Source organism: Prunus dulcis, chromosome 8, assembly GCF_902201215.1.
Source record: "Prunus dulcis chromosome 8, ALMONDv2, whole genome shotgun sequence".
Taxonomy (NCBI): domain Eukaryota; kingdom Viridiplantae; phylum Streptophyta; class Magnoliopsida; order Rosales; family Rosaceae; genus Prunus; species Prunus dulcis.
This window is the reverse complement of record NC_047657.1, coordinates 16025568-16090816: the sequence shown is the minus strand read 5'-3', so window position 1 is coordinate 16090816 and position 65249 is coordinate 16025568. Positions and strand designations below refer to the sequence as shown.

The 65249-nt window shown below is 38.5% G+C and overlaps 16 protein-coding genes across 20 annotated transcripts in view; 6 read left to right on the top strand and 10 right to left on the bottom strand.

Annotated features, from left to right (window-relative positions):
• The window catches only part of LOC117638610, a 7985-nt gene extending 7043 nt beyond the window's left edge, over positions 1 to 942 (bottom strand). The window contains exon 1 of the mRNA XM_034373709.1: positions 1 to 942. This exon is cut by the window's left edge and continues 849 nt beyond it. The gene's annotated coding sequence lies outside the window, so the exon portion shown is untranslated.
• A 5963-nt stretch (positions 943 to 6905) lies between these two features.
• Positions 6906 to 10269, top strand: LOC117638820. 2 transcript variants are annotated; one of them, XM_034373961.1, is made up of 15 exons: positions 6906 to 7078; positions 7318 to 7437; positions 7529 to 7588; positions 7687 to 7788; positions 7955 to 8035; positions 8130 to 8248; positions 8346 to 8447; positions 8579 to 8695; positions 8851 to 8919; positions 9141 to 9207; positions 9365 to 9418; positions 9508 to 9597; positions 9704 to 9766; positions 9844 to 9882; positions 9971 to 10269. In XM_034373961.1, exons 1-15 carry the CDS (start codon positions 7061 to 7063, stop codon positions 10085 to 10087), a joined length of 1218 nt encoding a protein of 405 aa, XP_034229852.1. In that variant the 5' UTR covers positions 6906 to 7060; the 3' UTR covers positions 10088 to 10269. The 2 variants fall into 2 exon arrangements, with proteins under 2 accessions (XP_034229852.1, XP_034229851.1); XM_034373960.1 differs by having other exon boundaries at positions 7207 to 7437.
• On the bottom strand, positions 10227 to 14258 carry LOC117638821 (cis-3-alkyl-4-alkyloxetan-2-one decarboxylase). 2 transcript variants are annotated; one of them, XM_034373962.1, is made up of 14 exons: positions 14151 to 14258; positions 13936 to 14110; positions 13774 to 13828; positions 13605 to 13660; positions 13289 to 13389; positions 13069 to 13138; positions 12673 to 12742; positions 12295 to 12351; positions 12140 to 12207; positions 11957 to 12037; positions 11401 to 11478; positions 11059 to 11214; positions 10719 to 10871; positions 10227 to 10514 (listed from the first exon to the last, which is right to left on the bottom strand). In XM_034373962.1, exons 2-14 carry the CDS (start codon positions 14086 to 14088, stop codon positions 10428 to 10430), a joined length of 1185 nt encoding a protein of 394 aa, XP_034229853.1. In that variant the 5' UTR covers positions 14089 to 14110; positions 14151 to 14258; the 3' UTR covers positions 10227 to 10427. The 2 variants fall into 2 exon arrangements, with proteins under 2 accessions (XP_034229853.1, XP_034229854.1); XM_034373963.1 differs by lacking the exon at positions 11957 to 12037.
• A 398-nt stretch (positions 14259 to 14656) lies between these two features.
• On the top strand, positions 14657 to 17858 carry LOC117612272 (hemolysin A). Of its 2 annotated transcripts, XM_034341044.1 has the most exons (9): positions 14657 to 14852; positions 15096 to 15156; positions 15277 to 15356; positions 15578 to 15680; positions 15795 to 15951; positions 16170 to 16298; positions 16526 to 16612; positions 17185 to 17229; positions 17477 to 17858. In XM_034341044.1, the coding sequence occupies exons 1-9, from the start codon at positions 14741 to 14743 to the stop codon at positions 17657 to 17659; spliced, it is 957 nt and encodes a 318-aa protein (XP_034196935.1). In that variant the 5' UTR covers positions 14657 to 14740; the 3' UTR covers positions 17660 to 17858. The 2 variants fall into 2 exon arrangements, with proteins under 2 accessions (XP_034196935.1, XP_034196936.1); XM_034341045.1 differs by lacking the exon at positions 15578 to 15680 and having other exon boundaries at positions 15800 to 15951.
• On the bottom strand, positions 17792 to 19166 carry LOC117612273 (ubiquitin-like-conjugating enzyme ATG10). The gene is made up of 5 exons (XM_034341046.1): positions 18795 to 19166; positions 18635 to 18703; positions 18421 to 18523; positions 18233 to 18330; positions 17792 to 18117 (listed from the first exon to the last, which is right to left on the bottom strand). The coding sequence occupies exons 1-5, from the start codon at positions 19026 to 19028 to the stop codon at positions 17908 to 17910; spliced, it is 714 nt and encodes a 237-aa protein (XP_034196937.1). The 5' UTR covers positions 19029 to 19166; the 3' UTR covers positions 17792 to 17907.
• A 216-nt stretch (positions 19167 to 19382) lies between these two features.
• LOC117637405 (rhodanese-like domain-containing protein 4A, chloroplastic) lies at positions 19383 to 21799 on the bottom strand. Its single transcript, XM_034372286.1, has 4 exons — positions 20943 to 21799; positions 20619 to 20721; positions 19865 to 20110; positions 19383 to 19654 (listed from the first exon to the last, which is right to left on the bottom strand). The coding sequence occupies exons 1-4, from the start codon at positions 21665 to 21667 to the stop codon at positions 19607 to 19609; spliced, it is 1122 nt and encodes a 373-aa protein (XP_034228177.1). The 5' UTR covers positions 21668 to 21799; the 3' UTR covers positions 19383 to 19606.
• A 250-nt stretch (positions 21800 to 22049) lies between these two features.
• Positions 22050 to 25481, bottom strand: LOC117637901 (TPR repeat-containing protein ZIP4). The gene is made up of 5 exons (XM_034372952.1): positions 24148 to 25481; positions 23861 to 24050; positions 23739 to 23771; positions 23032 to 23646; positions 22050 to 22873 (listed from the first exon to the last, which is right to left on the bottom strand). The coding sequence occupies exons 1-5, from the start codon at positions 25479 to 25481 to the stop codon at positions 22220 to 22222; spliced, it is 2826 nt and encodes a 941-aa protein (XP_034228843.1). The 3' UTR covers positions 22050 to 22219.
• A 1120-nt stretch (positions 25482 to 26601) lies between these two features.
• On the bottom strand, positions 26602 to 30904 carry LOC117636589 (FRIGIDA-like protein 3). Of its 2 annotated transcripts, XM_034371163.1 has the most exons (5): positions 30660 to 30904; positions 30298 to 30393; positions 28192 to 29249; positions 27394 to 27563; positions 26602 to 27225 (listed from the first exon to the last, which is right to left on the bottom strand). In XM_034371163.1, the coding sequence occupies exons 3-5, from the start codon at positions 29237 to 29239 to the stop codon at positions 26806 to 26808; spliced, it is 1638 nt and encodes a 545-aa protein (XP_034227054.1). In that variant the 5' UTR covers positions 29240 to 29249; positions 30298 to 30393; positions 30660 to 30904; the 3' UTR covers positions 26602 to 26805. The 2 variants fall into 2 exon arrangements, with proteins under 2 accessions (XP_034227054.1, XP_034227055.1); XM_034371164.1 differs by lacking the exon at positions 30298 to 30393.
• Positions 30905 to 32539: 1635 nt separating this feature from the next.
• On the top strand, positions 32540 to 35775 carry LOC117636990 (probably inactive leucine-rich repeat receptor-like protein kinase At5g48380). Its single transcript, XM_034371717.1, has 3 exons — positions 32540 to 32953; positions 33322 to 34263; positions 34456 to 35775. The coding sequence occupies exons 2-3, from the start codon at positions 33406 to 33408 to the stop codon at positions 35473 to 35475; spliced, it is 1878 nt and encodes a 625-aa protein (XP_034227608.1). The 5' UTR covers positions 32540 to 32953; positions 33322 to 33405; the 3' UTR covers positions 35476 to 35775.
• Positions 35776 to 36577: 802 nt separating this feature from the next.
• LOC117637910 (probably inactive leucine-rich repeat receptor-like protein kinase At5g48380) lies at positions 36578 to 37602 on the top strand. Its single transcript, XM_034372960.1, has one exon. It carries the CDS (start codon positions 36700 to 36702, stop codon positions 37501 to 37503), a length of 804 nt encoding a protein of 267 aa, XP_034228851.1. The 5' UTR covers positions 36578 to 36699; the 3' UTR covers positions 37504 to 37602.
• Positions 37603 to 39349: 1747 nt separating this feature from the next.
• On the top strand, positions 39350 to 40639 carry LOC117638609 (probably inactive leucine-rich repeat receptor-like protein kinase At5g48380). Its single transcript, XM_034373708.1, has 2 exons — positions 39350 to 40528; positions 40575 to 40639. The coding sequence occupies exons 1-2, from the start codon at positions 39784 to 39786 to the stop codon at positions 40637 to 40639; spliced, it is 810 nt and encodes a 269-aa protein (XP_034229599.1). The 5' UTR covers positions 39350 to 39783.
• A 1334-nt stretch (positions 40640 to 41973) lies between these two features.
• Positions 41974 to 42906, top strand: LOC117638608 (probably inactive leucine-rich repeat receptor-like protein kinase At5g48380). Its single transcript, XM_034373707.1, has 2 exons — positions 41974 to 42715; positions 42890 to 42906. Exons 1-2 carry the CDS (start codon positions 41974 to 41976, stop codon positions 42904 to 42906), a joined length of 759 nt encoding a protein of 252 aa, XP_034229598.1.
• Positions 42907 to 43547: 641 nt separating this feature from the next.
• On the bottom strand, positions 43548 to 45295 carry LOC117637502 (UDP-glycosyltransferase 74E2-like). The gene is made up of 2 exons (XM_034372406.1): positions 44619 to 45295; positions 43548 to 44363 (listed from the first exon to the last, which is right to left on the bottom strand). The coding sequence occupies exons 1-2, from the start codon at positions 45285 to 45287 to the stop codon at positions 43638 to 43640; spliced, it is 1395 nt and encodes a 464-aa protein (XP_034228297.1). The 5' UTR covers positions 45288 to 45295; the 3' UTR covers positions 43548 to 43637.
• Positions 45296 to 47412: 2117 nt separating this feature from the next.
• On the bottom strand, positions 47413 to 49238 carry LOC117637501 (UDP-glycosyltransferase 74E2-like). Its single transcript, XM_034372405.1, has 2 exons — positions 48509 to 49238; positions 47413 to 48253 (listed from the first exon to the last, which is right to left on the bottom strand). The coding sequence occupies exons 1-2, from the start codon at positions 49175 to 49177 to the stop codon at positions 47528 to 47530; spliced, it is 1395 nt and encodes a 464-aa protein (XP_034228296.1). The 5' UTR covers positions 49178 to 49238; the 3' UTR covers positions 47413 to 47527.
• Positions 49239 to 55773: 6535 nt separating this feature from the next.
• On the bottom strand, positions 55774 to 57616 carry LOC117637500 (UDP-glycosyltransferase 74E2-like). The gene is made up of 2 exons (XM_034372404.1): positions 56924 to 57616; positions 55774 to 56650 (listed from the first exon to the last, which is right to left on the bottom strand). The coding sequence occupies exons 1-2, from the start codon at positions 57590 to 57592 to the stop codon at positions 56273 to 56275; spliced, it is 1047 nt and encodes a 348-aa protein (XP_034228295.1). The 5' UTR covers positions 57593 to 57616; the 3' UTR covers positions 55774 to 56272.
• A 147-nt stretch (positions 57617 to 57763) lies between these two features.
• On the bottom strand, positions 57764 to 59627 carry LOC117637439 (UDP-glycosyltransferase 74G1-like). The gene is made up of 2 exons (XM_034372324.1): positions 58828 to 59627; positions 57764 to 58599 (listed from the first exon to the last, which is right to left on the bottom strand). The coding sequence occupies exons 1-2, from the start codon at positions 59497 to 59499 to the stop codon at positions 57874 to 57876; spliced, it is 1398 nt and encodes a 465-aa protein (XP_034228215.1). The 5' UTR covers positions 59500 to 59627; the 3' UTR covers positions 57764 to 57873.
• Positions 59628 to 65249: the final 5622 nt, after the last annotated feature.

The following is a 65249-nucleotide window of genomic DNA, read 5'->3' as shown; positions in this document are numbered from 1 at the left end:
CATAAGATAACAAAACCTTTCTTTTTCAAAAATTAACTCTCTTTTCCTTTCTTCTACTTCTGCCTCTTCTTCTTGTCTTTACTTCACTTGATTGGGGGTCTTGCCTATGGTCATTGTATTTAATTAGGGTGTTGGTTTTATTTCTTTTGCTTCTAAATGTGTAGTGCAGAAGCATGATAATGATATATACTTTCTGATCATATAATCAAGAACAATGGGACACATTCTATAATTCCAGCTGAAACGGAGACAAAGAAGGGGTACCATGGAAGTCACCTTACTCCACCACCAGTCCATACACAGCTAGAATTTAAAGTTAGGGGGACCAAAGTAGAAAATACAAGTATATAAAACACCTAAGTATTCAATAATTACATGTGAGAGCTAAATATTTATAATTTAGTCATGTCTAATTCGTTTTAAAGGGAACTATAACTTACATTATATGTTGTTTATTACAAATTCTATATGTTATATATAATATAATAGAGGAGAGATCAAAATATGGGGGCCCCAAGGCCACTCCAGGCCTAGGAGTGGCTCCGCCATTGATCCCAAACTAAAATGTTAAGGAAATATCTCAATAATAATAGACTGAAATATATACTTTAACTACATCAAATCTTGAATACTCAAATGGTAAAGAAGACATGAATTTTTATTTAAACAGCAAATAGTACCTGCATCAGGCACGGCACAGCCTACTATTTACCCACTATGCAATTACATTACAACCATTGAACAAACTTGGTTGAAGGACATGATAAATTTATGTGCAATTGTCACTTATATTGAAGTTCTATTAGATTTCCCAAAATGAACACATTAATTAATCAATTATGAATCTTTCAAACTATGCAATTCAGTTAAGCTCATACAAATGATTCTGCAGCAAAGCTACAAATAAAATCGAAGTAAAAACAAGTAAATCATATGCATCATTCTAGCAGTACTTGGATATCAAAATTAATCACCTGCAGGTTGATCAAATTCCAAAGATCCGAACCAGCAGATAGACTGTATGACAACAAGAGAGAGCACGCCCGTAAACATCCATGGCCCTTTCATGGGTGCCGACAAGCGTGCTCTCTCTCGTCGTCAAACAACGTCAATCATAGCTCGGCTCATACATCAGTAACTGAAAAATTAAAGCATCTGTTTTAACAACCACAGCAATTGTCATGAAATCTGACATGGGAATTTCTACACATGAATCATGTAATACGCAAATAAATTTGGGGGAAAATAAAAGTAAAGAAAAGGGAATACAAAGACAAAGCCACAAGACAACAGCAGTGTCACCCACAGAGATCGAAGCCTAATATATCCTTGAACTAAGGAGAATTAAGACCTACTCTACAATTAGAAATTACAGATCAATAATGATCTTCTAGAAAACAAAACATACAACATAAAATTGAGCGCACACAGTATCACATGCAAAATACTATCAGAAACCTTAACTTGAGTTCATGATAAGAAAATTTCCTAGAACCCCAAGACATCTTTTATATTTAACCTCCAATACTAGACTTAAAAACTTCTACTTTAGATCTCTAAAAATATATATATATATATAAGTTGAAAAATGTTGAAAAATGTTGAAAAACTTCTACTCAAGAGGAATTTAACAGCCAATAAAATGTTGAAAAATCATGGAGTAATTATATATAAGTGAGTGATCAAGGATCTTGTCCATCTCGAAAGCAAAGGAAGTTCCATCAAATCTAATACCCAAGAATAAAAAGTTCCACAAAATTTTATGTTATCTTACTTGCTCAAACTGCTTTGCAAGTCAAACTTAGACTTCAAATCATAGATTGTTTCACAAAGAGTCTAAGAAAATAGTCAAACCACAAACCTTCAACCTTAAATGTTACAGATTGAATCTGATGTAAAGAAAAGGAGGAATCTTCCACATAAGGGTTCCTGTCACATCTAAACTGAATCTCAATCGTTAGAAAACATAACAAAAGGAGTATAATTTGAATTTCTCTAATGTTTTTTCAAACTTTTTCAACTAAATGGTGCATGATGAAGAGTTCTGCTTTTAAAGAAACCCAAAGCTCAAAAAACAAGAAGAAGAAGAAGAAGAAGAAGAAGAAAATGCAAGAAAAGACAAACAAACTCAAACTTAACAAGAAGAAAACTCGAAGAAGTCAAGCAACTAGAAACATCTGAGGCATCAGTTGCCATATCCAAACCCTACAAGGTAGACAGAAGATAATCCAACACCAACCCAGAAATGAAAAAAAAAAAAAATAGTAACATGCAAAGGAAAGAAATATCACTTTCAAGGAAGAAGCTGCGCAAGAGAGAGAGAGAGAGAGAGAGAGAGACAACAAAGCAGGCAATTCAAGAGCCTTAAAAAGCCAAGAGTAGTGAACAAAAAAGAAAAAAGTGAATCCCTCTAGCAGACCAAGGGTTAAAATAACTTAAACGGCTTCCAACACACCCAAAGCCTATACAAATCTCAAGAAGATAAACCATTGCATTGCACCCGAAAATAAAAAATAAAAAGTAAAAAGGAAGATAACCACAACGTTCAAGATTGTACCAGAAAGAATGTCATTGGACACACAGAGGTAAAAAGATGGTACCAACCAACGAAAATCCAATACTCAATACCAACTAAAATCCAATTATTAAGCTTTAAAAATCAATTATTTTATAATATTTAAGTACTAGTAATGAATGATTATGAAAAAACTAAAGAGAAAAAGGTACCATTTTTGTTTGAAAAAGTCCATCACTTGTCCCATGATGCAATCGACGGTCAGAAGCTGGACACGTATCCACACCTGCCCTATGATGGGCATTAACTCTAGACCAAGGCTCTACTGTATATCTTCGTGAACTGAGAAACCAGGTACATACATACAGCACTGAGAACTACCGTCCCAGTCCACTCATGCGACCGACAAGCGCGTGAGACAAACGAGTTGTTGCCCTAAGTCGCTGTCTCAGTACAAGACCACCCACGCGCCCAGGACATTGGTGGGGCCCATTCATATGTTAAGTGATGCGATCAAATTTAATGGTTGGATGAGGTTTGCCCTTGGTGTCGTGTCGGAGGTCAGGTCTTGTCGTGTGTCTCATAGGCTGCTTCAGGATTTTTGCAAACAGCTACACTTGTCCTTTAATATCTATTATTGGATAAGGCTTGTCCGAGTCAGCTACTTCATTGTAACCGTAAACACCTATATGAGATTATGAGTAACATTTTGTACATGCATCGAGTGATAGATTCAGGAATTTTCTTATTTTAGGGCAAGAAAACACACTGTAAAGCCATTAATAATGAAGATCAGTCGACTCTTAAATATAAAAAGGAAAAAAAATTATATAAATATATTTATATACAAATTAGTAACACAACACATTCTACTTAGTTCATCTATTGACCGCACAAATAAAAAAATAAGAAGAATGAGTCTAGAGAACAAGAAGAATAACATAAGTAGAACAGTTTCCCCTCTTATCCCCCCCCCCCCAATTGTAGTCTTCTTTGAGGCAATTTATCAAACAATTTGCCCCCATTAAATACACAATTTCATAAAATAAAAAAATGGCACCTTCATAGATAAATAGTATAATTGAGTGAGGGCAAGTGCCTTCACTGGACCTTTAATGGATCCGTCAATGCATGCATCAATAATTCATGGTCATACAGTGATCGAGTGTGCATCCCACAATGCATCTAGTCAATTATAGACGTCAATGACTGAGTCAATGACCGAACTAGGATTTTAAGAGGAAGGGGGCCAAAACGTAAAATGCTAAGTTTAATCGTGTACTTTTTTTTGGCCTATTGGGTCAACTAGGCTTGCCCCTGGTCTGGTACGGTATTGATCACTTCCCGATAACGGAATTTGCAAACAATACAGTATGGCACGGGGTTGGCGTTTGCAGTGTTTGATATCAGACCATACCGGAGCAAATTTCGGTACCACTATTGCTGGTTGCAAACAGCATCAAATTTTACATCCATTCATCAACGCCAATCAACATATTCAATCAAATACCTATTAATTCATCAATTCAACAACATTCAAGCAATCGAAACATTCAACGCATAAAAACTTATGCAATTCAATGCCTTATGACTTACAAACACACATAAATTATGACAGAACAGAAACTACATTAATGATGCAATCCGATTCCAAATACAAGAAAGACAAAACATAAACTTATGCAATCCAAGCTTCCTTCTCACAGTTTCTCACCAACCAAACACTCAAAATCCATCAAAACGAGAGAGAGAGAGAGAGAGAGAGAGAGAGAGAGAGAGAGAGAGAGAGAGAGAGATTTTTTTCTTTAACCATGCGTTAATTTGGGGTTGAGATGAGAAGGATTTGGTTTGGAGATTGAATTGATTGAATGATTGATTGGGGTTTGGGTTTTGGAATTATTGAATGGGGTGAGAGAGTGAGACAAAGAGACATTGAGATATAGTGAGATGCTATCATAGCGAATGCAGCCAAACGACATGAGTTCAGTACCGTACGGTTCGGAATGTGTTCGTTTCAGTTCTTCGACTTCAGATGCCCAGCCCTAGGGTAAACTATTACCAATAGAAAGAGTGCTAGATTGAAATTAGTGAGTTTATTTCATAAATGTATTATTTTACTACTATATTCATATTGAAATGCAATTTTGGCAAAATATTGATTAATAATGGTGGGCTATAAGCTTAAATGCAACCATATTACCAGACATTTGAGCTATACATTAAAGAATAAATAACCGTATTCGCTATTTTCATGTCTCAAGTTTATTAGAAATACTTGTGTGCAAAATCACAATGTCCCATGCGTAATAACTTTTTCACTTGATATAGTATGATTAGTCAAAAATAATAAAACAATGCTATTCTCATTTCGCATAATTTTGTTTGCAAATTTGGAGTCCCATTTCTATAACAGGATACATTGCTTTTCTGGGAATTATCGTTAATTCGTATTTTGCTGACAGAAACAAAATTCATCAAACAATGGAGCCTAGGACATTTCTTCTTTTCATGTATGCATCGAATGAAATGAATATGTAGAATTTTATTTGGTCGGGTCTGAAAAAGGTCATCATGATTCATATATAACATCTTTATATCCAAACATAATTCAAAATTGTGTGACATTGTTAGTGGACCACTCATAATTATATGCTTGATAACTTTATCATGAAAAGGTTGTTATAGGTTTGACGATGAGCAACGAGACACGTATTCTGATCTTGTTGATATTTCATCTTCCTTCTTAATTGGTCTTCATCTCAATAATAACAAGTTTTAAAAATAAAAAACCTAATATGGTCTAGTCCAGTGAAAAAAGATTTTGAGTTACAAATCAGTTGTCTCAACTTCGAACTTTTAATACATTGACAGTGTGTGTGAGAAAACCTCATCCACTAATATATAAAAAATTAACCAAAAAAAATATGTAGTTATCTCTTTGCAGAAATCAATCATTACTCCCTTAGCTGATAATGAGATGCATATATCGTCTTGTGTGAAATTTTGTTCACTAGTTAACTGCAATTTTCCTTGTCCTCCCGTGGAGGTCTCTGCTCGGTAATTTGATTAGGTTACTTTGGGTGTAGGCTTTATTCTAGGCTCTCTTTTTTATCCTAGTTTGCTTGCATCTTGTTTGCTTCCTGTATTGTTGTTTTTGCTGGCGGTCTTTGCGCCTCTTATTGAAGTATTTTCAGACCAAAAAAATAAAAAAAATAAAAAATTACCATGGAAGAAAATGACAATTTAATACTTGGAACACAAATTCCGTTGATTTACAGATAATATGTTCTTTTGCCATGGTTAGTCTATTGATTAACATCACAGTTTTTAGAGCACCTAGCGTCACCTCATCAACGATCACAGAATTACTACCAAGTAAATAACAAATAATTAGTAAATAAACAAAAGTTTATTTCCTAGTTACATTCACATCAAAGAATTACTCATTTCCTAGTTAGCTGGTTAATAAGCGAAAGTAGAGTTGGTAGGGGTGCAAGTTGGATTGGAAAACCTGATTATGATCAATTCAGTTTTGAAAATTTCTAATTTTGGCAAGTTCAAATTAATTTCGACATTTGAAAGTTCTGAACTACGAAAATTAGGATTAAAAATTGGATTGGAATTGGAATGTATCTAGAGATTCCGAAAGGATAATAACATCTAAGTACTAGCATATAATAATTTCCAAGCTTATAGTATGAGTTTTCAATTTTGAGTCAATTTTAATCCTTCAAATGGTTGGACATGTTTAGAATTTTGAACTAAATTCCGAAATTTTCCAAAAAAAACCTGAAATATGTAAATTCTGAAATATTCCAAAAATTCTGATTTTTCCGATTTGTAACGTATTTTGAAATTCTGAAATTTTTTGGAATGGAATTGGAATTAGAATCCGAAAATCAACCCTAGATGGTAGTTGTTGCATATGATGTTTAAAAGTTACCTTCTCTCTAGTTAAGCTATGGCCTACGTACCGGAGGACGTCATCCTTGTGGTTTGACAAGATCCATGTTTATGTCCGTTAATTGGGGATTTATGTGGAATAAAGGTGTTGTTAANNTTAATGTTTACACATAAGTTCATAACCTTGCGTAAACATTTCCAAGTGAAATATAAAGGGAAAAGAAGAACAAACTGATATTAGTGGTAATCGTGTGACAAATTAAAACTTGACAGCTCTTGAACGTAACTAATATCAGTTGAAGTGGGCTTGTACCGAACACATTAGCCAGTCTTCCCGCGTCTTGGCTGCTGTTGATGGGCAAGTGGCATCAGGCGCTCACTTTATTTGAAAACTGGCCTGGCTGCCACTGAGATAATTGGAGTGGTTTAAGCCTTTTTTGTAGGTTGAAGTAACGTAGGCCGCTTCACTTGCTGCACTGCTTTTCAAGCTTCGTTGACAAACCTGAATTAATTATCGCATCCCAATATAAAATTATAATAGTTTCTTCCCATCACCATTCTCATTTCTCTCAATCTCTGAACTGAGAATTGTTTCTTTATTGATACCAAGGATAAGGAGCTATAGTTTTATTCAACTTGGAGATGATGAGGTCCACTTCTGTAAGTCCCTTTTGCCATCTCTCTCTCTCTCTCTCTCTCTCTCTCTCTCTCTCTCTCTCTCTTAAAAACTGTTAAATTTTTTATTTTAAAAGTTCTTTGGATTGATCAACTAGAATTTGGTTTTTCAGTTGGTTTTCTGTGGATTTCTCTGTCCAATCTTATACTAGAGGATGATGAAGACTTACCCTTTAAAACTTTTTGGTTCACATGCTTGCTCTCCTCTTCCCACTTGCATTCAGATTTATCACAAGGACCCAACAAGGTGGAGGTTCTTTAGCTGCAGTTTCCTTTCTACTATTGCTATGCTTTCTGCAGTTTTCTTCTTTGGGAGCCATTGTGTTCTCACTGATTATAAAGAGGTAATATCCACTCTGATTGCATTGTGTGTGTATGAAATGATTAGATGGTTTTGCATATTTGGTACTAATAAGGCATTAATTTATTTAACAGAAGTTTTTAGCATGGGGATTGGTTGATGATATGCCACATACAATATCCAAGAAGTGTGAGGTTTGTAGCTACTGCGCAAGATTTCTCTTCATATTTTGTATAGTGATTGATATTTGTAATTTGTAGTTGTGATGATTAATGATGTCATGCATATTTAGACTCAATGCAGGCCTGATGGAACTGAGGCACTACCTAAAGGGATTGTTTCCAAGACCTCTGACTTGCTAATGCAACCATTATGGGGACCCCGAAATAAAAAGGTGTCGCGCTGATGTTTCTATGTTGATTTTAGTGGTAATATAGATTTTGATTAGGCAGATTGAACAATTTGATAATTAGGTTTGATTTTAATCTCATCTGCACTCAATAGGGTTGTAAGTAATCTGATTTGAATGTTAATATATGCTCTGCACTCCTTTTGTTTAGAACTCAAAGTCATCTACAAACTTATTGGCCATTGCAGTTGGAATAAAGCAAAAGGAAAGTGTGAACAAGATTGTAAAGAAGGTAAAGGAGGCCAACTGTTTGTCATACCGTGGTTTTGTTCTGCTTGTCTTTGAATTCATTGGATTTAATTCCTCCCTTCACTTCGCTCTCGCAGTTCCTCTTAAGTGATTTCGTTGTGATGCTTTTTCATTATGATGGTCGTGTAAATGAGTGGAGGGATTTGGAATGGAGTGGTCGTGCCATACATGTGTCTGCTATGAATCAAACCAAGTGGTAATGGTTCTTAGCCATAATTCTAACTGAGTTTTGCACTTGCTCAGATTTTCCTAGTCAGTTCTAGTTACCCGGTTAGGTTTCCTTTTTTACTTAGGTGGTATGCAAAGCGTTTCCTACATCCAGATATTGTTTCTGAATATGCATTCATTTTCCTCTGGGATGAGGACCTTGGAATTGAAAATTTCAATGTTGGAAGGTATGTGAGCTCATACATGTTTGAATGTTTCATGCATTCAAGTTGTGAAGAAAGAAGAAACCATCTGGTGCTGAATATTTATTCAGTAGACATTTTTGTTGATATTCTGCGATTCGATTTCTTCGATGCAGATACTTATCAATTATTAGAAAAGAGGGGCTTGAGATATCACAGCCAGCACTTGATCCTGAGAACTCAGAGGTCCATTATGATCTTACAGCAAGAGACAACAGAACAGAAGTACACAGGTTTGATTTTCTGCACGCCCTAGTGATGCTTATGTACACATTGGTTTAGTCACAGTAGATTCTTCACTATTTTCTTCCATTTCAATCGAAGTAAGTGTATCTATCTTATGTGTCCTGACTTGCTACTTTTATTGTGGTCGGTGATGCATTAATAGGAAGATAAACAAGCTAATTGGTGGTGGAAGGAGGTGTGATCAAAACAGCACAGATCCGCCATGCACAGGGTACTAAATTTGCATACACAAACACACACATAAACGTGTATATTTTACTCACACATGTATCAATTCATGTGTGTGTGTGTGTGTGTGTGTGTGTGTGTGTGCGTGTCTTTTGTATGTCACTTGGTATATCCTACATGTCTATAAGCTTAAAGTTCTGCAATGATCCTAAGAATACATATGAATCTGGGGATAGATTGAAATGAGAGTTATACATATGGCAGGTTTGTAGAAATGATGGCTCCTGTTTTTTCAAGAGCATCCTGGCGCTGTGTGTGGCATATGATTCAGGTATGACACTGAGGCTTGATGTAAATTTAACCTCAATAATCTGATTTTGGTTAATGCATAAGATTTTTATGTTACTTTAGTAAGATTTCAGTTGGGGATCCTCAAAATTTTAGCATTTAATTATCTCCTTTCTTAATTTTCTTTCCCTGATAAACAGAATGACTTAGTTCATGCATGGGGCTTGGATTTCCAGCTTGGTTATTGTGCACAGGCAATTTCCCCATCCTTTATATACGTTTTTCTTTCTTTTCCACCTTTTCTCTTCCACATATTTCTTATGTCTGAATCAATACTTGACAGGGTGATCGAACGAAAAATATCGGAATCGTTGATTCTGAGTACATTGTTCATTATGGTCTTCCAACACTGGGGGGTTTGGCACCAAACAAGGTTAGAAACTTAATACAAATAACTCTGTGTTTGTGTGTATTAACTTAAGTATTTGTATAATCTATTTATCACTCACTATTACTAATGATGATAATCGCCCATGCAGACAAATGCAGAAGCACCTGATCAAGTTGCTAAAACTATAAGCTTGCCTAGTTCAGAACAACCGGTATCTAATCAAAACATTCAAAATTAATGTGCTATTTTAACTTGTCTAAATTATGGTTAATAACTTTGAATTTGCAGGCACCGACATTGTCATCTCCATTGGACCCTAGAACTGAGGTAAGATTTGTAATGAATTTTTCATGCACCAATTATTATCCTAGCTTCGCATTCTTTGATTCATTGATCTTGCCTCTATATTGTTCAGGTAAGGAAGCTATCCTTTGTTGAACTGGAAATTTTCAAGAACAGATGGAAAAAGGTAGTTAGAGAAGATAATTGCTGGGATCCATACCAAAAGACACCACAACAGAGTAAAAACTAGTGCTTCTTAGCAGCCCCTGGAATTTTCACCCCAGAGAGATTGATTTCTGACCACTTACAGCATTCACAATACCGTTTAATGTATACCTTTTTTTTTTCCTTTTCCTAACAGCCTAATAATATATGCTGCTACAGTCATGTAAACTTGTAATTGAGAATATTCATTTCTTTTTACAAATTAAAGTTTATACACAATTCAATTCTGGATAGCAAGAAATGAGAACAGAATTTACTGTCTTTCTTGTCGTATTGTACATTCACATATTTTTATGAATAAATTAATTCTCTCAATTTGGCCGAGTCAAGAAAAATAAAAATAAAAATATGCCGTCACAGAAGTATCACAAATTTAAGCGGGTTCTTCTCATAACCCCCTTAATGACTTCTCCAAGTTCTTCGCCACGATCCTCCTGCACATGATGGCCTGCCTGCAAACCCCAACATACAAATTGCATGAGTTCTCAAAACTAACAACCTCAAACAATTGAACAATATCAATACAGCAACAGTAATTATTTTCTACTTTATCTTTATGTTAAGCAAAGTGTAGCACAAAAATAGCAATGTGCATGTGTTTATGTCTGTGTAAAGCTAAAACTTCTCCTGCATATGTTCATAAAAGAAGCTGTTACCATAGGAATTTCAATAAGTTTATGCTTTGAATCCTTGCAAAATTCTTCAACTCCATCGTAACTCAACCAGCGGTCTCTTTTGCCCCAACATACTGTAGTTGGAATTTTCCAATTTTCATCTGTTAGTGTAGTCCTCATTTCCTCCACATATTTCTGCCAAACTCAGCACAAGAAACAGAATTAGCAGCTTAATCATCTATTTTCATGGAAAACTTATTTTGCTTTCAGCCAATATAAGAATCCCTTTTCCATTGGAGCTTCCATGAAACCAGAAAATCCATTCTATACCAAACAACAGATGATGTATGTTTAAATCAAATATGATAAGAAGAAGGTTCACCTTCAACTCTTTCTTCATGGCCCTGCTAATTGCATTTAATGCAAACCCAGATGCCCCAGATGTGAGGTAAGGATTTCTATAAACCATTGCATCATCCTCTTTCATTTTATAAGGTCCGCAACTCGTCAAGGCTTTATCACTAGCCCTTAGAGGATCCTACCACAGAAAGAAGCAAGATCAAGTTGACATGTAATAATTTCTCGAGCAACAAAACAGAAAATGTCTTAGGACAGATATAAAGACAGACGCATGCTAATTTGAATGTAGAAGCACAGAAATGCACACAAATTAAGTGTACAGACATGTTAGATAAAGTACGAAACTATAAAACAACCTTCCTACCTGAGAAAATATTTCCCCTAACAAAAAGTTGCTGAATATGGACAAGGTTGATGGAAGGTTGGCGTGCTTCGCTGTAAGCTTTAATGAAAAACACAGGATCAAGATCATATTGATTAGACGTTGTTCTCAATAGCCAAGAAATCAATATGTACATCACTAGATCAGCCTGAATTTGTTCCTAATGCAGTAAGAAGCATTATGGCATGCATCATATACACAATCAAATAAAAAAGATAAATAAAAGATGGAATTTCCATGTGGCAGAAACCTATCAGGAGAAAAATAATCACCATAACAGTTCTTGTATCAGGAAAGTCCTAAGGGCAGTCAATGCAGATATCTATAAAGGTCATTGCCATTTCAAGGGAAGCTTGAGAAACATTAGTATTTTTCTTGAGATATAAGGAAGTGAGTGCTAAAATATGAAAACCTCACAAAAAATCTGCAATTTGACCACCTATGTAGGTAGTGGCTTAATTAATCTTCTGGTAGACCCAGTATTGAAACGATAAAGTATCGGAAGAAAATGAATGGCAGATTTCTGGAGAATCCATACAGGAGGGTTTAAGAGTATTATGTTGTCAATCTTTTCCTGATGGTTGCTAGCATATTTAACAGCAACTGGAGCAAAGTATCCCTGAGAATCACATCGAATATCAGAAGTTCTTTTCAGTTGCATGTTATGCAATAACTAATGTAGCCTGCTACATGTTTATACATTCAGTGGGAAATCAAATACCTGGACAACGAGTGTGACCTTTTTAACAGCAACTTCATTAATAAATGACTCCAAGGATGATACAAACTCTGCAAGCCATAACAAAACTCGACATAAACAAGAGTTTCGTTACTTTGGATATGAGATTAGTACTGAAGGGAACCAAAAGAAATTACCATTCAGAGTGTAGTCAAAGCCATATTTGGGTTGAGGCTTATCTGAAAATCCAAAGCCTGTAGTTGAAGGGAAAGACACAGGAATGTCCTGGCTTAGCATACAGTAGGAATCATAACGAGATGCAACGTAACATGAACTTCTGAAGCCATTGAACTGCTTTGCAAGCAAAGCCAAACTAAAATTGCACAACAAGTTTTATTCTTGCTATGTATATATATGTAAATCCATATTCAGAGCACATATTCCAAAATCATTTTCCCATAATTTACCCAAAATCAACTGAAGAAGAAGAAATCACAGATGTTCAACTGCTAAAAAAAGGAGTAAAATAGAGAATTTCAAGTACAACTCAGGGTAAGCTAAAGCTATGATCTTACCCAGCCAATCAAAAGCAATTGCGTGATAGTCTTTAGAAAGCATGGGAAGAACTTTGCGGTAAGAGTATGCCTGATGATTTGAACACATTTATGAATAAGGAACCAAGTCTAATTACAATAGTTAATCAAATTAAATCTTGCAATCCACATCAAAATTATTGTTATGAAGTTTACAAATTGGAAACTATATGCTATTAGATCCAATTGCACATCCAACATCTACAAAGTTAGCATTAATGTTAAAGAAACAGAACAGTATGAAGACATTTATATACCTATAGATGGGACATTGAAAATGGATTTCACAAGTAAAAACATACATTTGAAATGCATCATTCAGATACAACAAAAATATTGCAGAAGCCGTCCTACATTGACAAATTAAGACTCACTCACCTGAGAAGGGAAACCATGAATTAATATAACTGAAGGGTTATCAGCACTTCCGGATTCAACGCAAAACCATCTATTGAACAAAATCATGTATATAGATAAACCCTGCAAATAATTCAATCTCATGGTCTGCATGCCACGGAAACATATAAATAAAGACTAAATTATCATGTTTCGAACATGTCAGCTGGTACTAGTCTCCTAAAGCTAATTTACAAATTACCTGAAAATATCAGTGGAGGCCTGAGAATCAGCACCCATTGCAAGTCCAAAAATGGGGTCTTTTGCCTTCTCACCGGAACCAAAAGCAGCATAAGCTTTCACCTAGAAGAAGAAAAAAACATGATCAAACGAAAAAATGGGATCCTAATAAGATACACCGCAAAACTATGCAATACAACAAACATATGATGGGATTTCACCCAAAACATACTAGAAGGTTGAACTAAATAGGGTTTTTAATTTACTTTTAAATGGTTAATTTAGCAGAAGTAATAAAAAGGAAAAAAACAAGAGAGAAAAATAGGAAGAGGACTCACTATCTTCCCTTGCTTAAACCATTCATCAGAAGGGCTTGGCCCATCCGAATACTTTCCTGTCAAAAACACCCACATTTTCAATTAGCTTCCCAAAATTTCCACCATTAAAAAAGCTAGAAAAAAAGAGTAATATTTGGATTTGGGAAGAGAATTAGTAAGTAGTAAGCACCTCCACTGAAACTAAAGCCATCACCCACTTCAACAGGAGCATCTATGTAATAATCCTGGCACACACAAAAAATAAACATAGTAAGGCATCAATAAAAAGCAGACAAATTAACAATGGTAAATTTTTTTGTGTCATCGAATTAAATCAAACAAAGAACCATACATCGTTGCCGTTGGATCTGCAACTAAATTTGAGAGGCTTCTTGTGAGCCTTGCCATTGCCAACAAGTGAGAGTGGTGCTGGAACAGGATTGTGAAGAAAGCATTGAATTTTATGAGAATGACAAAGAGAAGGACTTTTGGCTTGGGTTGCCATGTTTGGTGCTTAGTCCTTCTGTAAACTGTAATAACGGTAGCAAGGCGAGAGAGAATGGCTGTTTTAACTGCCGGTTGGATACAATGGTTGGCCAGGCTTCTGGGGATAGACATTTTCTGGTCCTCGTCTGCTGTGTAACACCATACACACATATTTTTCAAGTTTACAGTATAAATTAAGTTTTGGTTGATTATTTTCTGTCACAAAATAAAACAACCAACATACCACTTGTCAATGTTTAGGAGCTAAAGAACTTAACTTTAAACTTTCGTTATAAAATGGGCCAAACTCTCCTCATTTCCTCAGGTGCATCCGGATTCAATTCACATAGAAAATAATTTTGAGACAACCTAATATAATAGATACTCCTCCTTTTCCTCCCTAGAAAATGACAAAAAAAACAAAACAGAACAATGTACAATTCGGTGGATGTAAATTTATTAAAAAGGTGTAAACTTAGGAATCTTTTCTAGGATTTAAAGCTATAAAGAATAAAATTTGGAATCTTTTTTAAGATTTAAAGCTGAAAAAACAAAAGCAAATCTTGGGCCATGATAAAAACTCTAGCCCAATTACAAACCCAAACCCATCCGACCGCCAAGAACAAACTACTCAAACGGGTAGCCTCCACAAGCCGTGGGCGGAGTCAGAGATGGCACTTCAGCTTCTCAAGTTCCCAAATCACATCATCATCTCCCGCCGTTTCTGCAGAACTTCAAGCTTCTTCCTTTTATCCCAGTCCAACTCACATCATAAGCTCCCTGGTACTCCTCTCTGCCTCTCCAACGGAGTTATTTCTATTACATGATTCTCGAAAGCACCTTCTATTTTCTTCATTTTCTTTGGGTAATTTTCACAAGCATCTAACGTTCTGTCATTTGGCGCTGTCTTATTGTGCTTTCATGGAAACTGAACAAATAAATTTGGCTTTTTTTCCTCGTTGAATCTCTATTATTTTGCTCCAACAGTTGAAATCTCTAATTTTCTAGACTTGGTTTTGTTTTCAGCAAGATGGGTCGGAGTGCCAATACATAGAAGCTTTGCTGCTGAGGTTCAACCAGCAAAGAAGTAAGCTTTTTTGTCAAACCCAATATGTATAATTTAACCCATTTGCGATTAGTGTTGAGTTCCAGCAAACCCATTTATATTAATATATTCACTATTGTGTTTGGAAAATGACAATTTCAGGAAGAGGAGGCTAGATGAGGTATGCCTGGAAAGGTATCAGCAATATAGCCGAACCTTCATACAATCATGGATCATACAAGGTGAGCTATACAGTTAATTACAAAACCCCACTCATTAAAACAGGGCGTGGAAAGTTCTAAGTTGGTTTGCATTCAACTTCAGGTGCATAGTTCAGGATTATTATGACACTCTCAGTTAATCATGTATGTTTGTAAAAATTTGTGATCATCTTGTATTTGTGCTGTTATATAATATAACATTGTAGGGAGTTAACTTTAGATGTTCATGTTTGTTGGTGTAGGGAAAGTACTTGTAAATGGAAAGGTGGTTAACAAAGCGGGGACTCCAGTCTCTGACAAAGCTGTTGTACAGATAATGGCTGAAGTCCCAAAATATGTATGTAGGTGATTACTTTACTTTGACAAACCAACTTTCACTTCGTTTATACTAAGATTCGTTCATGCACTAACTTTTAGCAAGACCTCTGGTGCTAATTTGTTCTTATATTGTCCATCCAGAGCAGGACACAAGTTAGAAGCTGCCATTGAACAGCTACGTATTGATGTTTCTGGCAAAATAGCTCTTGATTCAGGGTTGTCAACTGGTGGATTTACTGACTGTTTACTTCAGTATGGTGCATCATTTGTTTATGGAGTTGATGTAGGTTATGGGCAGGTAATACAATTATTTGGTAGCAAATCAGGCTTTGTTCCATTAATTAAAAGTGAATGTTTATCAGTAGAGGTGCATTTTTTTTACTACTTTTCCCGAATATAGAAATACAGATCAAATGGCATTACAATGGCCTGTGCCATACTTCTCTCTGATATTCTTCTACTCTCCAGTTTTGTCATTGGTGTTTCTTGATTACTTATGTATGCTGGCTTCATTAGGTGGCAGAAAAAATTCGAACGGATGAACGTGTTAGTGTGATAGAACGAACAAATTTAAGACACCTTCCTGGACTCCCTCAAAGAGTTGATTTGGTGACTTTGGACCTCTCGTTCATCTCTATTCTATTGGTAAGCTTTCAAACATTAGTAAAGTCACCATTGCCATGTGTCTGGTTCTTTGGGCAATTTCAATCTTTGTTTTATTTTCTGTTGGGGGCCATCCCGAGGATTTACTGTTCATCTTACTCTTAAGTGTTCTCTATGTGCTATCCCCCAAGGAAAACAAAAGTTCTTTTTTTATTTATGAATTTCCTGGGTTTTACACTTGGGTTACGACTTTTTTTATTTGGAAGCAGGTCATGCCTGCTGTAATCAAGGTAATGAAGGAAGAGTCGTCATTAGTCACCCTGGTCAAACCTCAATTTGAAGCTCGCAGATCACAAGTAAGAAAGTTGTCTTCTATCAACCTTTATTTTTTTACTAGAAATTAGAAAGTATAGAAGATATATCAATATAGGGGAGGAGATACCTTTCTTATCTGGGCTACAACATCAATGCCAATTTAACTGCTATTTTATATTTAAAGAAAACCCTTATGAACAGGGTAATTATGCAAGCATTATGCATTACTTCTGGATGTCCCAGAATAATGACTATTTCCTTGGCATATGCGTTCGCCATTCTGTATGAGAAACTAGCTTTGATCAAACAAACTTTTTCCTTCATACTAAGCCTTGCATAAAGCATAAAGAATTTTATAGGTCTACAAACTCTACATGCATAAACTTTCCTTACCGTTTATAATGCTCGATGCATGGAACAATTTCTATATAGTTTGCACATATTTTGTTTTGTTTTCTGTATAAGATGCATGTTAGCCATCAATAGTTTTTGAGGGATGGAAAATTTAAAACCTTATCATTTCAACTGCACAGTGATAAGAGAAGGATCAATATTATCCAGAAAACATTAAATAAGCATTTGTTTTAAATTCAGAATTTCATTTCCTTTGCAGGTAGGAAGTGGTGGGATTGTGCGAGATCCATTAGTCCATCAAGAAGTATGTATTTCTTCCTTGTTTATATTTGGTTTCTTTCAGCCTAATATCAAAAAGAGAATAAGATTTTATTTTTCATCCTTTTGTTAAGATTCTTTTTCCATAACAACTGTTATGTAGCCCTAATTGATAACAACTGTTAAGGTTCTTTTTCCACAACTGTTAACAGAAAGTGGAATAAATGCTTTATCCACAATTTTCTGGCGAATCAATGAAATTAGCCTGATATTGATTAAGTTTTACTGTATAGGTTCTTGAGAGGATTATCAAGGGTGTAGAGAATTTCGGATTTACCAGCAAAGGATGGATTGAGTCTCCTCTTAAGGGTGCTGAGGGAAATACAGAGTTTCTTGTTCACTTTACTCGGACAGCTAAGAAAAGTGAGGATGAACTTAAAATGCTAAATACGACGGAATCTGTTCAATTACCCTGAATACAAACCTGCCATTGAAGAGTACCATGAAATGGAAGATGGGGCGGCATACCAATGACAATTAAATTGAGTTATAGCGTTGAGTTACAGCCTGGGGTCTAGATGTTACTTGAAATTCATGAATTAGCTTATTTGAAAAGGCTTTTCTGTAATTGTAAGGATGAACAAGTACATAATTTGATCCTGAATTTTTCCAGTTTTCCAAGTTTTGCATGAACATTTTCAACTCTTGTTCATAGAACAGATGTTCAATTACAACTTTTAGGATTGTTCAGCATTTCAAAAGGGATTCTAATACCAACCACTTGACCAACAACTGAAAGCCAAGACACCAAATATTGTTCAACTGCTACTCCATTTTTAGCCCGAGAATCATCGCTGAGGAAAAGCAGCTTCATCCACTCACTGGTACCACATGGATGCAACTTGTACCATGGTCTGTTCAGGTAAGGATGCTCCTATGCATACAACATTAAGATATTTAATTAAATATTGGCAGCTCCCAAAAATAGAAAGAATGCATCCAGAGATTAAGAGAAAGAAATGGTTGCAATGAATATTGGGAAAATGTACCTCCTGAGTTATAAATGTCCATTTTGACTCCAGTAACACCTTTGCTGAGCATTCAGGTAGGTCTTTTTCAATTTCATCCAATGCCAAAGGCTGACCATCTATATCATTCACAAAAATTAGAATTAACTCGGTGTTCATAAGTGATTCATTAAATTTAGTTTTAAGTTCCTAAAAACAGATTAACATACCGATGTAGTAACCGCGAAAATACAGTACCGGAACTCGATACGAATCGCTGTACACAATATGGAAATCATAGTAACATACTTGTAGACTGTTGTTGGTCTCAACCTTGCAAATAGGAAAAAGAAAAATGATAAAAATGCAAGATTCACAACGAGGTGCAAATTTAAACGAAAAACAGTGTTTTAACAAGAAAAGAAAGCAATCACAATACATTACCAGTGTGGCATTATCAACAGGTTCAAACTCCTCTTCTCCCTCAGTAAGACTTATTTCATTAACATCTTCCTGCAAAAGAACATTAACAAATTATGAGAGCTCAAAACATCATTAAACTCTGCTAAATGCTAACGTAAGAAGCTCATTAAGCCTTCATTACTTGAGAAGCCACGTGTCCTTTCTTGCTTGACCCAGGAAGGCATATCTTCTCCAGTGACAAGTAGCCCTGCTGCAACAACTGAGAGAGATGGCAAGGTGGTTTTTTAGGAGGACAAGGAACCCACGTCCATGGAGGGAAGGCAGAGTTGAATTCCTTCCATTTCTCGGCAAAAGCACGTGCAGAAACAAGAAAGTCACGTGACGTGAGGGTTCCATCCCACGACAGAGCATCCATAAATCGCTTGAATGATTAAAATTTTGTAGCCAAAAGTGGGTTCCTTTCGATTTCGATTGCAATTGTGAATGCTGGTTTGATGGGTATTTTGTGGTTTTGGGTCACGGTTCTTAAACAATTCGATCGGGTCTGGAATTTTGCTCAAATCCGTCCTCAATATGATACATACGACATGTCGTCTTGCTGCTTAGGGGGAATTAAAGACATGTCGTCTGTTTACAAGGGAGTTGGGAGGTGTCGTTTACTTACAAAGTATGCTACTTGTCGTTCATGTGTTAAGGCTCACATTGAATACCATGAGATGGATGCACTTGAAAATTTTGGAATGGTTTTTGTTTCTGAACGCAATTCCACTTGAATAATCACAATTTTAGTACACAGGTTACATTAATGACAAAATCAAATATACAGCTGATATGGAAAATCAGAACTAACAATTTACTGGCAACTAAGGGATACAACAGAACTTATTTCTCAATACCCTCTCCTTATCTGATAGATATAGAACTAATGATTGGCAAAACTTGTTAAAAAAATTTGCTTCACCCAACAGGAGACGCGGCTTCATGTTATCGATTTCAGGGCTTCGATGGAGTTGGGGAAGATGGTGGCTTCAAATCTGGGTACTGCATTCAAAACACACAAAAGCTAATATACATACAAACAGACAAATGTGCATGTAGAATGTGATTTGGAAAAGCTATCATCAAGGAATCCTATTAGAAAAGGAATTTTAAGCTGCATCTGAATGTGCAAATCCACCCACCAATATGGCATAAATAATTAAGGATCAGTAGTTTTCTTGTAACTAGTCATAAAAGAGAAGGTGAACATACATTTGGGTAGGGAGAGGATGATCTAAAACCATTTTTCACATGTGACACGGAGTCTGTAGACTTGGCCGTGCGTCCATTGTCCGTCCTTTGACTTTCTCCTATGGAAAAACTTCCAGCAGAGGCAGCACCATTGCTGTCTTCATTGCCCCGAACAACTCCTCCATTCATCCCAGTTTTTTGTGAAGTTTCAACCTTCTTCTTGGGGTAGATATGCATAGATGGTGGCAAAAGAGTTTCTTGTGATTCCTGAGGAGGAAAAAAGTAGAGTAAACACAATATCTAACATAACCAAAAATGGCCAAAATACAACTCCTTGAGTTAAAACCGTAACTTCAGAATTTTTCTATGCAATTGTTGAATGGTCTTTAAAACAGCCTAGAAGAAATTTCAAACTTATGCAGAAAATCATTTCACTAGGCAACACGGAAATTTTAATTAAATTAGGCAGTTACTAGTACAACAGAAGTCGACAGAGTTTGGTATGGTGCTGGTACACATATACTGATAAGAGGGAAGGTTCCTCAATAGAGGATTATAGAGTTCTCTACTACGTGATGGGATGGCTCAATCCTGATCTTACACATCCAACCAATGTTTTATGAGGACTTAATCAATCAACCAAGTACAGGAATGTGGACAAGCATCAACACACCACGGTTGATCTCGATGGAACTCTTTGGACAGAAACTAGAGTTAAATTAATCATAGATAACACGAAAAATGTAGCAAGTAGAAGAAATGAAAAGAAGCTTACCAACCACCCTTTTGTGCCTCCAACCCCACCCTTGATTGCATAAGCCTCTTTGAAACCATTCTTGAACAGTAACTCAGCCACTTTGATGGAAATTCCATCAAAACTACCTTACAACAAGATAAGCTGATACTGAGAGCACAGAAACATTTAATCCAAGATAGAAAACAAATATTTGGAACAAACATAAACAATCAATCCAGAGTTAACTTGGTGGTCAACTTCAGCAATGGTTTCTATCTTTGAACAACATGAACTTCAGCTTTGTATTTAAAATTCAGAAATCCAAGTAAAAACACAAAGCTATAGCAAGAGTTTTACACTTACTTGCCCAGAACACAGAGGGCAGTGTCTGCTGGGTTCCCAAACCTCTCCAAAACCTTTTTCACAAACCCATCTTCATCATCCTCAGAAAACGGAACCTGCACCGTAGCCTTATTCAGAATCTTCAAATTTGGAGACTTCAGATACTTCAAACTCTTCTCATCCCTAATATCCAAAAGCTGAACATTTGGGTCGTCTCGGAGTTTCCGAAATGCATCAATGACGAGAACAAACTTATATTTTCTCAAATACTCTTGAACCAGAGGTATAACAACCAGCCAAACGAATGTACAGCCAGCAACAAAAAAAGGGTTTCGATTGAAAAAGTCATCAATGGAGACTAAGATTGCTTCCAAGTTTATTCTGTCAGAAACTTGCTCAGTCGAGGAGAGTGCAGCTTCAGAAGCAAAACCAGGAAGAGTGAATGCAGTAGTTGTAATGAGCTCGGTGAGAAGAAAATAAAGCTGGTTTCTTGTTAAGCCTTGTGAAAAAGGAGAGGTTTTGAGAATCAAAGATGGGTTTTGGACAGATTTTGAGGATTGAGACTGAAGGTTGTTTTTGGTGGAGGGAAAGTGAAGTTGAGAAGAATTGAATGGTTGAGAAGCAACAATGGAGATAGAAGTGGAGTTTTGGGGAAGAGAGATTGGCCCTGAGGTGACTGGTTTCTGAGTTTTGAGGTGGTTTTGCAGTGGTGGAGAGCAGGAGAGGATCATGGAAAGAGACTCCATCGGAGACAATACCAGAGAGGAAGAGAGGGGATAAGGCCAAGAAGGGAAAGGATGATCATTGGACGGTCGATTTTGGGTAGTTACTAAAACCGGCCCATGACCCAAAAGTCCATCCCCATTATGTACTTTTGGACCGGTGCTTTATTTATTTATTTATTTTAATACAAATAATATTAAAAAATAGGAAATCGAGTGCAACTACTTGAGCTACAAACCTTTTATAGATCCTCTACGAAATAGCAAAAAATGACGATTTGTAACAGACATCAAAATAGTTAGAGCTTCATATGTAGAGTAGAGGTAGTAATTATAGATACAATATGAGTCTAATACAAAATTAACAAATTAGGTTAACAACATGAATGATAATCGGATACTCGAATCGTGATTAGTCTTAGGCTTGTCTAATTGTGATTAGCTGCAGGGACATAATTTTCTTTACCCATAATTTTTCTTTAGTCTTAGGTTTGTATGCACCCATAATTTTCTTTACAATAATGTCTACCATCTTCTATACAAGCTGCACGCATTATATTATACTCCTAGCGGAGTCTATTTTTCTTTCACCATCATTTGGGCACAAAATCTCTTTTCAAAGTCATTAATAAAATCCTCCATGCATGCCCTGTAAGTCTCCATTCCAGGAACATGCTTAGCAAGTTGCAAACCCACATCCATCCATTTCCTGGCCACATCAATCTGCCCAAGCCTCACAGCCAGTGATGCTCTGTTCCATGCTGTCATCGCCAGCCATTTTCCCTCTTCGGTTGGATACTCGCCGTCCTTTAGTCCCACCATAACTCTGTAAGCTTGCTTGTACATTCCGTAAACAGCCTCATCATCTGTATCCCCCTTGTGAATGCTCGTTACTCCAATGAGCCTTCGAACGACGAGAGCCACATTTTGGTAGTCTGGTGATGAGGAAGAGAGGAAAGCTGAAAGGCATTCGTTTAGAGCAAAGGTGGCTACTTCATGATTGGTTCGCGGGCCTTGTGAAGCGCTGATGCCAATCTGAAGGAGGTGCTTGGGGTTGCAAGCCTTTGAACTGGTAAATTTCTGGACAAGTTTTAGTTGTGATCCTGAGTCATTGAGCCTTCCATGGATATCATAGGCACAAATGGTGTAGATGAAGTAAAGATCAGGCTCAGTGGTGGTGAGTTGATGATCACCATTAAGTTGAGTCCCAGGTAAGATTGACTTTAGTATCTGCATCCATACAAAATCCCATTAGAAGAACAAAGCAAATCCTCAAGGTCAAGTTATTACAAGTCATAGATCATATCAGCTAATTCATATGATGAGTTGGGAAAAATCAAGAGATCAAATGCCTGCAAGAAATAAGCATACAATTAGTTAATCCATACCTTCCCTGCTCTATCTAGAAGCTCTAGAGCTTGTTTCACTTCACTTTCAGACAATGTGGTCTTTCTCTGATTCTCTGAAGCTATAATTGCAGATACACTCAGTATCAATGATTTGCAGACCATGTTTTCTTCTGCTTGCCCATCAGCCAGAAGACCATAAAATTCAGATGCCAGTCTCAATAATTCGCCACACAACTCATAATTTTTCTCCTTTCCAGTTTTGGTCCCCAAGTTCCATGAAGTCACAGCAAACCAATTCCTTTCTCGTCTTCCGACATCCCCTGTTCCGAAAAAGCAATCAGACCCGAGCTCAGATGCCCGGTTATGAACACGCTTAACAAACTTGAGGGCTTCAAGCTCATTCCCAGGTTCTTGAGTAAGGATTGTGACCAAGGTGCGTAGAACTACAACTTCAGTAGCTGGCATGGACTTTCCCGGAGCATAAAAGTTCAGCAGATTGGATAGAGAGGCAACAGCAACAGCAAGAGCACGGCAAGCAACGGCTTCATGGGCTGCAAGAGAGAGAAAGTCTGGGGTGAAATCAAGGCAGGTAGCCATTGCCTGAATCTGATCAATAGCACCATTCTGGTCTTTCTTCTGCAGATAAATCTTAAACTGCAAAAGCACACAGGATGTGTTAGGCTCAAGCTGAATACGGTAATACAATAGTAACATATGTTAGGATCAAGCTAAAGCTATGGGGTTACCTTTAGGAAAGCTGAAGCTATGTTAGGATCAAGCTGCAGAAACAGAGAAGGCAATAATTTAATCAGTGAAAAAATTAAGTTCCCAAAGAACCAAAACTCCAATCTTGTAGCTCTAAGCAAACCTTTTCGGCCTCGTTAATGTACTCGTGTGCTTGATCAAGCTTGGACAGACCCAGGTGGCAGAGACACAAAACTCTAAATCCCTTGGCTCTGAGAATTCTACTTTCAATGTCAAATGGGATATAAAGCATCGCTTTCTCAAACATTTCTGTACTCGTTTCATAATCTTTTGATCGGAAATGCTCTGCACCACTGTAAAATTAATTTTATTTTATTTTAAGATTTTAACGATAGAAAGTTCATACTTGGAAGGAAGATGGAGCAATTGAACTGGAACAGTTGACCATACCAATTCCAAAGCACCGCATGCATTGCTGTTCTCTGCTTGGCAGCCCCTTCACCATTGAAGAGTGCCACGACTCTATTGTCTGACACGAGCTCCGCCACCACTTTGGCCCTAACTCTTGACCCCTCGCTGACGTCACCTATCACTCGGTGGGCCACCCTAACCGCCGAGCTGGCACTAACGTGGCACCGCCCTAACAGGCCCAAAAACACTCCCTTTGCCGTCTCTGCTCCGGCCGTCCCAGCTGCCTGAAAATAAGCCTCCACAGCCGACACCCAAACACCCTCAGGAATCCCCTTATTTACGACCATGCCCCTGAGCTCTTTCTCGGCCTCGCCGTACTTCCCTAACCCCAACCAGGCCTTCATCGCCAGAACCGAAAGGCTCGGATGGTGGTCCCCACTTTCGCATTCCTCTCTCAACACCCTCACGCACTTGATCACGCTCTCGAATTCGTTCTTCTGCAAATGGAGGGCCGAGATGAACCGGAGCGTCTTCGACCTCAGATCCTTGAGGTCCACGGTCTCTTGGCGTGTTCTCGCCTCACGCAATCCCTTTTCGTACAGATCCAGAGCCTCGTTCATGAGCTTCAACGCGTCGTTTAGATCCTGACTCTCCTCGCTCTTGGCCAGCGCGGTCTTTCCGAACGCCAAGTACTGGTTCGCGAGTGCTTTGTGGTGGTCCGGTGTCCCGAATATCAATCCCTTGGCCCGGTTCAGCAACGCAATCGCGAGATTTCGGTCCCGAATCTCCCATGCGGTTTTGGATCTCGCAATGTTCAAGTCCAGCAGAAGCTTTCTCTCTCCGTCATCGGAGAGTTTGTCGATGTCGATCTTCGAGACGATATCGGTGGCTCGCTCGAAGCATAAGGAAGCGAGGTCGAAGCTTCGGAGATCGTGCCAAATTAGGCCGGTCTTGAGGTAGAAGGAGGCGGACTTGATCGCCGGGGAAGGAACGCCTGAGACGTCGCTGGCAAGGAATAGGAGGTCGGAGGCGACGTGGCGGAGCTTGGCGTGGTCTTCGGCTTTGGAGGGAGGCAGAGACCGGAGAGAGGAGGCGTTGGAGAGGTCGACGCAGGCGTTCCAGAGGCGGTAGCTGAGCTTCCAGATGAGGAGCTTGAGTGAGTTGGGGAAGGGAGCCAGTTGACTCAGCTGAGTCGAGAATCGGCGGAGATCGGCGGAGATTGTGTCCGGCGGAAGCTTGTCAGGGGAGAGATTCTCGGTTTGTTTGATGGAGGACTCAATTTGGGAGAGTAGATGTTGATGCGACTGAAAATGCGATTGCGAGTCGGCGTGGCCTTGCCGGAGCTCCGGCGTCGATAACTCGGCGATTCTCATCTGTGTTTGGCGGGAATTCGAATGAATATAACCGTAAACTGTGGGAGGGAAAGGAGCTTTTGTTTTGAAAAATGTGAGATTTTGGAGGAGAGTTCGTTACGATTAAACGACGCTGGAGATATGGTCGTTCGAGATACGGGACCAATTGGGCTGGACATCGGTGTGTCGCTTTAAAATGGGCTGGGCTTTTTTAGACCCCTCTTTTCTTTTCTTCTTCGTTTTATTTATTTATTTTAATTTTTATGATCAAATACCTCTTTGCTTTCTACAAACCAACTTACCGATTGATGTGGCAATTTTTTACGGTAAATAAGGTCCAAAGTGGGCTTATAATGAAAATAAATGAAACGCTATCACATCGATTGTGTATTTCAGTTCGTGTGTGGCGAATTTTGAATAGTTAGCATATTTGCGGACCATATTTACTTGTGTTTTGAATCATACTTTGCCTTCATGTTCTTAGTCAATGAATTGTTGGTACTTCGTGCATTTAAGGGGCATACAACGTCCTTCTCAGGTAACCTACTTGCGTGCTACCTACGCTTTTAATTATTTCAATCTGTACGTGTACGTGGCAAGATTTTGAATAATTGGCATAACATTAGCATGCACGCCACTCTACTTTTCTGTGTTTTGAAGCGTACTCCTGCGCCTGCCTTATCTCTTTCAATAAAATGAGCTTCTTTGCCATTTTATTCTTCAATCAATTGTTGGTACTTGGACCGAAAATTCATGCATTGAAGAGGTATACAACGTTCCTTCTCAAATAACCGCCTTGCATGCTAATCACATGATCAATTATCTTCTCATATAACCGCCTCGCATGCTCAATTATTGCGAAAGGAACAACAAAAATAGAACTGTATATTTGAGTTTGAGCTGAATTGGCATGATCACAATCACCCGATGAACTTTCCGGTTAAAAAAGATTTGAGTGTTAATTGAATTGAAATGGGTCCCAAATCCAGCAAAGCCATCAACCCAAACGCGTGAAGGAGCTGGGGTCTGTTTAAAATTTGCATCCCCATGGTTTTAAAAGAAAGCTTTTGCATCAAAGTTTTCAGAAAGTTTGCATGCAGTCAAAATCGAATACAACGGATTATGGAGATCAAGAAACATATACAAAAGAAAAACAAAGTACATATATTAGAGGATCAAATATCTTCTTGTACATCCAACTAACAAATTAACAAGACAAATTTTTTTTTTTTTGGGTCTTTTTTTGGATACTAATATCATTCATACATTGGAACATCAACGAACTCAGAGGGTTAAAGACTAACCGTTAAACTGAGAGGATCATAAGTGACTTTTGGCCATCAAATTAGTGAAGATATGCGGGCTGATACTGGTAGCCAGTTGCAAAGTAGTTGCCATGAGCAGGAGACATGTTGTAAGTGGCAGAACCCAGCAGGGAGGGGCAGTGGTTGTCAGCAGGTCCAGGGTAAACAAACTGTCTGTCATACATGTACTGCGGGTACCTATTTTCAGCAACTCTAGGATAGAAAGTCTTGTCAGCAACAACATTAGTGACACGGGGCCCATATCCAACACCGTTAGCGCGAGGTCTCTTGGGTTGAGGTTTTGCAGCTTCAGCCACCCTCTTCTTGTCTGCCTTGGCCTTTTCCAGCTGAAGAACCCGTTTCTGAAGTGGATCCACTGGATACTGGTCCTCAAGCTTATGTTCTTCAATGGACTTGAGCACAGCCTTAAGGGCAGCCAGCTCTCGGTCGTTCACTTCATTCTGAAATAATGAAGTATTTGTTATGTATATCCAATTTGCATTTAGATAGACATACTTTTTTTTATGGCAAAACTCATCAAAAATGAGTGCTATCTCAGATTAATAAGTTGGGAGATGCATCCAAGAAAGATGACCAAGACCCCTAAAAGATGAGAGTGATGAACACACCTGTGCTGTGGGAGATGCATTTCCAGGTTTGACCAGTGAAGCTTTTCTAGCCTCTTTCAAGTAGGACTTGAGTAAAGGCACAGGAGAGAACTGCTCTGTCAATTCAAATGCAAAAGCCAAGTTAACTGCATCAATTTGTCGTCCACTACTCACCAACACTTCAATAACACCTGTAAAATACCAAAATAACAACAACAACTGTAAGAAAATACAAAATAGAAGGTCGTGAAAGGAAGAAATCAATCTTTTCAACTACTATGTTCGCCATGTTGGTGCATGAGTGCAAGCATCCCATTAAGTTTTAAGTATCAGTAGAACTATCCTGCTAATGCCAAGATAATAGTGTCTGACATTGCTGGACTTTTACACAAAGAATTTAATGCAATGCAAGAGCAGCCTATATACGATATAGTATATAGGTTTCTGAGTAATTCATCCAGGATGAAAAGGAAAATCTCAATGTCTTCCTCCTCTAAAGGACTCATCTAAGACCACTGCCCACTTTATCATATTGGTTAGAACACAGTAATTCTATATTTGCAATTATATCCTTATTTCAGTGCTTATAATGGAAACTATCTAAATAGCAGAGGAACAAAAAATAGTAACTTCTAGAATTGTAAACAAAAACTTGCCAAAAATATATGCAAACCAGTAAGAGACAAGGCAAAAAAAAATATGATAAAGCACTTCTTTACTTTAGAAAACATGATCAAATCTTAAGGTCAGTGCCTTAATAAACTAAAAAGCTTGACAAATTTTTCCTAAAATGTATTTCTTCAAAAATAAAAGACGAACCTGGCATTCTCTCAGTCAATCCAAGAGAACGGCAAAGGTCAGCTGTTTGGCGACGACGTGAAACCATTGGTATTAGCCTGAATAATTCTTCCTCATCAAAACCAGAGGCAATACCAAAAGTAGCAAGAAGTTGCAAAAAAGCATGAGCCTCTAGTGAGTTCCCATTGCTAGCATCCATGTCAAGAGCATCCAACTTTGGCTTCCATTCTTCAGCAATTGCTTCTGCCAGATCCTTAACCTCCTCCGTAATTACATCAGAAGCAGAGACTAAATCTGGGTTTGTTAGCAATATGCTCAGACACTCCATCAACATGATACAAGTACGACGGACACCCAACAGATTTGAATCCTTCTTCCCGTCCATATTGGGCCCTTCCAGGCGGTAAAAGTCTTCCAAAGACTCCAAAACAAATAGGGCAGGGTTGGCTGCAGCTCTTAATGCAAGTGGAATTTCCTCTCTTATGGAAGCAAGGTTCTTGCGGTTATCTGATATAAATTTGTGGAGCCCTTCTGAGTCCATCTGTTCACATAGTTTCACTAACTGGGGATAGGACATCACCTCTATACTCCCATTTTCAGCACTTTTCATTTCTTCAAAGTTACTTTCAGAAACCATCACATCCGGTGGTTTCTCTTCCACACTTGGTGGCCCACCCTGGCCATCATCAGTGACAACAGAAGACTCCTCAGTTGATACCTTCCTTTGCTTCTCTCGAGCAGTAGTAATAACATATATAGCAGCATCTCGCTTCTCTTGAAGAGTCTCCAGTGAAGCTTGTTCCTTGGCCACAACAGCTGCTTGCCGCTTTTCTAACAGTTTTTGGGCTTCCACTGTTCTGCTTTCGAACTCCTTTTCTTGGCTTTCCAGCTCATGGAAACGCCTCTTTAAGGATTTTTCAAGCCCATGAAAATGTTCTTCAAGTTCTTTCCACTTCAAGTTCAGGGTTACAGCCCGGTGACTCTCAAGTTCAGCAAATGCTTTCTGAAGCTGTTGTATCTTAGAGGTTGTACAATCTATCAGTGTAGAAACTGAGTTGGTATTATCCATGGCAAAGGATCTCGAGATAACAAAAGTGAGAAGTGTCAAAACATATAGAAGTATTGATAGTCAAAGCAGCAGAAACAGAAGCACCAACAACATGCTAAATTTTAATCCGAAAAACAAATTCCCTTTCCCACAATCTAAGTCCTTACAGAATTTTGGTTAATCTAATGCACTTGTATTGTTTTTATGCCACACCCACAGGGAAGTAAATTATTAGAAAGAAAAAAATTATCCGTTCAGGTCTTGATACAAGTCCAACAGCAAAGGTATTTAACAATAGTGTTGGCTTCAATGGTAGAACTGCAGGAAACAAGTTAGGAGAATAAAGTAGTACAGCGGCTGCAGAAGAGGATTTGAATTGAGGTAAATTGGATATTATTGCCTTCTCAAACCACCTCAATGGTTGAGTGGTCATCCATATGCAAACATCTTAACAAAGATATGAAAGATTTGATAGCCATTAATTTCCCTATATCTAAATTTGATAAACAGAAGATGGACTGACAGGGAGCTTCAATAATGTACTTGGTTCAGATCCGAGACCATTTTAATAAATTGGGAAGTGGCATGGTGAATGGTCATCTTTCTAGTCTTGAAAGACATAGAGAACCTTCAAAATGGCATGGTGAATGGGACGAATTGTCTCCACTTAAAACATAAAATGATCAAAACTTCATAGCTTGGACTTAGAATAATACTCACAATTCAAACCAAACAATTCAGTATGCAAATAAAGTCAAAGAATAATGCTAAAGCTGGAACTTCAGTGGGGTAACACTGAGCTTTTGAATAAGTGGTCCTATGAATCATCAAAAGGGAATATTAGCTCAACAAAATCCACTACAATTTCACCTCCACAATTAATCTATTAATATCATTATCCTCAAATTAAAAACAGTAACACATTTGTAGCAAAAGTAGCAACCTTGAGGAGCATTAATCTCAGTTAATCAAACTGACAGAAAAAGACGGCTTAAATTTCAAAGAAAGTGCAGCCAAAATTGGTAAGAAAACGAAAAAAATTCCAAATTTTTATGACAAATTATCACAAAATAGCTCACCAGTAATTACAGCAAGCTTGAATTAACGCAATGAAGATATCCAAGCAAGAGATCCCAATTCCCAAATGCTAGATTCACAAAGCACACTCAGAAACCCTAACCAAACAAAATCAAAACAAAACATTCAAAAAATTCGAAATTGAATAACAAAAACACTAAATAAAGTAACCCAAACTCTTCAATTCCGTTCACAACAGCCGGCTCGCTCTCGCGGTAAACATTTCTCTAACTTTCCCGTAAAATGAAAGAAATTTCGCGGGAAAATAGAGAAGTTTCCGCGGAAAGAAACGGCGCCGATCTGAAGATAAGAGTAGGAAAGTAAGCAAAATGAGTGAATTAGCGAGTAAAGGAAGGAAATTTACCAAAAACCCCCAAAGGAATTGTGGAAATTCCGAGGAAAACCGATCAATCCATGGCTACTGAGACTGCTGGTCGATGTGTGAGTGAGTGGCTGCTACTCTCAGCAATCCCTACATACAGAGACGAAGAGAGAGAAAGAGGAAAGTTCAGACAAGCAAGCGAGAGTGTTTTATGTCGTAGCCCTCTTTCTTTTGCTTTTTATGGGGCACTCCCATTTTGGCTACTTCCCGGTTGGACGATACTGGAGACGATCTAGAGAAATGTATGGGCCTGGGCCTTGGGAGTGTTTATAGTGAAGTGTGGAGTGGCGTTAAGGTTATGCCACCTGCCTCTATGCGCTGGACAGGACTATGAAAAACATCTTTGTCGTACAAGGTTTTGTTTTGTTTCCATAAGTAATGCTTTGTCACGGAAAAATGATCTAAAACTTTGTTTATGAATGTCGACAAAGTATTCTTGGATTTTAAAATGTAGTTTGATAGCAGGTTTTGTTTTGTTTTTGTTTTTCTTTTCAGAATAGCAATATGATTTTTTTTATTAAAACAAGTAAAAAGAACACTCGACTATGTCCTAAAATATTAGGCGAGTATATATTTATAATGGTTCGATAATCAATTTAAACTAAGTAGTCTGCCCTTCACCACACTGTAAGAGAAGGAACTTTGTCCCTGATGGAGCACATGGAAAATAATGGGGAGTTTGTTGTTTGAAAAAAGTTCAGGATATATATTTAAAATTTCTATAATGGATTCATTTGTATTGCAATGAGGGCACTCTTTAATGAGGATTAATGACATAAAACAACTAATTATAGAAAATGTAATTGAACATCAAATGAGGTGAGGATGATATCTTTGAAACAAAGGGGATGCATTGCCAAATCAAGCAAAACAAGATGAATGCCCCTTTTTTTGTGTTTTTTTTTTTCTAGGTCAAGTATGACATGCAAGTCAAAATGGCTTTACACATGCCCTAAATGCATAATTAAGCAAGAAATATATTTAATTAAAGTGAGTGATGTGAGAAGAAATGGCAACGGATGAAACATTATTTTCAGCAGTCACCTCTACCGGGCTCTACCTAAACAACCTCATGTAGGAAAAAAATAATAAATTAAATTAAATCCCAATCTATTCCATGGCTAACATTAAGTGATTGACTCGACCTTAACTTTTGTTTTTTCGATTATAAGAGATTTTGACATAAAGATCTCTACCCTTTCCATTATTGGGGTTGAGCTCAACTTTAAATAAATATTAATTTTTTTTTATTTTTAGGAGAGGTAACTCGATTTTGGGATCTCTTCCATCATTGAAAGAATAGAAGTATAGAAGTGCCACTGCTCTAAAAGTTAAATGGTAACTTTGAACAAAGTTTAAATTGATAAATTTTTGTGTGTGTGCTGAAGTTAAGAAGAAACGGAGGAAAATTCGTACACAGGGTACCATGGGGACTTGAAACAATGACCGCTTGAGAGCACACTAAAGATATAGACCAATTCAACTAACACCACGGTTGCAAGTTGAGAATATCACTAGATCAATAATGAGTTAAAATTTGGAAAATTTTTCTTAAGACTAGCAAAAATTAAAACAAGTTGAAGTTGCATTCATGTCTAACAACTCACTCAAGTTTTGTTGTTGTTGTTGTTGTTGATAGAAACTCATTCAAATTCAAAGTTCAAAACTTTTACTTGGTGAATCTTAGTGCAGTAAAAGTAAATCTTTTACTTAAGAATTTATGAACCAATTTTTTCCAAAAGTCAAGGAGATAAAAAGGAGTGGTTGAAGACAAACGCACAAACGACCTTAAAGTTAAAGCTTTCATATTTTTAACGGTTTGGTGACCAATAGCATAACATTTCTTCTAACAGTACATAAATAAATAAATAAATTTAGGTATTATTTTTTGGAAATGAAAGAAAAAGCGAGTCAAGCACTCTGAGGAGCTCTAGCAGTCCCAAGTCGTCGCTAAGTTTGACAAAAATGGCCGGCCTTCTTTGACCCGTCGAGCCTCTCATTTCCTCACTTTTCCCAAAACCCACCCAAGGCTGTCCTGCAAAAGCATCTCCGTTCACACACACCCGTGTCCAGTTTTTCCAAAAAATATATATAAATTCTCGCTTTGTAGTTATTGGATGAATATATCTGTATGTAAATCGTATCTGCCGTTGCTTATTTGCTGACCCATGAAGTCTTGTCTTTGTGGAAAGAGGGGAAGCTCTGCTGTTGTTGATTCAAGAAGCCTTCTTTGCGCTCTGTGAATTTTCTGTGTTTGCGCTAGTGAACTATCTCAGGTGGGTTCTTCAAAAATTTTCTCAAAGCCTTCAGCTTTTAGCTGGATTTTTGTGAATATATATGCTTATGTTTAGGTAGGCTTGGGTCAACTCAGTTGGATCAAGTAAGGTTTTTTAACTAGCTTTGTCTATGATTTAGTCTGTAGTTTGTGAATTTTCAGGTTTATCAATCAAATTGTTGCTTGTTGAACCTGTTTTTGCATCTTTTGATGACAGTGGTGATGAATTGGGTTTTGTTGTATGTGTTGTTTTGTTTTTTAAATTTATTTCCAAATTCGGTGTTGTTGAAAGCTAAGCTAGATTTTTGTGGGTTTCAGTATTTGTAGTCTGATTGGGTTCATTTTCTGTTGCTTTTGAGTTTGTTTCAGGGTTTGGTGTTGACTAATGCTGGGGTTTTGCGGGTTCAGTATCTTGATCTCTGATATCACTAAGTAGCTATTTAGGCGATTCTGATGGCTTTCTCAATGCATATGTTGTTGAATGGACGAGATCCCGGCATTTTTATTGGTGGTGTCCTCTGGTTATTGCTTAGTTGTAGTTTCAGCTTTGGTGTTGAGAGTGATATCAACTGCTTAAAAAGTATAAAGGCATCACTTCAGGACACTTTAGGTTACTTAAACTCTTCCTGGGATTTCAACAACAACACTGAAGGTTTCATCTGTAATTTTCTGGGAATTGAGTGTTGGCACCCTCACGAGAGCAAAGTTTTAAACATCAAGCTTTCGGATTTGGGACTGAAGGGCTCGTTTCCTCGAGGCGTAGCAAATTGCACAAGCCTAACAGGGTTAGATCTTTCAAGCAACCAGCTCAATGGACTTCTTCCTACTAATATCGATCAAATCATTACGTTCATTACGTCCCTTGATCTCTCATCTAACAGCTTCACAGGGCAAATCCCAATGAAGCTTTCCAATTGCAGCTATCTGAATGTGCTTAAGCTTGACAACAACAAGTTCTCGGGTAGCATTCCTCCAGAACTTGGCCAGCTTAGTAGGATTAAAACATTTAGTGTGGCCAACAATCAGCTGTCTGGCCCAGTCCCAAACTTTAATAATACATCAATTACAGCGGACTCTTATGCAAACAATCCTGGACTTTGTGGGAAGCCTCTGGAGGTGTGCCGGTCAGCTGCAAAGAAGTCTAACAGTGTAGTTATTGTGGGAGCTGGTGTTGGTGGTGCAACTTTTGCAGCATTAATTGTTGTTATTGGCTTGTTCTTCTTTATGCGTAGAGTGTCTGCAAGGAAGAAGGAAGAGGACCCGGAAGGGAACAAATGGGCGAAGAGTTTCAAGAAAACTAAAGGCATCAAGGCAAGCTAATACAGAACATTTCTTTTAGAAACAAATTAACGATTTACATACAATGATAATCTGATTAGTTCTCTCTCTCTCTCTCTCTTTCTTTCTTGCTATACTTTGTTCATTTTGAGTATGCAGAAAGTTATGTTTCTATTTTTAGTTGTTTGAGCTGTATTGTATTGTAATGAAGCTAGTTTACTCCAGGTTTCCATGTTTGAGAAGTCAATTTCTAAAATGAAACTGGGTGATCTCATGAAGGCCAGCAACAATTTCCACAAAGACAATATCATTGGGTCAGGAAGAACCGGAACTATGTACAAGGCAGTGCTCGACGATGGCACCCCACTTATGGTCAAGAGGCTGCAGGAATCTCAGCACTCTGAGAAAGAGTTTCTGTCTGAGATGGCTACTTTGGGGAATATAGAACACCGTAACTTGGTTCCTCTTTTAGGATTTTGCGTGGCGAAGAGGGAAAGGCTTTTAGTGTATAAGTACATGCCTAATGGTACCCTCCACGATCAGCTACATCCTATGGATGCTGATGGTGCGAAGATTATGGAGTGGCCAACTAGGCTTAAAATTGGGATAGGGGCAGCCAGAGGATTAGCGTGGCTCCACCATAACTGCAATCCTCGAATTATCCACCGAAACATAAGCTCCAAATGCATCTTACTGGATGCAGATTTCGAGCCGAAAATATCTGAATTTGGCCTAGCTAGGCTCATGAATCCAATTGATACGCATTTGAGTACTTTTGTGAATGGGGAGTTCGGGGATCTGGGTTATGTTGCTCCTGAGTATGCACGAACTCTACTTGCCACTCCAAAGGGGGATGTTTACAGCTTTGGAACTGTTCTTCTTGAGTTGGTGACTGGTGAGAGAGCTACCCATATTGCTAAAGCTCCTGAAGACTTCAAAGGAAATTTGGTGGAATGGATTATGCAGCTGTCAAGCCAATCTCAACTCCAGGATGCGCTCGACAAATCTTTGGTTGGGAAGGGTGTGAATGAGGAGCTTTTCCAGTTTCTTAAAGTTGCATGTAATTGTGTGGTGCTTACTCCCAAGGAAAGGCCTACTATGTTTGAAGTATACCAGCTTCTAAGGGCCATTGGGGAGAAATATAACTTCACAGTCGACGATGAGATAATGATGCCTACAGACATCGGTGATGGTGACGGCAGAGGGGAACTTATTGTTGCTCGAGAGATGAAAGAGATGAACTGAAAAAGGTAAGAAGAGTATATTAATATATGGCCAGTACCCTTTTGTAATTATCTGTTTTTGTGTACTGTAATAAACATTATTATTACATATATGATTTATGCTTTAGCTACTGATTGGATCTGCTTTTTTACGACATACAGTTGTAAAATTGCCCTCTATAATCTTTGAATGTGTATTTTAAGTCGCATATAGCCCAACTTGTTTAATGTTCTTCATAAGAGCAACTTTTTTTAGATTTACAAGGTACTCAGTTTGTAAAATGCCCGCAGTTTCTTTGTAGTTGATTTGGTATTGGTTTAATAGATGTATTATTTCCTATACAAAAACACTGAAGTACTTGGTAGCACTGCAACACCAAGATTTTAGTATCTGCAATTAAAATCTACAGACACAGAATGTAGGGCATGTGTGCTGTATATTATGGCCCTTGATTTCTTATTTGACCATAGGCAAGACAATTGTATTATGATTATAAAACTAGCTCGAGGAACTGCAAATAAAATAAAGAATGCCACCGGCTCCTGGAAATGGCTAAATTGCAATTGTTGTAGTGCATGCTTAAATTCTAATGCTTCAACGAATTCAATTCTTCACTCTCTCTCTCTCTGTTTTTTTTTCCTGTCATATCTTTTGTCATCCTCGCTGCCTCCCATTATCTGCTTCTCTGCAATCGACGACACCATAGAATCTATCGTCTCTGTTCAAACTCTTGTTCTTCTAGGTCAACTCAGCACCATTTTTCAGAGAAAACCCTTTGCTTTTTCAGCAATTTTTGAAACAAACCTTACTTGATTAGAAAAAGTAAATAAAAGTTGAAAAGAGAGCAAAAGCATTGCCCAAGTGTTGTTACAGTGTGCTGCTCATGGCCACTTCTGAAAACGACTCAAAGATAAAAATAAAATAAAAAGGATAGAGGGCAGTCAAGCACTCTGAAGAGTATAGCAAGCAACCCACCCCCCAAGTCGTCCCTGAGCTTCAAATAACCCATAATGAGCTTCTCCTTCGCTCGCCTTCATCAAACCAATCAGATTCGGTTTACTAAAGAAGAAAATTACTGGAAACTTCTGTATAATTGCATTTCATTTACGTGTTGACTCAAAAGTCTTTCATCTCTTGTCGAAAGACTAAAGAGGGTCGTTTTCTCATTGCACTTTTACCTTTTTTCCAATTGCATTCTGATATTCATCATTGCTTAAATAGGTACCAACTTTTAAGGTTATTTTGATGGCTTTCTTGATACCTGTGTTGTTGAGCAAACGAAATCTAGACATGTTTGTTAGCAGTGCCCTCTGGTTGTTGCTGCTCAGTTGTAGCTTCAGCTTTGGCGTTGAGAGCGATATCAACTGCTTGAAAAGTATAAAAGCATCACTTGAGGACACTTTAGGTTACTTAAACTCTTCATGGGATTTCAACAACAACACTGAAGGCTTCATCTGCAACTTTCTCGGGATCGAGTGTTGGCACCCTCACGAGAGCAAGGTTCTGAACATCAAGCTTTCGGACTTGGGACTAAAAGGTCAGTTCCCTCGGGGCGTAGAAAATTGTACAAGCTTAACAGGTTTAGATCTTTCAGGCAACATGCTCAGTGGACCTCTTCCTCATGATATCGATAAAATTCTTACGTGGGTTACGTCTCTTGATCTCTCTTCCAACAGCTTCTCAGGGCTGATCCCCGCGACATTTTCCAATTGCAGCTATATGAATGTGCTCAAGCTTGATAACAACCAGTTCTCGGGTAACATTCCGGCAGAAGTTAACCAGCTAACTAGGCTTAGAACTTTTAGTGTGGCCAACAATCTTCTGTCGGGCCAAGTGCCACCATTCGGTGAGAATATTGCTTCAATTAGAAGGGACAGTTATGCAAACAATCCTGGACTTTGTGGATACCCCCTCAAGCCTTGCCCATCAATATCTCAAAAGAAGTCCTTGAATGTGGTTAGGGTGTTCAAGTCGAATGGTGTAACTATGGTGGCAGCAGCTGGTTTTGGTATTGGTTTCGTTTTCTCTTTTTCTTTTTTTTTCTTTTAAGATGAGCTCCAACAGCCTCGTGTGTCCTTATTTGGTCATGTACTCGAACACAGTTAAAAAAGACACCCGCGGGATTGTCGTTGCAAATAATACATACAAAGTTGGATGAATTAGCATTGTTTTTAGTCTAAAACACACACCAATGTAAGTATAAAATCAACAACAAAAGTGAAATATTCTATGTTTAGATAACAGAATCATTAGCCATTTTAATTAGGGCTTGTCCAATATAGACCCCCACATTTTCTATTTCCTAGACATATACCCATCACTCTATAAATTTATGTGTAAAACCCAATTTCTAACTTAAATGATCAGTAGGATATAAGAGGTCATAGTATTCTTATGTTTTTACATCGTTGCCACCGAACTTTATATTTTATTTTTAATTTATTTCAAGCATTTCATTAACTTCCATAATTGTAATTAATACTTCCTATTAATAGCATATCAATCACCCCATTTCTTTTAATTGCCATTCCCTTAACATATAGCCCCTAAAATTGCAAACCAAAAAATATATATATATATATATATGTAAATTACATATCCAATAATGTATCTATGAAAAATATATAGATATAAAAATATAGGTATATTATTTAAATAAAATATAGGTATATTTTCTACTAAATTTTTTTATACAAAAAAATAGGTACACAATAAGTTATAGAAAATATAGATACACAATAATTTATAAAAAATAATAGGTAGATTTTTACAGAAAAATAGGTACACAATAATTTATAGAAAATATAGATACACAATAATTTATTTAAAAAAATAATAGGTAGATTATTATCCACCGAAAAAACTAGGTACAATAAATGAAATCCAAGTTCTAAAATAGGTAGATTATTATCGGGGAAAGATGGAACAAAATTTCAAAAAGGCAATAAGGAAAATTGCCTTTTTCGGCCAACACATTGTTGATTGTATTGATGAATTTTAATAATAAAGCGGATAATGAATTGCAGACAAAATTTTTAGAGGGAATCACCACAATAAATTGGGGAACCAAAAATTAAAACACCACCCCATTACACGTTGAAATATAAATAGGGGTATTTTGGCAATCAAAAAATTATAATAAATCAAAAATTGAGCTTAATAAGATAACTTAATGAGTTGGATCATAGTCATGGGTTTTTACTTATAAAAATTGGGTATTATTTATAAGAATAAAAAGTGAAGGGTTGCAGGTAAGGTAAGTTGAATTTGAAAGGTGTAAGCCAAATTTATTATTTTAATTAATCATCCATTGCATAATTACTCTACAAAGAAATAATCAGAAATAGTAAATAAGAACCAATTATTTTTAAACTTAATCACATTAATACCTCCTGAAACTTCGGTTAAACTGCACAGGTGTAATTAAGCCTTGTTTTTATTTCTCAGTACTTAGCAAACTGCACATGCGTCACGCATCTTTCGAGCAACCATCTCCAGCGACCTCTTCCTGCCGACATCTGTCACACCATTCCGTACATCGCAAATCTTGACTTCTCAAACAACACCTTCTCGGGCCAAAATCCCAGACCGTCTCAACTCTGTGTGGCTCAATCTGCTCAACCTTGATGACAATGCATTTAACTTGGGCTGCTTCCTAAGCTTAAGAAACTCAGTGTGGCCCACAATCTTCTGTCTGGGCCGGTGCCACAGTTCGTTTATGGGTCTGCTTCATTTGGAGCGCAGAGTTAATGTGATCAATTTCGGACTCTGTAGGGGCCCACTGGAGCCGTGCAAGTCATCTTCAAGTCCGAGAATGATGTTGCTATTGTTAAATTTAGTGATAAATGAGAATATTACTGTTTTGTTATCTCACTCAATCACAGTAATAGAAAAATTATCATATATCGTATATCGTGATTATGTGGGATTAGCACCTGCTTCTCTCCTTCAAATGACCCCATTAATGAGCTTCTCCTTCTCTCACTTTCATCAAACCAATCGAATTTGTTTACCGAAAGAGGAAAAAAAGACAGGAAATTTTTTTAAACGTATAATTCACTCTTGCGTAATTGCATGTCATATACATGTTGAATGTCAAAGTCTTTCATCTCTCTCTGTGGAAAGACTAAAGAGGGCCCTTTTCTCGTTGAACATTTTTTTTTTCTTTTTCCAGTCGCAGTGTTGAAATTGAACCCCTTCTCTGGGTTCTTTGATCTCTAGTGTCATTAAAATGCTAAAGAATTTCTGGTTCATTTCAGTAATATATCTCTAGCTCTGAAATCATTTTTGCTTGAATAGGGTAACAACTTTTTAAAGCCATTTTATTTGATGGCTTTGTTAGGGCATGTGCTGCTGAGCAAACAACATCTAGACATTTATATTGGCAGTGTCCTCTTGTTGTTGCTGCTTAGTAATTGTAGCTTCAGCTTTGGTGTTGAGAGCGACATCAACTGCTTGAAAAGTATAAAAGCATCACTTGAGGACACTTTGGGGTACTTAAACTCTTCATGGGATTTCAGCAACAACACTGAAGGCTTCATCTGCAACTTTCTTGGGATCGAGTGTTGGCACCCTCACGAGAGCAAGGTTCTGAACATCAAGCTTTCGGACCTGGGACTAAAAGGTCAGTTCCCTCGGGGCGTAGAAAATTGTACAAGCTTAACAGGTTTAGATCTTTCAAGCAACATGCTCAGTGGACATCTTCCTAATGATATCGATGAATTTCTTTCGTTTGTTACGTCTCTTGATCTCTCTTCCAACAGCTTCTCAGGGCTGACCCCGCTAAAGCTTTTCAACTGTACATATATGAATGTGCTCAAGCTTGATAACAACCACCTATCGGGTAACATTCCGGCAGAAGCTAACCAGCTAACGAGGCTTAAAACTTTTAGTGTGGCCAACAATGCTCTGTCTGGCGAAGTCCCATCATTCAATACTACATCAATTACAGCGGATAGTTATGCAAACAATCCCGAACTCTGTGGCCACCCGCTCAAGTCTTGCCAAAAGAAGTCCAAGAGTGTGGTTAGGGTTTTCATGTCCAATGACGGAAATATTATGGTGGCAGCAGCTGGTTTTGTTATTGGTTTTGTTTTCTCTTTTTATTTTTTTATTTTAAGATGAATTCCACCAGCTTGGTACTCTAACTCTAACGTCATCAAATCCCCTAGAGGTTTATAGATGAAGTGTATTAAATGGTGGTTTATATATTTATAAATGTCATCATAAAAATTAATTAAGTTCTTAGCAAATTGCCGTTGGGAATAATTAATACATATATACAAGGTATTTTTTTTCTTCTTTTTGTTGAAATATATTTCGAGGAAAATCCCAGACCTTTCCAGCTGTGTGTGGCTCAGTATGCTCAAGCTTGATAACAATGAGTTTTCTGGTCACATCACATTCCTCCACTGCTTGGGCTGCTTCCTAGGCTTGAGATATTCAGTGTGGCGCAAATCTTCTGTCTGGGCCGGTCCCACAGTTAGTCTTTGGTGCTGATTCAATTGGAGCCTTGCAAGTCAACTTCTTCAGGTCCAGGAATGGTGTTGTTATTGTGGCAGCAGCTGGTTTTGGTGTTGGTTTTGCCCTTTCTTTTGAGATAAAACTCCAATAGCTCAATAGCTCAATGTGTGTATATATATATTATTTATTCAAATGTTCTTCAAATTTGTACTCGTTTTACATTTTGGTCCTTCAATTAAATTATTTGTTTAAATGTTCTATCAATTTTATAATATATATCACTTAACCATACATAATCAAGTTTTTCAATAGAAAATATAAGCAGATATACCCAAGCTTTTGACAAAAGGGGTGGCCTCCAAATAGATGAGGCTCACGTCCTTCCCCCACTTTCATAAACCCTCCAAAGGGACGCAGGCTTTTTTAATGCATGTGTTGACCGTGGTGGGAGTCTTTTAATTAGTTTGTGTAGTTGCGCTGCGCCCTTTAATTTCTTATGGTGGCACCCCTTATGCTTAATTGGGTTTCTTTTTCTTCTTCATTTATAATTGTCGATTTTTTAGTAGTTTGAGTTGTATTTTATCCTCTCTTTTTTTCCATGTTTGAGCAAGTAAAATTCTAAGATGAGACAGAGTCATCTCATGAAGGTAGGCAAAGAAGAAAAGAAAAGGAAATAGAGGGCAGACGAACAATGTGGGTAGTCAATAGTCAACAGTCCAAGTCGTCCCTAAGCTTTCGACGAAAGGAGTGGCCTCCAAATCGCCAGATGTGCCCGTCTCCTTCCCTCACTTTCATAAACCCTTCAAACAGAGCCAGGATATACCATTGGACGTATAAACCACTCTTGATTTTTAATGCATATGCTGACCGCGTGGGAGCCTTTTCATTAATTTGTGCCGTTGATTGTTCAAACCCTTATCAGGGTTCTTTCATGTCCACTGGTTATAAGAAGCCAGGGAATTTCAGGTCTTCACTACTATCTTTAGCTCTGATCTTTGGCTTCATGAACTAAATAGCACTTTTTTTTCTTTTCTTTTAGCCCATTATCCCATTTTGATGGCTTTCTTGATGCATATGTTGTTGAGAAAACAAGATGCTGGCATTTTTATTGGCAGTGTCCTCTGGTTGCTGCTTAGTTGTGGTTTCAGCTTTGGTGTTGAGAGTGATATCAACTGCTTGAAAAGTATAAAAGCATCACTTGAGGACACTTTGGGGTACTTAAACTCTTCATGGGATTTCAACAACAACACTGAAGGCTTCATCTGCAACTTTCTTGGGGTCGAGTGTTGGCACCCTCAAGAGAGTAAAGTTTTAAACATCAAGCTTTCGGATTTGGGACTGAAGGGCTCGTTTCCTCAAGGCGTAGCAAATTGCACAAGCCTAACAGGGTTAGATCTTTCAAGCAACCAGCTCAATGGACCTCTTCCTACTGATATCTATGAAATCATTAAGTTCATTACGTCCCTTGATCTCTCATCTAACAGCTTCACAGGGCAAATCCCATTGCAGCTTTCCAATTGCAGCCTTCTGAATGTGCTGAAGCTTGACAACAACAAGTTCTCGGGTATCATTCCTCCAGAACTTGGCCAGCTTAGTAGGATTAAAACATTTAGTGTGGCCAACAATCAGCTGTCTGGCCAAGTCCCAAACTTTAATAATACATCAATTAAAGTGGACTCTTACGCAAACAATCCTGGACTTTGTGGGAAGCCTCTGGAGGTGTGCGGGTCACCTGCAAAGAAATCTAGCATTGTTAAGGTTTTGAACTCAAACAATGTAGCTATAGCAGCAGCAGCTGGTTTTGGTTTTGGTTTTCCTTTTTCTTTTTGTTTTTTCCTTCCAAGAGCTCCTAGTGTCCGTTATTTGGTGGTGTTCGCGCGAAGATTTAAAAGTTGAACTCAGCCCTAGCCAGTAACAGTTGTGCTCTTGTTTGCTTTTCTGAACTCATTTACCTGTCTTAAATTATATGTAGTGCTTCTTTCAAGTTGACTGATTCACTAATTGTACGCTTGAAAATCCTCGTGTATAAATTGCGCTTGCTTTTTTTTTTTTTTTTTTTTTTTGTTAGAAGTTAATGCTCATTTGAGTCATTTGTATTTAGAAAAATCTAGAGAAATGTAGGGAACTCGAGAGATGTACACCAACTTCGACAAAGTAGGCAAGCTCAAGCTTTCAAGACATAATTGCTGTAGGCAATCTTGGAAAATCCTAAATAAATCTTGTAAACTAGTGGCTTGGAAAATTCTAAATAAATAAATCTTGACGTGAGTTAACCTAACAAATCAAGGAGATTTATTTTCTTTTTTCATATAGTTGACAATCCTTGTATAATTAGGAGATATTCTCTTATCTAATTCCCGTATCTATTTCCTTATAAAGCATTGCATGTAAACTCCTATATATACATTCTTACGAAAAAGAATACAATTAACCTAAAGTATTCAAACCATATTCATATTTTAGCAGCCAAGTCAGGTGGGACTTGGACAATGGCGGCGTCTATAAATGAGTGTTTTGTTTGTATAATTTAAAGTATATTATGTATAATTTTTTTAATGGTGAAGACACGAAAATTATTTTAATAGTGAAGAAACGAATTTCTGACTTTTAAAAATTATTAGTCAAGGAAATTATTAATGAGTCCCTAACAACATTTTCCACAAGAGGACTTGGACAAGGAATTTTTTTCAGAAATACACCACAGCTTTGCCTAGCTAGTTCTAATTCTGAACCAGTTTTGCAATGAACTCATCAATGTTTTTATCAGAACTTCCACCTTCATCCACTGCACTCTTGGCCAATGCTTTCCAATTCGAAGCGTTCTTTCGAATCTCCTTCCCTCTCTCCCCATCCAATATTTCTCTCACACAATTTGCTATTTCTTCTCCTCTCACTATCCCTTTCTCATCAGCTTGAGCTTTAAGCCCTATTTTCCACACATCCATGATGAACTTGGCATTGGTGCTCTGGTCAGCCCATTGTGGCACTGCCACCATTGGAACTCCCAAACTCAAGGCCTCCAATGTAGAGTTCCAACCACAGTGTGTGACAAAGCATCCTACAGCCTCATGTGCCAAAACTTCCAATTGAGGGCACCATGAAACCACCAAACCCTTCTCAGATGTCTCCTCTGCAAACCCTTTTGGCAGCTTAACTGATTCTGATGTCCTCACCACCCACAAGAAATAGCGTTTGCTTCTCTTCAAACCCAAACCCAATTCCTTCATTTGCTCTTCTCCCTGTTCTGCAATACTGCCGAACGACATGTATGCTACAGACCCTTTTGGCTTTGCATTTAACCATTTCATGCAGGCATCACTGTTTAGCTTAAAGAGGCTGAGACCATATTCCTTGTTGTCTTCATGACGCTTATCCAGGTACATAGATGGTATGGTTGGTCCAATCGTCCTTAATGTCGAAAACTTTGTCATCCAATATTCTATCACCTATGCGTAAAAGGAGAGAAAAATAAAACAGCAAGTTGAATCATAATTATGGTCAAAGAAGTCATTAATATTTGGAGACTTCACACATAAATCATAAGATCGTCATAGCCATTAATTTTGTAGGGTAGTGATGCATGTAGTGACAGATAATTAATTTGGTGAACAAATTTGGTGACTCTAGCAGTGTTTTGCGCGTTAACTTTCAAGAGAATGAATTAATTTGGAACCGAAAACCATGCCATGAATTTTGATTACCTCTTGTTCCAGCTCATAAAATGTGCTGTAGAAGACCCAATCAGCTTTGTCAAGATTAGAGAACTGCTCCATAGACAGTTTAAAGAAAGCAGGGTAAGATTCAGGAGCATGGACGAAAGATGGGGTGTCTGAAGGTTGAAGAGGTGGCAATCCAGGCAGCAAAATCTCAGAGTCAGGATTGAGAGGAAGTTTGAGCAGCCCATTATGGACAAGAGAGTATATGTTGGTAACAGCACAAGATACAGTGAAGAAAGCGGCCCCAGCAATCCCAACCCTTTTGGCCACATCAAGAGCCCAAGGCAAAATTTGATCATAAACTAAACAATCAGCAGGGTGGCCTGAGGCAGAGAGCTTGTCAATGAGCTCAGCCAAAGTCTGTGAGCCGATTTCCCGAAAACGGTCCCAGTAGGCCTGGATGCTCTCTGCTTGGGAACTCCCACCTTCTCCATCAAACCCATCAGAAATGGTCTCCAATGCAATGGAAGAAAATGATGATGGTGATTTTCCACCTCCATCTCCATGCATGGCCTTGTGAACAGACTGGGTAGTGACCAATGTAACTTTGACTCCTTTGTGCTGTAAACGCTTGGAGAATTGGAGCATCGGATTAATGTGGCCTTGGATTGGATAGAACAAAACCAGGCAGTGAGCTTTTTCTCTCTTCTCCATTTTGTTGTGAAGAAGCCAACCACATTTGCTAGATTAGTAGAGGCCGCTGTCCCCAATCAAAAACCTTGGTATATGCCAAAATTGGAGTCCATTTGTGTGGGTTTTAAATTTCTCGCGTGGGCCACTTGTTTTAGTGGCTTAGAGCATCTCCAACCAAGGGACGGTATGCCAAATAAGTAATTATCTTTTTTAAGTCAACAAAATAAGTAACTATCTGAACGTGCTTAAGCTTGACTAGCAATCTTCCTGAACTTGTGGTGAAACAAAGTAAGATAGAACAATTGTCCCCTTGAAAATTATGCACATGATTTGGTCTTGTCCGTCCCTAAACTTTTTTAATAGAAAAGTTTCGTATTATAATTTGCTTTTCATATTTCATAATTCAGAATAGTGCATGGGAAAGAATCGAAGAAAATATTTTGCAAAATTGCATGTATTCGAAGTTTACCTTATGGCCTTGGAACGTGGTCATAAGGGTATTGCTCATTACCAAATTGAAACTTGATGAGGAAGGTTTTTTTTTTTTTCAAATGCTCCCAAATATTTAGATACTTGAAAGGGAAACTTTTACCATGAGTTATCACATGCCTTCATTAAAAATCCCGTGTTGGAAATATTTGGCCTACATATATGACAAGTCATCTAGATAAAGTGTTTTGATACATATGTTGATTTTCCTAATGATGCTCATTACAAATGACTGTACAAATTACTTTGGGTTTGTAACCTCATAAGCTGTTCAATATACTTCAACTTTGTAGCAAATACCAAAGGCCTAATTTCTAAAGATTAGCTAAGAGGAATTACATGAAAGTGTACATTTGGTAAGAAAAGTCAATTCTAAGAATCCTAACCTAACACCTTGAAAATTACATGCACATGATTTTGTCTTGTCGTATGTCCCTAAACTTTTCTAATCATAAGGTTAAATTCTCAGATTTCATAATTCAAAATAGTGTACATCCATATGAAGAAAACAAAATTGCATGTATTATATTCGAAGTTGATCTTAACTTAAGGCCTTGTATCTAATGAGGTCATGAGGGTGTTCCTTAACATGAATCATGACAAAAATTGCTTTGCTCAAATTTTTATTTACTTTTATAGACGTCTCGGCTTTTTTTCCTCTTGCTGATACTTTGGACAAACTCCCAAAGGACAAAACATGCATTCTATTGCAAAAAAAAGCACAAATAAATTATAGAGATGCATCAAATTACACAATTTGAGTTGAGTCTACTACATTACATAGCCTATCAGTTTTATTTTCCACCAGAGGACTTGTGCTATAGCTAGGCAATTTTTCAGAAATACACCAGTGCTTCGCCTAGCCAGCCTTTTGTCCTTTTAAATTTTACGAAACTAAATTAAGTCTAAAAAGGGGAGAGCCCTTCTTTCAAGTTGATTGATTGGTTTTACTTTGCTCAATATAACCAAACACGTGTTGAGAAAATTAGAGTACGCAACTCTAATATAGATTTATTAGAGACAAAATAAGTAAACAATTGACTTGTATTAGACTCATAAAAAATTACGACAAGACAACTCTCAAAGAAAAGACCAACTCATACAAGCACTCTTTCTCACTTCTAGAGATAAACTCACACTTCTCACAAGGACTCTATAGGTTATTGCTCACTCTTCTTATTGACACTGTCTTCACTTCTTGATTGAGAACAAGGAATATGGTCACAAAATTGTTTATCTTCCAGACAAATCTCCAAGCTTTGCTGCTGACGTACTTTTCCACTTCAACTTGGGCTTTTATGTTCTCCTAGACTAATCTACATATATCCTTTATTCTAGATATTTTTAGTGGTAACCGATATTATCACTTCGTTGTTTACACTTGTGGTGCTTCTAGAATATTGTAGAGATTACTCCTCAAAATGGGGTGAGCTAGGTTGTTTATCTTGGGTTTGGATGGGCTGGGGTTGATATGTTAACAACACGTATGTGTGGTGAGAAACAAAGTATGATAGCACAATTGTCCCCTTGAAAATTATGCACATAATTTAGTCTTTGTGGGTCCCTAAACTTTTCTAATCATAAAGTTTTCGTATTCATTATAATTTACTTTTCATATTTCATAAAATCAAAATAGTGAAGACACGAATTTCTGACGTTTAAAAATGATTAGTCATGGAAATTATTAATCAGTCCCTAATAACATTTTTGACAAGAGGACTTGTACAAGGAATTTTTTTTCAGAAATACACCACAGCTTTGCCTAGCTAGTTCTAATTCTGAACCAGTTTTGCAATGAACTCATCAATGTTTTTATCAGAACTTCCACCTTCATCCACTGCACTCTTGGCCAATGCTTTCCAATTCGAAGCGTTCTTTCGAATCTCCTTCCCTCTCTCCCCATCCAATATTTCTCTCACACAATTTGCTATTTCTTCTCCTCTCACTATCCCTTTCTCATCAGCTTGAGCTTTAAGCCCTATTTTCCACACATCCATGATGAACTTGGCATTGGTGCTCTGGTCAGCCCATTGTGGCACTGCCACCATTGGAACTCCCAAACTCAAGGCCTCCAATGTAGAGTTCCAACCACAGTGTGTGACAAAGCATCCTACAGCCTCATGTGCCAAAACTTCCAATTGAGGGCACCATGAAACCACCAAACCCTTCTCAGATGTCTCCTCTGCAAACCCTTTTGGCAGCTTAACTGATTCTGATGTCCTCACCACCCACAAGAAATAGCGTTTGCTTCTCTTCAAACCCAAACCCAATTCCTTCATTTGCTCTTCTCCCTGTTCTGCAATACTGCCGAACGACATGTATGCTACAGACCCTTTTGGCTTTGCATTTAACCATTTCATGCAGGCATCACTGTTTAGCTTAAAGAGGCTGAGACCATATTCCTTGTTGTCTTCATGACGCTTATCCAGGTACATAGATGGTATGGTTGGTCCAATCGTCCTTAATGTCGAAAACTTTGTCATCCAATATTCTATCACCTATGCGTAAAAGGAGAGAAAAATAAAACAGCAAGTTGAATCATAATTATGGTCAAAGAAGTCATTAATATTTGGAGACTTCACACATAAATCATAAGATCGTCATAGCCATTAATTTTGTAGGGTAGTGATGCATGTAGTGACAGATAATTAATTTGGTGAACAAATTTGGTGACTCTAGCAGTGTTTTGCGCGTTAACTTTCAAGAGAATGAATTAATTTGGAACCGAAAACCACCTCGTCAATTTTGTTTACCTCTTGTTCCAGCTCATAAAATGTGTTGCAGAAGACCCAATCAGCTTTGCAAAGATTAGAGAACAGATCTACAGACAGTTTAAGGAAAGCAGGGTAAGATTCAGGAACATAGATGAAAGATGGGGTGTCTGAAGGTTGAAGAGGTGGCAATCCAGGCAGCAAAATCTCAGAGTCAGGATTGAGAGGAAGTTTGAGCAGCCCATCATGGACAAGTGAGTATATGTTGGTAACAGCACAAGATACAGTGAAGAAAGCAGCCGCAGCAATCCCAACCCTTTTGGCCACATCAAGAGCCCAAGGAAAAACTGGATCATAAACTAGACAATCCGCAGGGTGGCCTGAGGCAGAGAGCTTGTCAATGAGCTCAGCCAAAGTCTGTGAGCCGATTTCCCGAACACGGTCCCTGTAGGCCTGGATGCTCTCTGCTTGGGCACTCCCACCTTCTCCATCAAAGCCATCAGAAATGGTCTCCAATGCAATGGAAGAGAATGATGTTGTAGATTGTTCTCCTCCTCCTTCATGCGTGGCCTTGTGAACAGAGCGGGTAGTGATCAATGTGACCCTGAGTCCTTTGTACTCTAAACGCTTGGAGAATTGGAGCATGGGATTAATGTGGCCTTGGATTGGACAGAAGAGGACCAGACAGTGGGCTTTTTCTGTCTTCTCCATTTTGTTGTGCAGAAGCCAACCACATTTGCAAGATTTATAGTGAAAATTGAAGAGCAAAATAAACCAGCCAATGAACTTTCATGCATTTGTACACATATTATAATATAAATGAATATTTATTAGTAGAGACAGTCTCTACTCAAAAATCTTGGCATATGCCAAAATTGGAGACCATTTGTGTGGCTTTAAATGTCTCGTTTGGCCCCCTTGTTCAAGTTGACTGATTGGTTTTACTTCGCTCAGTATATCCGAACACACATATATGTGGTGAAACAAAGTATGAAAGCGCACAACCCTTGTTCAAGTTGACTGATTGGTTTTAATTCAAGTTGACTGTTGGGGTCTTATCTTATCTTGTTCTGTAATCTTTGGTTTGTGTTGGTCTTGAATGAAATAGTCTCTTTCCAAAACAAAAAAAGAAAAGAAGGTATGATAGCACAATTGTCCCCTTGAAAATTATGCACATGATTGGTCTTGCCTAAAGTCTAAAATATCGGGAGTTTTGGAAATATCGATGGTCTAAAAATACGAAAATTTTGATGAAAATATCGGAAAAATATCGATATTGGTAAAAATTGTATAAAAATCATGAAAATTGTGAGAAAACTTGGAAATTTTTATTGAAACTTTAGAGGATGTTTATTTAATCAATTCTCTATGATTTTATTACAAAAAATGAGAAGGAAATATATTGCATTGTGGGTTTGAGTGATTTAAATTGATTATATAACGAGCTTGTCAAACACTATGAGTTTAGAAAATATATAGTAAGTAATGAAAGAAAATTAAAAACACTATAATAATTTATTTATGAAAATTTAGTACCACAATATTTGCAAATCGTGCCATGTTTGTGAAATTGGGAATGTGGCTGCCCTGGTCGAGAGAAAGAAATTGTAAGATCTAATTTTGGCCAGGCTTTTAAACAAAAAAGGTAAAACAATATTTTACTTTTCTAATTTAGACAAACTCAATGAATCTAAGTCTCCTCTTTGGCCAAATTCAAAACAAAATTTGATGCCAAATTCAAAATAAAATTTGATTCATAAGTATTAAAACCCAAATAGAAATTAATACTCTATGTCTCAAATTCTAATTAGTACAAATTGTTGTGTCCAATACTTATTTTTTATTTTTTATTATTTTTGTGGGTCGACTTAGTCCGAGCTTCCTCTTGCGGATGCTTTGGACAAATTACCAAAGGACAAAACATGAATTAAATTGTAACACAAGAACTGGAACTTAAAAAAGGTTTTAAAAGAAGATGGAAGCAGAGGGTAGTCAAGCACTCTGGATAGTCAATAGTTAGCAGTCCAAGTCGTCCCTTAGCTTTTGACTAAAGGAATGGCCTCCAAATGGGCCTGATGAGTGATAACAACCCAATTCCAGCAGAATTGCGCACCCACAAATGACTCAACATGTAAGATCCCACATCAACTAACGGAAAGAAGGTGATGTGCCTTATATGTGCACACCCGTATCTATTTAGCACGATACTTTTTGGGAGCTCATTGGCTTCGGAGTCGTAAGAACTCCAAAGTTAAGCGAGTTAGGGGCTAGAGCAATCCCAAGATGGGTGACCTACTGGGAAGTTGCTCGTGAGTTCCCAGAAACAAAATCGTGAGGGCAGAGAGGGGGGCCCAAAGAAGACAATATCGTACTACGGCGGAGTTGATCCCGGGATGTGACAATTTGGTATCAGAGCCACTCTGCCGTGTGGTGAGAGTGTGCCGACGAGGACGTCAGACCCTTAAGGGGGGTGGATTGTAAGATCCCACATCAACCAACGGAGAGGGGGTGATGTGCCTTATATGTGCACACCCGCATCCATCTAGCACGAGGCCTTTTGAGAGCTCACTGGCTTCAGAGTCTTAGGAACTCCGAAGCTAAGCTAGTTGGGGGCTAGAGCAATCCCAGGATGGTGACCCACTGAGAAGTTGCTCGTGAGTTCCCAGAAACAAAACCGTGAGGGCAGAGAGGGGGGCCCAAAGCGGACAATATCGTGCAACGGCGGAGTTGATCCCGGGATGTGACACAATACGCCCACCCTACATGGTAATATGGAAAATGACAGGACCCGATCCAAATTCCGCTTTGGAATTCGAGTCGGATCCTGTGCGTATCCGACACTTGGCGAATGTCGGGCACAAAAGACTTATTTGCCCCTCTAGTTACAAACTTAATTTCAATTTAGACTTGACTCCTACCGAAAATTCGGCAGAGTCTCCCCTGTAATTTGTTCAATCTCAAATTTACACATGTCAAACAAGCATGCATATTTACACCACAAATTGCCAGTATACTTAAATATACAATTCACAGTCCAGTTCTCAATCTAGGGCAAATATCAGAGCAATTACTAAAAATTTACAGATAAATCCATCCTTTTACAAAACAAAGCTTCTATAACGAGGGAAAGGCGTAGAAGACGGAAAAATGGCCCGGTGGTGGATTTTCTGTGCACGTCTACAGCCTGGGGGCGCAAAACATTTGAAAAATGTGAGTGAATAAAAATAAAGGTTCATAAAATAGCATAAGAATATACTAACCCACATTGTAACAACAGTTATGTAAAACTGATTATTTAATATGCATTTGAATCATACAAAAAAAATCAAGGCATTCACATATTTCTATACGTATATGCAATCATAATCAAGATCAATAAAACTCGCATAAAAGCACTGTAATCAATTTAAAACTACCATCTAAGTGTACCCTTTTAATTCTGTCAATTCCTGGTATCCGTCAATTCCCCTGGCAGGTCTCGGTGACACAAAGTCAACCCGAGCCGCAAACTGGCAGGATTCAGGGGACCGTAGTCAGCCTGATCTGTAATTCTGGCTCTCACAGTCCCGACGTCCCCGAAACTCGTGAGGCAAATGTCAAGTGCACTGACAAAACTGAAGGTAAACTGGATGCCCGTGGACATCGTCATATTCGAAGGCAACATATACTAAAAGTAACCTGTTTCTGTAACTGGGTACCCACGGTGGTTTAAAAAAATATAAAATTTCTGAGAAAATATAAATTTCTGAAAATTCTCATAAATAACTGCATTTTTATTAAATCTGGAACTCTGCTGCCATTATTCTGATATAAATCTCAATCTCTACTTTCCATATCTCTTTAGCATATTCAACTAAGCAGCATATAAAAAAGATATTCAAATTCAACAAATCATGCTAGGAAAATCATACTCAATAAAATTTATTTAAGATCAAATAATGAAATTCATTTGTATAAAATTATTTATAGAAGAAAAGTCCACTCACTCCTGTTCCGAGCTAGCTAGACCTCCTGAAGGTCACTCTTGCGGGTCTACCTGACCCCGGGTGCCTGGTTACACCACCATGAATATTTAATAAAATAAACTGCTCAGTATAAGTATTTAATAAAAAACCCTGACCCCCGGCTCCTAGAAGTGCGTGCACTAACTTAAAGTCATTCTTATGCCCACTTAAGCATTTTTGATGTTTAGAACTGTCTGAAAGGACCCGAGACTTCACTAAGCGATAAACTTCCATATTGGTCAATACGGACCTCGTGGAGTCCACGACCTCCAATTACCAATCTGAGAGTTCCTATAGGTTCCTCACATTTAAGTAACCAGATCCTGCAAGTCTGGTCTGAATTGGACGGTCAGATTGACCACGATCGTGTAATCGCGTAATTTCTAAACCCTAACCTTAGGGTTCGCGATTTCGGAGTAACCGGGACTCCGATTCACAATCCGTTGAATCCTGCACGATCCTGGAATTATCTAGCATAACATATCCGAAATTGAGTACGATCCAACGGCTCAATAGTATTGAATCCGGAAATCGCATGATATGGAAAATCCGTTCGAGGCTCAAACGGTATCCAAATTGAGATCCGTGAATTCCTACGCGCTCAAGACAACCTAAGGATCGCAACAAGACACAGTGTCTCTGCACTACCTTCGCCCACACGCCGCCGCACGCGCCGGCAACGATGGGTGTCCAAAGCGATTACACCTCGCTAGAGAAACTCGAAACCACGGCTCCAAACTCCTACCCTAGGTATAACACCATATTTGGAACCACTTTTGTTCTTGGACCTACCCCAAAAACTGACCAGAAGTGGCCAATCGCGGAGGCCGAAAATCGGCCGAAACTTCAAGTTCGAAAATCCAATAGCTACACTGAGAACTGATTAAGTCCTACCCAACAAGCAGCTAGAACAGATCGAGAGGTTCAAAATCCGTACCTGGCTCGACTGAAAAAGTGGCCGGAGGAGGGAGATCGGCCACTGTGAAGATCGAGCGATGTCGGCCTCTTCTTCTCCAAATTCCGGCTAAACTGCGGCGGCTGGAGGCGGGAGCTGGCTGGGGTTGGAAGAGGACGTCGTCTCGGTTAGTTTGGTACCGGCCCCTTCCACAGTCGTGGCCGGTGGCCGAAGTTGCGAAGGAGAGAAGGGGACGGCGCGAGAGAGAGAGGTCGCGGGAGGGAGAGAGAGAGAGAGAGAGAGAGAGAGAGAGAGAAATCTGATTTTTATAAAATCCCTTTTCGAAATATTTACGATTGTGCCATTTAGTTTCTTTTGACCATAACTCTCTCGTTACAACTCCGATTCGCGCCCACTACATGTCTATGAACTCATTTCACCGTGCTCTACGCAACGGTGCATGTAGAATTGTCAAATTCCTTTCCGGTCAAAAAATCAACTTTTCCTTAATAAAATATTCAAAGGGTAAAATTGTCTTTTCTCATAATAAATTACTCATTAATTAGGAATTTTGGGTTTGGGTCATAAACGGTATCCAAATTGAGATCCGCGAATTCCTACGCGCTCAATACAACCTAAGGATCGCAACAAGACACAGTGTCTCTGCACTACCCTCGCCCATGCGCAGCCGCACTCGTCGGCAACGATGGGTGTCCAAAGCGATTACACCTCTCCGGAAAAACTCTAAACCACCGCTCCAAACTCTTACCCTAGGTATAACACCATATTTGGAACCACTTTTGTTCTTGGACCTACCCCAAAAACTGACCGAAAGTGGCCGATCACGGAGGCCGAAAATCGGCCGAAACTTCAAGTTCGAAAATCTAATAGCTACACTGAGAACTGATTAATTCCTTCCTAACAGGCAGCTACAACAGCTCGAGTGGTTCAAAATCCATACCTGGCTCGACTGAAAAGGTGGCCGGAGGAGGGAGATCAGCGGCTATGAAGATCGGGCGACGTCGACCGCTTCTTCTCCAAATTCCGGTGAAACCGTGGCAGCTAGAGGCGGGAGCTGGCTGGGGTTGGAAGAGGACGTCGTCCCGGTCAGTTTGGTACCGGCCCTGTCCACAGCCGTGGCCGGTGGCTGGAGTTGCGAAGGAGAGTAGGGAACGGCGCGCGAGAGAGAGAGAGAGAGAGAGAGAGAGAGAGAGAGAGAGAGAGAGAGAGAGAGAGAAATCTGATTTTTATAAAATCTCTTTTCGAAATATTTACGATTGTGCCACTGAGTTTCTTTTGACCATAACTCTCTCGTTACAACTCCGATTCGGGCCTACTACGTGTCTATGAACTCATTTCACCGTGCTCTACGCACTTAACTTTTTCTTAATAAAATATTTCAAGGGTAAAATTGTCTTTTCTCATAATAAATTTTCTCATTAATTAGGAATTTTGGGTTTGGGTCATCACAGAAAATGCTAGGGAGATCACATCTGTAGACCATTTTATAAACCACCTTTCTAATAGAGGTAAGATCCATTGTAATAGTGGGCTCCATCTCTATTAGAGACGTGATTTACAATGTGGTCTAATAATGTGATCTACCTAATATGACTTGTAATTGTTGCCAAAAATGTAGATAACGGCTGATCTTCTCACGACTCATTGCAACAAATATCTTGTAATCTTTCCTATCTCTTCCTATTTCTCTTAACCTTCTTTCCATTTCATTAACTTGTTCAATGAGCTCATTTCCTTACCTCACGTTCACTTTCACTCTTGCATTTTTAATTTATGTGTTGTTGACCGTGTGAGTCTTTTATATATCTCTCAACTTTTTCTTTCCAACTACATTAAATAATTCGTCGTTGATTGTTTAACCCCTTCTCTAGGTTCAGTATAATATATTTATCTCTGCTCATTTGGCTTTCATTAATTAAATAGCACTTTTCTTTCAAGCCCATTTTGATGGCTTTCTTGATGCATATGTTGTTGAGTAAACAAGATGCTGGCATTTTTACTGGCAGTGTCCTCTGGTTACTGCTTTTTTGTTGTAGTTTTATCTTCGGTGTCGAGAGTAGTAAGGCTACTTAAATTCTTCATGGGATTTCAGCAACAACACTAATGAAGGTTTTATCTGTCACTTTCTGGGAATCGAGTGTTGGAACGAGCATGAAGGAAAAGTCTGCCTTTCGGATTTGGGAATAAAAGGCCAGTTTCCTCAGGGCTTAGCTTAACTGCACAAGCAGTCCTATATCTTTCAGGCAACAAGCTAAGTAGACACGTTCCTACTGATATCATCAATAAACATCCTTTCCTTCGTTATGTTCCTTGACCTCTCATCTAACAGCTTCTCAGGCAATTTTTGCGATTGAGAAACCTTTAACATGAGTCATTGCAAAGGTGATATATATGCACAGGCAGAAGGTAACAAAATTGTTTGCAGAAGATTTCTTCTTTTTGAACCGTTTATTAGAATCACAAAGTCTGTTACATTATATAGCCTCACTTTTATTTTCAATATGAGGACTTGTACTCGGCAATTTTGCAGCTTTGCCTAGCCTAACTCTGAACCAGTTTTGCAATGAACTCATCAATGTTTTTATCAGAACTTCCACCTTCATCCACTGCATTCTTGGCCAATGCTTTCCACTTTGAAGTGTTCTTTCGAATCTCCTTTCCTCTCTCCCCATCCAATATTTCTCTCAGGCAATGTGCTATTTCTTCTCCTCTCACTATCCCTTTCTTGTCAGCTTGAGCTTTAAGCCCTGTTTTCCAAACATCCATGATGAACCTGGCATTGGTGCTTTGGTCAGTCCATTGTGGCACTGCCACCATTGGAACTCCCAAACTCAAGCCCTCCAAAGTAGAGTTCCAGCCACAATGTGTGACAAAGCATCCTACCGCCTAATGTGCCAAAACTTCCAATTGAGGGCACCATGAAACCACCAAGCCCTTCTCAGATGTCTCCTCCACAAACCCTTTTGGCAGCTTGGCTGCTTCTTTTTCCCTAACCACCCACAAGAAATAGCTTTTGCTTCTCCTTAAACCCAAACCCAGTTCCTCCATTTGCTCTTCTCCAATTTCTGCCACACTGCCAAACGAAACGTATGCTACAGACCCTTTTGGCTTCACATTTAACCATTTCATGCAAGCATCACTGTTTGGCTTTAAGAGGCTGAGACCATACTCCCAGTTGTCTTCATGACGCTTATCCATGTACATAGATGGTATGGTTGGTCCAATCGTCCTCAATGGCCAAAATTTTGCCATCCAATCCACCGCCTATGCATAAAATGAGAAAAAGAAAACAAAAGAAAGTAGGTGTTATCTGAGAAGTTGAATCATAAGGTCAAAGTGAGAGACTTAAAAAAATTCATAAGCTGGTCATAGCCCTTGATTAGTGATGCATACAGTGAGAGATATTTAATTTCGTGGACGGAGGAATGAATTCAATTGGAACAGAAAACCATGAAAACCACCTCAATTTATGATGTTGATCACTACATATGCACAACCCTACTACACTTATACCTCCTTATCGCTAATTTTGTTTACCTCTTGTTCCAGCTCATGAAATGTGTTGCACAAGACCCAATCAGCTTTGTCAAGATTAGAGAACTGGTCCAGAATCAGTTTAAAGAAAGCTGGGTACGATCCAGAAACATAGACGAAAGATGGGGTGTCTGAAGGTTGAAGAGGTGGTAATCCTGGCAGCAAAATCTCAGAGCCTGGATTGAGAGGAACTTTGAGCAGCCCATTTTGGACAAGAGAGTATATATTGGTAACAGCACAAGAAAAGGTGAAGAAAGCAGCCCCAGCAATCCCAACCCTTTTGGCCACATCAAGAGCCCAAGACATACATGAATCATAAACTAGACAATCAGCAGGGTGGCCTGAGCCAGAAATTTCCTCAATGAGCTCAGCCAAAGTCTGTGAACCTATTTCCCGAAAACGGTCCAAGTAAGCCTCGATGCTCTCTGCTTGGGAAGCTCCTCCTTCATCATAGCCATCAGAAATGGTCTCCAATGCAATGGAAGAGAATGATGATGGTGATTGTCCTCCTCCTCCTCCTCCATACATGGCCTTGAGAACAGAGCGGGTAGTGATAAATGTGACTTTGAGTCCTTTGTGCTCTAAACGCTTGGAGAATTGGAGCAATGGATTAATGTGGCCTTGGCTTGGATAGAACAAGACCAGACAGTGAGCTTTTTCTCTCTTCTCCATTTTGGTGTGCAGAAGCCTACCAAATGTGAGGATCTAGCTAGTGAGAATTGAAGATCAATAAATAAACCAACCAATCAACTAACAAAAATTATTAGTTTCCCTTTTGTCGGTTTCAGTGGACCTAGCTGCTGTCCCCACTTAAAAAGATTGTACATCCTTCTGGTCAGACAATGAAAGTTCTAATTATTTTGGACAAGTTCATAAACTGCAATATAATTATCCCTTACATTACATAGCCTCACTTTTATTTTTCACAGAGGTAACTCTACAAAAAGCTAAAGCTAGTAGTTTTGAACCAGTTTTGCAATGAACTCATCAATGTTTTTATCAGAACTTCCACCTTCATCCACTGCGTTCTTGGCCAATTCTTTCCACTTCGAAGTGTTCTTTCGAATCTCCTTCCCTCTCTCCCCTTCCAATATTTCTCTCACACAATTTGCTATTTCTTCTCGTCTCACGATCCCTTTCTCATCAGCTTGAGCTTTGAGCCCCATTTTCCACACATCCATGATGAACCTGGCATTGGTGCTTTGGTCAGTCCATTGTGGCACTGCCACCATTGGAACTCCTAAACTCAGAGCCTCCAAAGTTGAGTTCCAACCACAATGTGTGACAAAGCATCCAACAGCCTCATTTGCCAAAACATCCAACTGAGGGGACCATGAAACCACCAAACCCTTCCCAGATGTCTCCTCCACAAACCCTTTTGGCAGCTTGGCTGCTTCTTTTTCCCTAACCACCCACAAGAAATAGTTGTTGCTGTTCCTCAGGCCCCAACCCAGTTCCTCCATTTGATTTTCTCCAAGTTCTGCTAAGCTTCCAAAAGACACATAAGCTACAGACCCTTTTGGCTTCGCATTTAGCCATGTCAAGCAGGCATCACTGTTTGGGTTAAAAAGGCTGAAACCATATTCTCTGTCGTCTTCACGCCGCTTATCCAAGTACATTGATGGGATTGTTGGTCCAATTGTCCTCAATGGCCAAAGCTTTGCCATGCAATCCACCACCTATGAAGAAATAATTAATCAAAATAGTCAATCTGATGTCTTACATATTGAATCAGAAGCTCCTAGCTAGTCATTAACTTTTCGAAACTTGGATTTGAATTTAAGAAAAAGGGTTAGTATTCTCTACCATCCAGCAATGTATTTGGAAGAGAAAATTAAACCATGAAATCAAATCACTTCAATTTCATTAGCATGCAACAACCCCAGTTGATAGGCTTAACTAGTTACCTCTTCTTCCAGCTCGTAAAATGTGTTGCAGAAAACCCAATCAGCTTTGTCAACATTAGAGAACTGACCATCCACAACCATTGTGAAGAAAGCAGGGTATGATCCATAAACATAGATGAAAGAAGGCATGTCAGAAGGTTGAAGTGGTGGCAATCCAGGAAGCAAAATCTCAGAGTCAGGAGGCAGAGGAAGTTTGAGCAGGCCTTGGTGGACATGGTAGAATATGTTGTCAACGGCACAAGACTGAGTGAAGAAAACTGCTCCAACAATCCCAAACTTTTTGGCTACATCAAGAGGCCAAGGCATGAATGCATCGTAGACAATACAATCAACTGGGTTCCCTGAGCCAGAGAGCCTGTCAATAAGCTCAATCAGAGTCTTCGTCCCGATTTTTCGAAACCGGTCCAAATAGGCTTCTATGCTCTCTGCTTGAGTAATCCCACCTTCATCATAGCCATCAGAAATGGTCTCAAATGCAATGGAAGTGGATGATGAGGATGATGATGAAATTTTTTGAATGGTGTTGTGGACAAAGATGGTATTGGCTAGTGTGATTTTGATTCCTTTGTGATTTAAAAGCTTGGAGAATTGGAGCATGGGATTGATGTGGCCTTGGGATGGATAGGGTAACACCAAGCAGTGAGCTTTGTAGGCTCTCTCTCCCTTCTCCATCTCTCTCTTTTGCTCTTTTTGCTCTGTTTTTCTGTGTTTTTTGTTTGTATTTATTCTTGGCTAAGATTCAAATCTCTGTTTCCCTCAGCAAATTAGGTGTATGTTGATTTGGGGCTCAAATTGTCCACTGGCACCGAAAGCATATTCTAAGTGGGATTGCTGCAGAGGAATAATAGCTTTGGGAGAGATGGGATAGCTGCAGTTGCAGAGGAATAATAAGTTTGTTTTAGAGTTTGACACCAGCACGTGGAGACAAAAGGCATGCAACAATGGCTGGCTTTCTGACTTGAGTAGCTGGCCTTCACCAGTTGGCTTCTCAATAAATGGAGAAGCATGGCAGCCGCTGAATATTGAAGTGGGAGAGACAACAGCAAAAAGCCATTCGGCCGGAGAGAAGAAAATTCTCTCAAATTATTTTTTTCTTTGTATTATCGGTTTTCTCTTCCTATTGAGCTTGGGTTATCTGGATCTTTGGAAAATTGAGTGATAAACACTATTGTATATTCTCATTGATTATAATGGAATACTTTGTCATCTCCAGACTAAATATAAGTATTGTCGAACCAGTATAAATCTTGATATTCTTGTTGATGTTGTTTTGTTCCTTTTAGCTCTTACCAATTATTGTTGTTTGATTTTCATTCACAATTGGTTGTCACTTCTACACAACAGTATATGGTATTAATAATTTTGTGTCTCGTGTGGGATCAATGGGGACAGTGAGATATGAAGCAACAGGAGAGAGAGAGAGAGAGAGAGAGAGAGGGAGAGAAATCCAAAACAATGCCCTCAAATGGAAAATAGTGGCAAGAAACGTAATGGATGAAGGTGGGAAGTTGTGATAAACACAACGTTGATGAATGTGCTAGTTTTGAGTCGGTTGCAGGCAAAGTGCACCAAGTCTAAGATGTGGTGTATATCCGTGAAATTGACTATTAGAAGTCCTGGTTTTGTGAAAAATAAAATTGAGGTTATGCAACGAGCTTAAATTCTTGTTTCTAATTGTAAACTTCATGTATATGTATAATATAGGTTGCAAACAAGTTTTATAATACGAATGGATTAATAACACTATGTAATAAATATACGATTATATTAAAGAATGTGCTTATTTTGCAATGTAATGCATTAGTTATTATGTTATGTGCATCTGTTCCATTTTAAAATACGAATATTGAATGCATCTATTTTAATATAAATGAATTGATAACACTTCGCGATTATATTAAAAAAAATGTGCTTATTATGCCATGTACCCTATTATGGGTACTGTCCCCTGCATCAATAATTTACTCATATGAAGGCAAAATAGAGAACTAGGACCACTTTTTGGGTTTCAAGAAACGGAGGAGAAATTATTATCGACACGTGACACTAGGGGTGGGCACTCAAATCGGCAAACCGGAAATCCGAGCCGAACCACACTGAATCAAACCGGAAAAAAACCGAGTTGACCAAAAAGTCAAAAACCGGTCAAAAACCGAACCGGACCGGTTTGGACCGGATTCGGATCCGGTTCCATGTCTTCAAAAACCGAACCGGGCCGAACCGAACCGGTGAAACTAAAAAAAAATATAATTTCAATGTATATTTATATTTAATGCTATATTTTTAATTTCACTAAAAAAAACCTAATATTTATCCAAGTTCAATGTCAAAATATCTCTCTTTTCTCACTTTAATATTTATTTTTATATGAAATTGAATAATTTGTTAATTTTCAAGTAAAAAAATAATATTTCAGTTGAGAATTGTATTACAAAACAATTTAAAAAAATAATTTTTATAATCCGGTTCAAAACCGAACCGGAATCGGAACTGGACCGAAACCGGTTCAAACCGAACCGGACAATTTTTGAATTTTTTTAATTAAAACCGGACCGAACCAAACCGCATGAATAGTATCGGATCGGTTCTAATTTGAGGCAAAAATCGGTCCAAACCGAACCGTGCCCACCCCTACGTGACACTGACCAAAACTCATAGGTTGGGTTGGGTTCCATCTTATCTTATGGATCACCATTTTCATGGCCTAAAAAGATTTTTATGAGTTGCCTAATTTTCCAAATCTTTTTGTTTGCGTCTACATTTCGGTTTGGATTTGGGCTAAATCCACCCAAACTTTCGTGAGGGTTTAGGGCCAAACTATCCAAACTTTGGTGTCCCTTTTCAATCCACCCAAACTTTCATGGGCCAAAATCAGAGGGTTTAAAATAGTATTCGAAATTTATTAAGTTTCTTTCACCAAAAAAAGAAAGAAATTTATTAAGTTTCTGTAATAAAAAATACTAATCTTGTAATTTTCAAATTGTTGGCTGTTTTAAGGCTTCGTTTTGGGACTATATGGAGGAGTGATTATTGGTTTATCCAGAATCACTCCCAAACGAGCCATAAGCCTCAACCACAAGACAAACCTTTATACATCTTTACATTTTTTTTTATATCCCGGACTGCAAGCAATCCTCTCTGCCATTCCCACTTTCCATTATCAAATTTCTATCAATCTACAATGGAAAATATAAATAAATAAAAATCAATATTTTTTTTTATCTCCATTGGCATTCCTGCTAAACTAAAGTTCCATTGGCATTACATGACACAGCCATCGATATTCCATATGCACAAGCAAGAGCAAGCAACTATGCTATCAATCATCTCTTAGTTATCTCTTTTCTTTCTCTCTGCTGCAAAATCTTGCATTTCACCAAGCAACATACCATTCAACAGCTGCCTTATTTCTTTGTATCTGATTGTCTTTGGGATTTCATCTGTATTCTTGAGTAGTCACCAAAAGAAAAAAGAAAAAAACTTACAAGGCCTTTGGTGTTGTTGCTTGAGTAATTGCTTTCATATTTCGTCTTTGACATTGCTTCATCTTTTACATCACTGAATCTTTATACCCAGAAAAAGAAAAAAGAACTCGAAAGTCATTGTTTTCCTTGGTTTTGCCTTTCTTCCTTTGAATCTGAATTCACTCAGAGTAACAGGAAAAAAAAAAAAAAAAATCAATATTACTTACATCGGTTTTCTTTCTTTGTTTGTCTTTGGTATCCCTTAGTTAATTCCATTTGTGATCAATAGTCACCACAGGAAAAAGAAAAGTGCCAAAAAAATGGAAGTTTGTATTTCAGTTCTTGGAAAAGTGGCGGAGTACACAGGGGCACCAGTTTGGCGCCAATTTAGTTATCTAATTCACTACAAGAGCAATATTGAGCATCTTGCCAGCCAAGTTGAGAGGCAGGGAGACAAAACGAATGGGGCGAGGCTCCTGGTCGATGCAGCAACCAGGAATTTGGAGATAATAGCTCCTGAAGTTGAGACTTGGTTGCGTGATGTGATCATGACCATATTGGAAAAGGAGGCATGTTTTGAAAAAGAAAGAGTTGTAAAGGCAGGCTGCTTCAATGGTTGGTGTCTAAATCTGAAGGCTCGTCATTCCTTGGGTAGGAAAGCTAAGAAGATGACTTTGGTGGTGAATGAGCTCCTTGGAGATGGCAGTTTCAGGATGGTAGCCTATCCTGCTCCTCCCCCAGGAGATTGGGTTTGCATCAATGCAACATTCTGAGGATTTCACTCTGGCTGTAACAAATACTGCTCCCCATGAAGGTGCTGGATCTTCAAGAAGATCCAACCTTGATCTTTCACCGGCACCTATGGAACTTTATGAGGGTGTCCAATCTAGATTCCTACCTTATACAAAGGCGGTCTTGGAGGCTCTGCATGATGACAATATCAACATGATTGGAATTAGTGGGATAAACATGGAAGGAGAAGAAATAGTTACAACAGAAGAGTTCATATAGAGAGTCAAAGAACAGGATCTATTTGAAGGTGTTATGATGACCGTTGTGTCCCCAAATCCAGACTTCAAAAGGATGCAAAGTGAAATAGAGGAAATGTTAGGACTGAATTTGGAAAGCGAGAGTTTGGTTGAACGAGCAGAGATGCTGCGTGCTAGAATGTCAGCTGATTGTAAGAGGTACCTCATAATATTGGCTGATGTTAGCAAAATACTTAATTTGGAGGAAGTTGGAATACCTTGTGTTGATGTTGATAGCAAAAGGAGATGCAAGATCATATGGATGTCACAACTCCCAAATGTTTTCAGTGACATGAGAACTCAAAGCAATTTCAATATGGTCATGGGTGTATCCATCTGTGGGAGGATCTAATGACTTTGAATCAAGAAACAATTCAATCATCATAGATGTAATGCATGCGCTAACAGATGATCAAATCAATCCGGTTGTAATATGTGGAATGGGCGGTATAGGCAATACAACCTTGGTTGATGTAGAACAGATGGCAGATTTTATCGCGGTTGAGCTAGAAAAAGGACGTAGCGAGAATTTGCAGATTTGTTGTCCGAGCTCCGATTAGGACGCAAAATACCATTTCGGAAAGGGAACGACGACACGAGTCAAACGCACTGCTTTGCCGTGACGTATGATGGATTTTGGCATTCTGAGGTCGTTTGGCCTTCCAAAACTGCATTCAAAGTTTCGTAGTTAATTCTCCGAATAAATTCTGTTTTTCAGTTTCGGAGTTACGTAGTTAAGTCTCCGAATTAATTCTGTTTTTTTCAGTTTTAATGTAATAACTCCCCTAGCAGTTCAAGGGTTGAGAGTTGTGTATTTAGACAGGTTTGTCTGACGTTTCTGTTTATCTCAGATTTTAATAAAATTATCCCAAGAGAATTCCTCTTAATTTCTGGTGGAATCCAGATTTCTTGTTACTCAAGGTTTCGCTTGAAACCTTTGTTGCTTGTGCTGCGTCAAGTGGTATCAGAGCGGGTCTCTCCCGTCTCGGTATTCTTGTCTTGTCTTATCATGGGTGATCGAGAAGCTGATGTCCCAGCCCCAATTACTCGAGCGGATCTGGACGCTCAAAACCAACGGATCGACAACCTAACCAACCAATTTGGGGAGATGCGAGAATTGTTGTTGCAAGCTCTTGGTGGCAACAATAGAAGAAGTGGCAGAGATGACGAAAGAAGAGAAGGCAGGGAAGACAATCGAAGAGAAGGTAGAGATGGCGAGAGAAGAGATAATAGGAGGCAACATATTCCGGATAGCGAGTCAGAGTCAGAAGAAGAACTTGAGGAACCACCACCACCGGCTAATAATCGTAGTAATCATAATTACGAAAATTTTGGCGATTATCGGATTAAAGCCGAAATCCCTAACTTTTGGGGAAATCTGAAGATTGAAGACTTCTTGGATTGGCTTGTAGAAGTGGAGAGGTTTTTCGATATTATGGAGGTTCCTGAGCATAAAATGGTGAAGATGGTAGCTTTCCGTCTAAAAGCTACAGCGGCTTGTATGGTGGGATCAATTGCAAAATTCAAGGCAGAGGCAAGGAAAGCAGTGGGTTCGTACATGGCGGAAGATGAAGTCGCTTATGATGGAACGATTCTTGCCCACAGATTATGAGCAGATTCTATACCGTATGTATCTAGGTTGTGCGCAAGGCAACCGTTCGATTTCTGAATATACCGAAGAATTCATGCGTTTGGCAGAGCGAAACCATTTGACCGAGACTGACAATCAAAAGGTCGCGAGGTATAACAATGGGCTGAAGATTTCCATCCAAGAAAAAATTGGTATGCAGAATATATGGACTTTGCAAGAGGCGATTAACATGGCGATGAAAGCTGAACTGTTGGAGAAGGAGAAGCGCCAACCCAACTTCCGCAAGAACACGACGGAAGCCTCTGAATATGCTACTGGTGCTTCTAGTGGCTCCGGAGA

Coding starts and splice junctions, on each gene's coding strand:
- LOC117638820 (XM_034373960.1), top strand. CDS start 7,249: ATGATGAAGACTTACCCTTTAAAACTTTTTGGTTCACATGCTTGCTCT. Junction 7,438..7,528: donor TTCTCACTGATTATAAAGAG/GTAATATCCACT, acceptor TTTATTTAACAG/AAGTTTTTAGCATGGGGATT. Junction 8,036..8,129: donor TGAACAAGATTGTAAAGAAG/GTAAAGGAGGCC, acceptor TCGCTCTCGCAG/TTCCTCTTAAGTGATTTCGT.
- LOC117638821 (XM_034373962.1), bottom strand. CDS start 14,088: ATGGCAACCCAAGCCAAAAGTCCTTCTCTTTGTCATTCTCATAAAATT. Junction 13,661..13,773: donor TGGCTTTAGTTTCAGTGGAG/GTGCTTACTACT, acceptor TGTTTTTGACAG/GAAAGTATTCGGATGGGCCA. Junction 13,139..13,288: donor GCCTCCACTGATATTTTCAG/GTAATTTGTAAA, acceptor TTTGTTCAATAG/ATGGTTTTGCGTTGAATCCG.
- LOC117612272 (XM_034341044.1), top strand. CDS start 14,741: ATGGCACTTCAGCTTCTCAAGTTCCCAAATCACATCATCATCTCCCGC. Junction 15,357..15,577: donor ACAATCATGGATCATACAAG/GTGAGCTATACA, acceptor TTGTTGGTGTAG/GGAAAGTACTTGTAAATGGA. Junction 17,230..17,476: donor ATCCATTAGTCCATCAAGAA/GTATGTATTTCT, acceptor TTTACTGTATAG/GTTCTTGAGAGGATTATCAA.
- LOC117612273 (XM_034341046.1), bottom strand. CDS start 19,028: ATGGATGCTCTGTCGTGGGATGGAACCCTCACGTCACGTGACTTTCTT. Junction 18,704..18,794: donor AAGGACACGTGGCTTCTCAA/GTAATGAAGGCT, acceptor GTTCTTTTGCAG/GAAGATGTTAATGAAATAAG. Junction 18,118..18,232: donor GGACATTTATAACTCAGGAG/GTACATTTTCCC, acceptor TTGTATGCATAG/GAGCATCCTTACCTGAACAG.
- LOC117637405 (XM_034372286.1), bottom strand. CDS start 21,667: ATGGAGTCTCTTTCCATGATCCTCTCCTGCTCTCCACCACTGCAAAAC. Junction 20,722..20,942: donor GCCCTCTGTGTTCTGGGCAA/GTAAGTGTAAAA, acceptor GTTGTAAGGTAG/TTTTGATGGAATTTCCATCA. Junction 20,111..20,618: donor GAGGCACAAAAGGGTGGTTG/GTAAGCTTCTTT, acceptor TTTCCTCCTCAG/GAATCACAAGAAACTCTTTT.
- LOC117637901 (XM_034372952.1), bottom strand. CDS start 25,481: ATGAGAATCGCCGAGTTATCGACGCCGGAGCTCCGGCAAGGCCACGCC. Junction 24,051..24,147: donor CATGCGGTGCTTTGGAATTG/GTATGGTCAACT, acceptor TTAATTTTACAG/TGGTGCAGAGCATTTCCGAT. Junction 23,772..23,860: donor ACATTAACGAGGCCGAAAAG/GTTTGCTTAGAG, acceptor CTGTTTCTGCAG/CTTGATCCTAACATAGCTTC.
- LOC117636589 (XM_034371163.1), bottom strand. CDS start 29,239: ATGGATAATACCAACTCAGTTTCTACACTGATAGATTGTACAACCTCT. Junction 27,564..28,191: donor ATTGACTGAGAGAATGCCAG/GTTCGTCTTTTA, acceptor GGTATTTTACAG/GTGTTATTGAAGTGTTGGTG. Junction 27,226..27,393: donor ATGCATCTCCCACAGCACAG/GTGTGTTCATCA, acceptor TCATTATTTCAG/AATGAAGTGAACGACCGAGA.
- LOC117636990 (XM_034371717.1), top strand. CDS start 33,406: ATGGCTTTCTCAATGCATATGTTGTTGAATGGACGAGATCCCGGCATT. Junction 34,264..34,455: donor AGAAAACTAAAGGCATCAAG/GCAAGCTAATAC, acceptor AGTTTACTCCAG/GTTTCCATGTTTGAGAAGTC.
- LOC117637910 (XM_034372960.1), top strand. CDS start 36,700: ATGGCTTTCTTGATACCTGTGTTGTTGAGCAAACGAAATCTAGACATG.
- LOC117638609 (XM_034373708.1), top strand. CDS start 39,784: ATGGCTTTGTTAGGGCATGTGCTGCTGAGCAAACAACATCTAGACATT. Junction 40,529..40,574: donor TATTATGGTGGCAGCAGCTG/GTTTTGTTATTG, acceptor TTTTATTTTAAG/ATGAATTCCACCAGCTTGGT.
- LOC117638608 (XM_034373707.1), top strand. CDS start 41,974: ATGGCTTTCTTGATGCATATGTTGTTGAGAAAACAAGATGCTGGCATT.
- LOC117637502 (XM_034372406.1), bottom strand. CDS start 45,287: ATGGAGAAGAGAGAAAAAGCTCACTGCCTGGTTTTGTTCTATCCAATC. Junction 44,364..44,618: donor TTTATGAGCTGGAACAAGAG/GTAATCAAAATT, acceptor TTTTACGCATAG/GTGATAGAATATTGGATGAC.
- LOC117637501 (XM_034372405.1), bottom strand. CDS start 49,177: ATGGAGAAGACAGAAAAAGCCCACTGTCTGGTCCTCTTCTGTCCAATC. Junction 48,254..48,508: donor TTTATGAGCTGGAACAAGAG/GTAAACAAAATT, acceptor TTTTACGCATAG/GTGATAGAATATTGGATGAC.
- LOC117637500 (XM_034372404.1), bottom strand. CDS start 57,592: ATGGAGAAGAGAGAAAAAGCTCACTGTCTGGTCTTGTTCTATCCAAGC. Junction 56,651..56,923: donor TTCATGAGCTGGAACAAGAG/GTAAACAAAATT, acceptor TTTTATGCATAG/GCGGTGGATTGGATGGCAAA.
- LOC117637439 (XM_034372324.1), bottom strand. CDS start 59,499: ATGGAGAAGGGAGAGAGAGCCTACAAAGCTCACTGCTTGGTGTTACCC. Junction 58,600..58,827: donor TTTACGAGCTGGAAGAAGAG/GTAACTAGTTAA, acceptor ATTTCTTCATAG/GTGGTGGATTGCATGGCAAA.